A 72,089-nucleotide genomic window follows, 5' to 3' on the forward strand; every position below is an offset into this window, starting at 1 on the left:
TTATCTTGGTTAACCATCTGTTGAACGCTATTGCTTTATTCATTGCTTATATGTGGTTTAGTATATTTCTACTGGGCTGTGGCTCACCCTTTATGGGAACATCATTTTCAGGTTCAGGTAATAAGCTACCTCCAAGGACTTAGCTTGGAAGGACTTGGACTTTGAAGACTATTTCTAGTTATTTGTTTTATTTTATTGTTAGTACAAGTAAACACTCAAGCCTAGGGCTTTATTTATATTTGAGTTAGAACTCATACTTTTGTGTCCAAGTGTTGGCTTGGAAAGATGTAAGCCGTTAGGGCATTAAATTTGATGTTACATGTAATGTTTTTGTTTAGTAAGACTCTGATGAATATTATAATGAATTATTGAAGTGTTTTCTTTAAATAATGCATGTCATTGATATATATATAATGGGTAAATTTTTAGGGCGTTACAGTGAATAAATCAACTTGATTTTTTACAGGTATGATATACTGAATAAATCAGAAAATTTGAACGGTTTGGATTATCAAAATTGGGCCTAAAAGTAGGCCCGACGGCTCTGCAAGGACGGGCACAAGGAGGGGCTTGCAAGGAGAGGATCCTTGTACGGGGAAAGGGGGTCCCAGTCTTAATTCATTCTGTCTTTTGTTAGTGGTTTTTTGGCTTATGGACTAAAAATTAAAATGAAGACTGTTTGGTTTGTTTTTGGGAGAGTTGTTTTTGAAAAAAAATTTGGGGAGAGAGTTTAAAAATTTTTAGGTTTGTTCTTTTAAATAACAACAGCAGCTCGACAAAATCAAAGCATATTGATATCAAGTTCCTAGTTGTAAAAGAAAGAGTGCAGAGTGAACAGATTTCCATAGAGCACATTGGGACAAACTCCATGATAGCGGATCCACTTACGAAGGGACTACCACCCAAGGTTTTTCATGAGCACACTGCTCAGATGGGTGTTGTTCTATTTGAGAACATTCTGGTTTAGTGGGAGTTTGTATTTATATTACTGCTTTATGTCAGCCTCGAGTTTTAGCTATGTAATTGGATTAATTTCTGCAGAAATGAAATATTCTGTTTATTACGCTCTGTTACGTATTGTGAAGTATTGATCTCAATAAAGTTAAGTAGGACCAGTTGGAAATAGGCATGTATGGATCACATCACATGTAATTTCCATGCTACGCATCCATGATTGATCTATGTCATTTAGCTGTATTAGTATACGTGACCATTGGTGGGTCGAGTTACGATTGATGTAATGAAGACCGCTTTGATCCTATATTAATATAGTTAATGGACAAGATTGTTTGGATACCCTTAAGTTATGATAACAAATTTCTGAGCTCAGTAAAGTTAAGCACATTTTTCAGGATACATATGTGGTCCAGTGGGAGATTGTTAGATAATGTCTCAATGGGACCACATAATTAAATGTGGTGTTATCATTTATAAGAAGCCTACAATTTAAGTGATTCAATTTAGTTAATAGGCTTAAGGGTATATGTGTTATGGACCTAATGTGTAGATACTAGCTAGTTGTATAATTTCTATTTCTATGACAGGCAGAAATAGAAATTAAAACATATTGGTTAAAATTGGTTTTCATTCCTTTTGAACTTCCACAACCTTTCAGTTTTGAAAACCAATAAATAGAAATTAAAACCAATAATGGTTAAAGTTGGTTTTCATTCATTTTTAACTTCCACAACCTTTCAGTTTTGAAAACCAATTACAACCTTTAAAAGGTTATGGTCCGTATTCCTTCCCAAGTGAAAAAGGTGAAAAAAGAAGAACACTGCCATTTTATTTTCTAAATCCTCTCAAGGAAAAACATAAGGCACCAAAGGGGAAAGGATTAGAAGGCAATAACATAATCAATAACAAAGAGTTCATTGATAATCACGCTTCCGTTTAACCGTTCATCAATGGATTCAGGTATGTCATTTTGTCTTGATTTCTTGATAATACACATGGTAAATGATCAAAAGTGTAAGGTTTATGTTCTGAAATTTATGTTAACAATGGTTGTGTATTTTGGGAGAGTTGTTTTTTTGGGAGTTTGGAATGATTTGATATTTTGGGAGAATTTGAGTAGATGTGTGTGAGAGAAAAAGTGATTGGAAAGGAGAGAGGAGAGAGAAAAAGTGATTGATTGATATGTAAGTGAGAGAAAGTGATTTTGAAATTTTTTTCACAAAAACTAAAACCAAACAATTTTTTAGAAATTTTTTTCTTTAAAACTCGTCTCCCAAATGCAAACCAAACATAAATTTCCGTTTTCCGGCTCTGCTATACAGGTTATACAGAGTATACACCTCAATCTCATTCTCACTCCCCCTCACTGTCACACTCACTCCTCCTCCACCGAATCACTCCTCCTCCACCGAACCCAGCCTCACCGGCGACCACTCCCGACGGCCACCCACTCGTAAACCCAACCCACCGCTGTAGCCCTCATTTTCTCTGCTTCGCGAACCATAGCTCGACCGCGACCACCATCGGCTGTAGAGAAGGAATTTGTTGACGATAACGTGGGCTTTCAGGCCATAGATGAACCAGGTTCGTCCTCCAAACGCTGAAATAAAAAAGTTAGGGTTGTGATTCACAAAATATATTTGAAAATTACTGTTATGCAGATAGATAAATGGTATGCTTGAAAAATGCGGCACATATTGTGACGAACATTTATGCATTTACCTTTTAGAGTTAAAGTATAAATTTTGCAGAACGTAGTATGAATACGCAGAAACTGATCCAACATAAAATGAAAGGATCACATCTTTGCAGAACATAGTATGATTATGCAGATTGATAATTAGTTGAACGAATGCATATAGTTGTGTAATTTTCAATGTGTGATTGATAATGTGATTTTGCTGAATTTGTTGTCAATCACGCATGAATTGTTGTAATGAACTGCTATCAACTAATGTGTTAGCTGCGTGACTTGAATTAACTATTATTAACATTGGTAACTATTATCAAACTGAACTTAAATGTTCATAACTATTACTGATTTGTTGATAAGTATTTCAGTGTGCTTTGTTGAAAATCACATGTGTCATTTGTTGATAACTATTTCAGTTTGATAACTACTGAATCACAGTCTCCAACAATCTGCCCCTAATCATTTCACTTCAACATGATTTGTTGATAATAGTTGTTTAACATGTGTGATTGATAATTTACTTGACATTGACCTGATATGTTTGTAAAACTGCCATGTTTGTTCAGATTGAAAATGCTATGTGTGTAACATGTCTGTAATTAATCACAAATGCTATGTTTGAAACTGCTGTATTTGTTCAGTTTCAAAATGCTACGTGTGTACATTGAGCTGCGATGTTTGTTCAAATGCTATTAACAGTTTAGTCTGTGTAACCTCTGTGCAAATGCTATTAAACATGGCAGTTTGAACAAATAGATGTTTTCAGTAAAGACACACTCTGTCCCTCAAATTAACCTAGACCTGCTATTAACCCCATCAAACAGAAGCATAGCAGACCACTACAAATTTCTCATGTATGCGGATTTTAAAAATGGCTTCTTCTTCTAACATTAGCAACATAAGATTACAAACGAGGCTGTGCAATTGTGGAAGAACCGCTGCCATACGTATTGTCAGAACAATAAGAATGGAAATGAAGGGCGTTTGTGCTTTGTTTGCCCATCAAAATATGTAAGTATGTATTGGAAATTTTAATCCTTTAGTAGTCACAGTAATATTTGTCGTATTCAACTAACTGATTGTCATGCATTGTAGAGTACCACTCCCACTCCCCATTGCAATTACTTCAACTTCGTGGCTGAAGATGATGAAGGCGTTATGTCCACAATCCCTTCCAACACTAGAGCTGGTGATGCTTTAACAGTAGAACACTTCAACGATGTAAGGACGAGGCTTCATGACTTGGGAAATGACCATGGTCGAAGGCTTGAAAGGATAGAAAATATAATCAAAGCGATGGTGTATTTCATTATTTTTTCTAGGGCCTTGCTACATGCCCCTAATTTTTGGCCCCCTAATCCCCCTAAATTTCAAACCAAGGCAAAAAAAAAAAAACGGTAAAAAAAAAAAAAAAAAAAAAAAAATTTGCCCAAAACCACGTCGTTTGGGGCATTAGGGGGATTAGGGGGGGGCATTTTTAGGGGGACAAATCATTTTGCTATTTTCTATCATTGAGAAATGATTTGTCCCCCTAAAAATGCCCCCCTAATCCCCCTAATGCCCAAAGCAACGTCGTTTTGGGCATGTTTTTTTTTTTGCCTTGTTCTGATTTTTCGGGGGATTAGGGGCCCCCAAATTCGGGGGATGTAGCACAGCCCTTCTATCATTTTGTACTTGATCATGTAACTTTCGTACTTGTTTGTATTTTGGGAAATTGAATGGAAGTTTGTACCAGTTTTTGTTGTATTGTACTTCATTATGTAAGTAATGTTTATGGAATGAATTTTATTATGATGTAACTTATGTAACTTACTTAATAGCTTTGTGGAATGAATTTTATTATGGAATGAATGTACGGAATGAATTTTATAAGTTATTATGATGTGACTTATAATGTTAGTCTGTAATGAATTTTGGGAAACATTGGTGTCATTGTAAGAGCTTTGTGGATGCTATTTGGCAGATCTGTCGACGAATTTTGTGGAAGGTATGTGGATTCATTTTTGTGGATGCTCTGTGGATGAATTTTGTGGATGCTTTGTGGATGACTGAATTTTTTCGGTGCATTGTCACTTATCTGTGGCCTGTTTTCTGTTGCAGGTTCTCTTATCTGGGTGCATCAATTTTGGTTGTAATGAACAACTTCTGTTATGTGTTGCAGGTTTGTTTGTAATTAACAGATTTGGCAAATCTGTTATCTGTCAACTAGTATCTGTTTGTCACTTATCTGTGGCCTCAACTATTATCTGTTAGCAAGTTGAAAGCAGATGTAGGATGCGTGGTACATTTCTTCACCATCGTGCTGACTTCTTCATTAATGAATATCAATACTCTGTTTCTGCATGGTCTATTGTATATTTTTTTGTTTGAAGGGGAGCTGATTAGTTTATAACAATGCACAATGGGAGAAAAATTGGTAATGCACAGGTTGACCCCATGGGGTATGCTTCCACACAACCGTCGTCTTTGAAAAAACAAAACATTTTGTTCCCATATTGATGGTAAGAGTGTATGAGACCGTTGGCTGGTTGTGCACAATTTTTGTTTGCAATTACAGCTTGTGATTCCAGGCAATGATTCCGACACTTAAACCTTGTTGTCCATATTGAACGATTCACAAACATGAAGTAATCAACAAAACGTAGGTTAATGATAGTTTCTGATATCGGTCATTGACATTACAAAAATATTACCTTGTCATCGTACCAACAAAAATCATAAGACAGATTTTAGTCGAGGACGGTGACCCAAAAAAATACCTTCAACAAATCATTTTGATGAAGACGTTAATGCATGCACCGTTGCAATGGTTAGCAGAGTATGACGGTCTGTTAGTTTCTAAGTCGTTTATTTTCGCGCGACGATGCCATCTCACAAGACTACGCTTACTATGTCATACACATGTCCAGGTCTGCTAATCCTCGCTCAAATCAACAACTTCGGAGTCTGAGTAATCTGAAAGGTCAGGGTCCGACACCAGTGCAGGATCCTCCATTATAGCCTTTATCGCAGATGCCGGGTTCGATCCATGTATCTTCGACTCTGCCTTTGCGTCCTCTATCTGTGAGTTCCTAATGAGTCGACGAGTCATTTGATCAACCTCACTTTGCAAACGATGCCTAAGTTGGGAGTCGCTGACATGAGGGAATTGCCGCTGCATTTCAACCGATCGGGCTTTTGTGACCTTCAGGAAAGCACATCGACAGTGGTGTTCACACTGAACTCGTTTGGCAAACAGTGAAACTGGAATTCCAAAATACTTCCCCAGGCAAGCATCTTGTATTGGGGTGCAGTTGTAATCCCGTAGAGGTTCAAAACTCCACAGTGGGAACCCTGTTTCAAAGAAACGTCGATCACCGAAGGAATCAATATACCCACCTGCATAATCCAATTCTGGTGACTTCGGTCGGGAGCTGCCAGCCGTTGCAAGTGATTGTCCACGACCACGTTTACCGTGGTGTGCATCCATAGGTGTGAAGCTTCTTGATTGAGTCCAACTTTGTTTTCGCAGGTTCACGAAGAATATATGGACGCAAAAACAAACCCAAATGCAAAGGAAACAACACTGGTTGCAACCTTTTTGTGGTTGGTTGTAAATGTTAAATTACCTTCAACCCATAGTCATTAATACGTTGGTGGTAGGTTTAAAGACGTGAACACACTTATTGTTGTTTGGTGGCAACAACTACCCAAACTGCGTAAAAGCAACTTAATGACTGCGGGTATTGCATTTAAAGGTTCGGTGCAATTGGAACGGCATATGTATCTGATAAGAGCAATTTTGCTAACCTTTATGGATGAGTAGACATGTAATTGGCTTGGGGCACAAATACAAATGACGAATGTGACTGTATGATGAACTGTGGGTGTGGAAATCAATGACAGTGGGCTAGTACTGATGGAAGGTACAATGCATGTGTGTTAGAAATGCCAAATAATGGACGATCAGGGGTACTGAACGGATGACTTGGTGCATGCAAGAAGGAATGAATTTTTGCAAGATGAATTCGGCCAGTTTGAGAAATTAATACGATGTATGTCACAATGCATGAGGTCTTCTGCAAACATACAAGTCATGTACCATATATTACAAATACTTACAGCATAGTGTTGTGTAATATTATGAATCTGTACATTCCTTTAAAAAAGTAGTCAGTAAAATAAACCATACACATATTCCTACAAAATGTCCGATTCGAACAAGATTGAAGCTATTGTTGAAGCTCATGTTGCTCCTGTATTCCAGCAGTTGCAAGCTATCTACGAAAGGCTGAATGAAGTGGACACACGGTTGTCAAGTTTGGAGCGGCAAGTCGGCGCTATCAAGCAGAACGTTGATTGGCTAACCGATGACAAATTGGCGGCGGACGAAGCGAAGTCTGATAAGACAATGGATGAGGACAGTCAGTCAGACAGTACGGACAACTCTTCAGAAGACGCTGCTGATGATGCAGCAGATATGTAGATTTGATTTATTTTTTTTTTATCCTTCCCTGTAAGCCATGAAAGTTTTTTTTTGGCTGGAGTCATATGTGCTAATGGGCTGATATATAACTTACCTACGAAGAGTATTGAGTTTTCATTCATAATGTGGTTTCTTTCATTTTTGAAAATTAATTTTGCCTTTTTTGTAATTAAATTATAAATTAACTTCGGTAACAAAAGCAGCCGTAAATTATATACAGTTACAGTCGCATTCATCCGAACAAGAAACATGCGTAAACAAAACAGTACTAAGTCAGCAGCCACGTCGACATGTTTGATCCATGTTTACATCGACATGTTTGATCCATGTTTACAGTTGGTCCATATTTACATCGTCCAGCAAAAACAATACTGGGGACCCATAATTAACATCCATATTGAAATCAAAGAATAAAAAATTAGTTAAAGTCCTATTGCCACCCAAATTAGTGGCGTACTGGCAGCCCATTCCCATCACTGGCCTAGCTTGTGGCATTGCTCATATGAAGGCAGTCCCGGTACTCTGCGATCTTTGCATTATTGACATCCATAACGATGTCAACCAACAACTTATGACGCACAGAGGGAGCGAACTTTGTCCACAAAAATCCTAAGACAAATCAGTTAAAATTGGAGGACGTACGAGGAAGGATTTGATTGACAAATGGAAATTAAGCGGTAGAATGTACCTTGTGTGGACCGGGGCTTAAATCAGGTTGCTGCATGAATTTGATGACGAACATCCCACAGTCAAACGTGCTACAAAAATAATTTCACATTAAAGTTGTCGTCAATACGTAATAGGTTCATTAAGTCAGTCATGCAGCTTAGACATTAATGTGAGGGAGGGATTGTGGATTACTCATCCAGTTGTTGTACTGGCCTCTCGTCTAACATGCAGCGGTGGAAGGTACGCACGTCTGTAACATAATCATTTCCAAAGTGTAGTTGCAGCAAGTCGTGCATAGTTTCAACCTGTTCCACAAGGTTGAAGTTGGTTTACGTAAAGGATGTTCAAGTTTTTTGTAGTGTTCAGAAATGCACCAGAAGGACATACCAAAATTTTAGCTGCATTTAGCTTCCTTTTGTTCGGTCGGTTGGATGGGACTGAGTCGAATAGGTAGGCTACACGGTCCACCATATCAATTTTAACGCACAACCAATGCACTCCTCTGTAATTGAAAGGCACGTAAATCTACACGAAAACACAACGGCAGACCTTGTTTAGAGGCCATGCAAACATGTAATGGCTTTCATATTTTCGTTTTAATATAACGGGATGAACATTGATATTACCCTCTGGCATGCATCAATCGCACCAGTGTATCTGTCATGTCCGAAAAATGATGTGACGATATGTTCATGGTCCAGAGGTTGCATATCTTTATTTAGAATCATAGTCTGCATGTGTAATGCGTAAAGGTCATTGACGGAAACATTTGTCAAAATATGTCATACACAATACACAACGTAGCTTTAAACACTTACTTACCGACAGATATACGGGAAAGAACCAATCAGTGTGCCTCCCGTCATTGTGTAAATCCCTCTGTCGATTAGTCAATTGCACCACCACCAAGTTGATTGGCTGGAACATTGTATGCAAGACACAAGGCAAGTTGATTAGAAAGGTTTCTGAGTTAGGGGTACTGAAAAACGCAGATTCATATTTGTGCAGCCAACACTTACAGTGTCGGATAGCCACGACCCTGGTTTGAGCGTGCGCATGTCACGCCGGGTGCCAACTTCACATGCCCGTCCATGAAGATTCATGGAAACAACAATGTCCCTACAAGCAATAAATGATCCTTAGAACGATAGTTATTTCACAGTGGACTGTCATTGAAAATTTGCAAGTAGTAAATGAAACAATACATTTCATTTTTGCTATCGTCAAATACATAGTTAAGAAGTTTTTGTTCCTCCGCCGATAACAACCCTTCGCTGTCCAACATCGTCAACGAGTCCTACAAAAATAAACAGCCAACTAACAGTACACATTTCATAAAAGTATTGAAGCTTATATTACAAGGTCTGTAGTCATAAAAAAAACGTGAAATGATGTAAAAACTGTGAGCCCCAGAGTTTTCCCAACTTGTGATGTTTGGTGCGGAGTTTGTTAGAAATGTGTACTAACATATGGCAGCAGTCATAACTGCAAACATGCAATTCTTTGACAACTAGTACAATACAACACAGATGATTGTAAAATTACTGATTCACATTATTGATGTGGGCATGAATTGGGTATTCACAACTTGTGGGGCATTAAAGGCAGTATTTGTACCTTGTTCACGTTGTCCACACCATCAACATCCACAGGTGAACTGCTGTCGTCAACTCCACTATTTGTTTTGCTATCGATGCACAATTGCATATCCCCGACCTCAGTGGCTTGAACTCCACTTCCGCACATTTTTCCTTTTCCTTTTCCTTTTCGTCTTCCCTTTGCACTTCTTCTAACGATTCCAGTTGCTCCCAATGGTTTGCCAAGCTTAGTAGGAGAAGTATGCACATCGCACGCCACGTTCTTCACGCCCACTGACTGAAGGTCAGGACTGTATTTATCTTCAGTTTCATATGTTTCCCCTGACTGAAGGCCTCCCTTCTTGTTGTTGTCGCCACCTTCTTCGATGTTCAGCTTGTGCCCATCATGCAAATGACTTTTGTCCCTTGCCAAGGTTCCCTTCAAAATATGTTGTTGGTGATCCACCCCTTGTACATCTGAAATATTACACTCCATTGGGTTAACTTCGTCCGATGGCTTGACCACGCCATCCTCATGCGCCTCGACTCCAACAGCAGGGTCCACACCCTGTTTGGCCACGCCTGCCGGTTGCGGTGTAGAGAATATACCTTCGATGAGGTGGTGTAGCATTTGCTTCAGTTCACGTAAATTGGTTTGTTCAGTGAACGGTTCGTTGCAGCCCAAACTGAAACGTTGAAGCAGTTGCTTCAGCATGTCCTTCAGTTGAGCAACATTGGAGGAGAGGTTAATGATACACACATCATTGCCTTCCACCTAATTATACATACACATTCGTGAACTTAGTCTTACAAACCATCTTCAAATGATGTGGCTCAACTGTGTGAAAATTGCGTAATGCTTGGATGGATTACCTTGTCATTGCGAACAACTTGCTTGCCTTCGAAATGTCGCAACATCTCCATTAAATCTGTTTGGTTGTGGAGAACTTGCTTCATCATTTCCTTCAGTTCACGAATGTCGGACTCCAAATTGCTCATACGGACTTCATTGTACTGTCCTGTTTGTTGGTTCTCGACATGGCATGCATCCATGTCAGCATCATCGGCGTTACTGTAATCAAACTCCACCTAATCATAGAAACGCATAAATGAAGTCTGACATTGTATGTTGAAGACAAGTGGGTCGATGGTGTGAAATGTGCACAGTGGTAGGAGTGCTTACCGCAATTGTTGGGAAATTTTGCTTCCTTCTGATACGTCGCAGCGTCTCCCGTATTTGGGTATCACCCCAATAATGAAGCCGAGGTGTGGACCGCGTCGTAGTCGAGCGTCGTAGTCGAGCTCAGACAAACACAATCAAGGTACAACAGCTGTGGACATTAAGGGGCATACCATAATTAAGTTGTTCTTCCCACAGAAATGAACTATATTCAGTAACAATGACATTCATTATTCTCAATTTTGCAGTGGAACGTACATAGCATACCGATTTTGTTGAGGATGCTGTCAACTTTATAGGCACATATCATGCAATGTTTTTTGGGGAAAAAATTGTACAGCACACCAAGGACTTTATTGATGAAACCAAGAAAATTTTTTTATGTACATGTTCCCCTCTTCGCAACGTAGTTTTAATTGGTTCCTCCATTGAGGTTCAGCATACTTTTTGCCCTGTACTCTTTGTTCTTAAATTCATGACGGTAGTCACACAAAATTTATTTCTGCAAGTACCATACTTGGTCAGGAAGAGTGCTGTTTGTCGTACTCACAAAGCAGGTACCATTGTATGTCCCAATCAAGGCCAATTTGTTGAACCATGACAGAACAATGCATGAAACACATGAAGGGGGGAATGGAAAAAAAAATTTAAGGTATTGGCATACCATTAGCAGGAAAACACATCCAGTTGCACCGCGATGACCTTTATACTTGCGAACACCGTTGTGAAGGAATTGCAGTGTCAACTTTGCCCAATTACAAGCTCGCATACGATTCACGTCCTTCACGGCATGAATGAACGATGGCTTCAACCCGGTCATTGTGGTAGGACACAACATGGCCCCCAACACGTACAGCGCAAATTTCCGCCGAAACTCGTCCTCCGCACCAGCAGTCTCGGTCAGATAAAGTCTCAACTTGTTCAAAGGAATGACTCCGTTAACAACTCCAACCTCATCATAGATATTGGGATATGCTTCCAATGACCCAGCCAACTGCACGTCATCGCCTTCACACCGTATTCCCAATAAAACATTAACTGCCTTACACGTGAGCCTGACTTGACAACCATGGACATTCAATGAACTACTGTCAGGATCGAAGTTCTGTACCAACCATGCGCACAAGTCGTGATCTATACGTGTACACTTCATCCCCAGGAGGCCAGCAAACCCAATGTCAATGACTGCCTGCTTTTGTGCTTCGTTGAACCGGTTAACTAGCTCAATAATTGACTTCAATGATATGCGGAGTTGCCTTTTACCCTGCACATTTTTTACCCTTAAATTAATAAAAAAATACAACCAACAATGTCAGCAAAGCAGGACCTAGGCAAATGCATTTACGAAAACATGAAGTACGTAATGACCTTTTCAGACTTCGGTGCACATGGTACTACTTTGGCGTGTTCCTCAGCGCTCGCCTTAGCCATTTCGACAAACCTCTTTTTCTCATCAGAGGGGAGTGCCTTCCACCTTTCCCCAATCTCCTTTCTAGTCTTTAACCAAGAAAATGACAGACGTACAAGACAAGTAACAACTATGAGTCTGAAATTACTGTAACTACAACTTTATGCCAAACGCAATCCGCGTGCATTGTTGCTAATTAAATAAGATTGCAAATACAAATAACAGTTGCAGCAAAAAGTCAGCGACGAAACGTAGCTGGACTTTTACAACGAATTGAAATTTACAAAAACAATAGGAAGGTGACATTATTACATGCTACAATCCTACAAACGCGAAACAATCACAAGCCCACTACGACCATTCAATACAACGTGTGGATAGCAACCCAGCGATGTGTTTCCATCATACTGTATTATAGAGAATACAGATTTCAACACTCACCATTTTTCGTCGAGTGTTGTCTGGCCCTTGCATTTCCTTGAATTGTTGCTGGCTGCATGCAAGCATCGTCAAGCTTATCATCACTAAATGTGAAATATGAATACATATATATATATATATATATATGCAAGTTTTTATGTCACGCTGGCCCTGAAATCGGCATAAGACAGCTTTCGTACATCCGGGACTGAATCGACACCAAGTTAAACATTTTCAGACATGCGGAACAAAACCAATTTGAAACATCACAAACTGAACTTCGACGAGGCGCGTAATTTCAGTACGAAATATGTAATTCCAGATTGTCAAAATAAAGAACTAGTACCTGTAACAAATGAATGGTGCAACTGGCCGCTTTCGACAAGAGCCAGCGATAGTGTCAGACATTTGGATATGTTGTTCGGCAATTGTCTTCAATCTTTTCATTCCCCTTATGAAAGAGCAAATCATACAAATTAGATTGAAGGGAAAATTACAGGAGTGGTGTACACATTTTGTCCGTCGTCTAATTTCGATCGATGCACTTTAAACTACCTAAATTGTGACAGTCCATTTCAAATTTCGTGGACATTTTCGGTCAAATTGCTAATGCCGTTTGTCATTTTTAAAACAAAGATTGTAATGTCAATTGATTCAGATTATGTAAGTTCAGTAAAGTTATAAGTTGACTACAACAAAAAATACAGTTGCCACGTATATGCATATTTTCTGATACAAAACAGTGAAGAGTTGAAATCAAATGGACGTAATTGAAACAAAAGTTCAAAATTGATGGTGCAAAGCGAGGCCATTCAAAATTTGTGCAAAACAAATAACACAAACACAAAAGTACAAGGGCTGCTGTAAGAATTGATCCGGAAAAAAATCAGCGTATTCCTTGGTGATGGATTTCGTTTGTTTACAAACATATGTACCAAACCAACTGGTAGCAAGTCTTTAAGGAGAAAACTAACATTGTTGGTGCGAGGTGACCAATATCCATCAGATGCAATGACGACAACTCCTGCAAAGTATTGCAATCAATATTTACAGGAACACAAACAAACGGCTGCAACATGTGGCTGTTAACCTTAAAATTTTGCGTAAACACAGACAACAACACGCAGAATTTCCCAACACATACAGATTTTGAAACAGACAAAAGAAAGGGCACACATGGAAATTTTGCATTTCTTTCACACAGCTTACAATTAAAACAATTATGTGTACAAGCGATAAATGCATAATTTCACAAATATTCAAGAGGAAGGACTACATTGTGTTTTTCATTTAGGGCTGAAGGACTACACGCACATACTTTTATGAAGGCCCGCCTACAAATGACAAAGAAGCAACTGAACTATTTCATGACGGGGTTAAACAATCAGGACACGATTCTTCTGTGACAGAAATTGGTGCTCATCCTAGGCACAAAAACCAGATGAAACCCCATCCATCAAGTTGAGGGCTTCAATTTCCTACTGAGCAACTTGGTTGCAGAGAATCGAGGTGGCTGCATCGTGGCCCGTGCTCCATTACCTTTGGGTGGTCAGACAGTGGGCAGATCAGAGAAGAATACTTTTCTGTGGTTGACGTGTCTGTAGGTGAAATCTTTAGGAGGGATCTCAACTGTGCGTGCACATACAGTGTGCTCCCATCGTAGGTGATGTTCAACTGCTTAACGAAGTTGTTCAGTTCTTCAACTTCACGAACTGTCGTAAGGGTGAGGTGAAGAAATTCAGAGAAGTCAACAAGCCCAGGCAATTCACGAAGAAAATCTAATTTGTAGAAATGGACAACCTTGCCTGTCATTGCACGCAACTTTTGAATGACGGTTACCTTTCTGTTGAAGTTATCATCTTGCATATATATACAGCAGTTACATTTGAAGAGGAAGATAGCTGTCATTCATGAGTTGCGGGCTGTTTGAACTTCATTGAGCGTAGAAATGAAATGCGTACTCTCATTTGTCTTTTTTATGACCTTCGTGCAGAATGAGAATGGATGGGTACGTTAGTAATATTTTTTGGCAGGCAGTGGCAGTCTTGCTTGTTTCATTGTCGCATACAATTGATGAAACTTGTTTGTCAACCACAGAAAAGTATTCTTCTCTGATCTGCCCACTGTCTGAGCACCCGAAGGTAATGGAGCACGGGCCAGGATGCAGCCACCTCGATTCTCTGCAACCAAGTTGCTCAGTAGGAAATTGAAGCCCTCAACTTGATGGCTGGCCTTGCCAACAACTTAAGCGGCCGGAGAGTGCGTGCACACTGTATGTGCACGCACAGTTTAGATCCCTCCTAAAGAGTTCACCTACAGACACGTCAACCACGGAAACAGAGGGCATTGACGATGCCCGGATGGACCACATCTTAGAAAAGTTGGATATTAGACAAGGACTGAAGGCAAACTTCTTCCTTAATCTGTTAGGGTTCTCCGACTCAGATGGGGAGAAGGTATTGGTTTTCAGCCATCGTCTCCGGCCACTTAAGTTGTTGGCAAGGCCAGCCATCAAGTTGAGGGCTTCAATTTCCTACTGAGCAACTTGGTTGCAGAGAATCGAGGTGGCTGCATCGTGGCCCGTGCTCCATTACCTTTGGGTGGTCAGACAGTGGGCACGATGCAGCCACCTCGATTCTCTGCAACCAAGTTGCTCAGTAGGAAATTGAAGCCCTCAACTTGATGGTTGGCCTAGCCAACAACTTAAGTGGCCGGAGACGATGGCTGAAAACCAATACCTTCTCCCCACCTGAGTCGAAGAACCCTAACAGATTAAGGAAGAAGTTTGCCTTCAGTCCTTGTCTAATATCCAACTTTTCTAAGATGTGGTCCATCCGGGCATCGTCAATGCCCTCTGTTTCCGTGGTTGACGTGTCTGTAGGTGAACTCTTTAGGAGGGATCTAAACTGTGCGTGCACATACAGTGTGCACGCACTCTCCGGCCGCTTAAGTTGTTGGCAAGGCCAGCCATCAAGTTGAGGGCTTCAATTTCCTACTGAGCAACTTGGTTGCAGAGAATCGAGGTGGCTGCATCCTGGCCCGTGCTCCATTACCTTCGGGTGCTCAGACAGTGGGCAGATCAGAGAAGAATACTTTTCTGTGGTTGACAAACAAGTTTCATCAATTGTATGCGACAATGAAACAAGCAAGACTGCCACTGCCTGCCAAAAAATATTACTAACGTACCCATCCATTCTCATTCTGCACGAAGGTCATAAAAAAGACAAATGAGAGTACGCATTTCATTTCTACGCTCAATGAAGTTCAAACAGCCCGCAACTCATGAATGACAGCTACCTTCCTCTTCAAATGTAACTGCTGTATATATATGCAAGATGATAACTTCAACAGAAAGGTAACCGTCATTCAAAAGTTGCGTGCAATGACAGGCAAGGTTGTCCATTTCTACAAATTAGATTTTCTTCGTGAATTGCCTGGGCTTGTTGACTTCTCTGAATTTCTTCACCTCACCCTTACGACAGTTCGTGAAGTTGAAGAACTGAACAACTTCGTTAAGCAGTTGAACATCACTTGCGATGGGAGCACACTGTATGTGCACGCACAGTTGAGATCCCTCCTAAAGATTTCACCTACAGACACGTCAACCACAGAAACAGAGGGCATTGACGATGCCCGGATGGACCACATCTTAGAAAAGTTGGATATTAGACAAGGACTGAAGGCAAACTTCTTCCTTAATCTGTTAGGGTTCTCCGACTCAGGTGGGGAGAAGGTATTGGTTTTCAGCCATCGTCTCCGGCCACTTAAGTTGTTGGAAAGGCTAGCCATGAAAGTGAATGCTTCAACTCTTGATTCAGAATTGGGTGTGGGAACGAATAGCTCTCTACAAAATTTGGAAATCGTCATCCTCATTTCAACTCTTTCAATTGGCTTTCCTATGTTTTAAGTTGAATACCGTCAACTATGCATGAACTTCAGCACTGAAAGAAAGAGTTGTTTACTGTGTTACACGGACTCGGGTACGGGTCCCAGGTGCGGTATGCATGTACAGGTCCAACTCATTATATCTTAACCCTACATTCAATGGTACACAGTGTGGGGAAAAAATATCATATTTTTAATCTAATATGTGCCATAAAATGGTACTATATGTAACTCACGGTGTCAAAATCACATTTATAGTAATTTCACAATAATTTGCACATATAATAATTGTGTTTTATACAATTATATAAGAAGTGTCCGTTGAAAAGTATCCGACACATATCCCATACCCTTGTCCGACTCTCAGGTGTCCGACACGGGTATTTGATCTATTTTGAAGAGTCCGTGTACCACAGATTGTTTCTAAACATAAGTTCCGGCAATATAAAATCACCGAGTACAGCAAAATTTAAAGCACAATTCAACCGAGTGTGCTACCTGTTGCGGAAACAAGATTAGTCATTGTTTGTTTATCGAGTTTCTTATTTTTGCTTTTTTGGCTACTCGAAAAGAAAAAAAAAAATTTGTTTTTCCCGTGCCAACATTACACAAATTTCTTTTAAAGTCTTCTTTCGTTATATATAACCCAACATAACAAGTTCGCCATGTAAATGCAGAACACCTTTTATTCTTGTTGCTAACTACTATCATACCTATGTTCAACTTGCAGCACTGATAGCAGAGGGAAGACTTCCTATTCGGAAGGGAGAAAATACAAAAAATCGAGTACAGAACAGTTCCTATTGGGTTCATTTCGGTTAGCAGAGGGAAGAGTTCCTATTCGAATAGCACAAAATACCAAAATGGAGTACAGAACAGTTCCTATTGGGTCGATTTCGGGTTGGGTGTGAAGGTATATGCGAATGATAGAAGACAAACAAGGAGACAGATAATGTACCAGCACGAAATAAAGGAAATACCAACCGGATCAGACGAACCGACGGTGGTGCTCGATTAACCCTTGCGGTTGTGCTCCACCGACAAAAATCAACTCAAAAAAAGTATTTACGCATCCACTTCCATGGCTAGCCTTCCCAAGAACTTAAGCTCAGCACTCAAATATTGTTCTCTGTAAAACCCTACAGCTACGGGGAAATGGAACAACGGAGAGACGGGCAGACAGAAAGACAAACAAAGAGAGAGGTCCGAGATGGAAGAGAGACGGACGGGCCGACGGAACTTACACCTCTTCTGAACACTTCGGCAATTTTTTAAGTTTTATACTTGTTCTGACAACCTACACCTTTTAATGAAAACTGACATCATTTATAAATTAATTTTCTTCATAAAAGTTACACCTTGGAACTTTATCTTTACATTACATTAATTTTCTTAGTAAAAGTTACACCTTGGATCTTTTCCAAAAACGAAACATTCAGCTTTAATTCGGATTGGTCTTCTTTGGGAACTTATATCTTTTGTAAAAACGAAACATTCAGCTTCGATGGTTGCTCTTATTTGGGAACTTGTACCTTTTGTAAAAAATCACAAAGTTTACAACTATTCCTAAAGTTTACACCTTTCCTAAAAATTTACACCTCCTCTCGGAAATATTTACAACTTCTTGAAAAATGACACATTTTGTGGAAAAACCTTTTTCGTAAAATTTACACTTATTATTTCAAGTTACACCTTTAGTGAAAAACAAAACTTACATCTTTTCTATGGTCATTTACACCTTCTACGGACAAACATACACCATATTTGAAAAGGTTATACCTTTTGTCAAATAATTTCTTGGTGTGTTTGGTAACGTTTACGTTTTCAGTTTATATTTACAAAAAATTTATAAACTAGTTTTTGTTTATTTTTTGAAAAACATAAACTACAAACGCGTTTCGTAATTGACAAAATGTTTTAAAAAAATTTAAAATATAAAAAAGAGTGAGAAATGGCGAGTGGTGGCAAGTGGCAGCGGAAGACGGTGGTGGAAAGTGGTGACGGTGAGTGGTGGGTGGTGGTGGTGGTGGTGGTGGGTGGGTGATGGTGGCAGGTGGTAGCGAGTGGGTGGTGGTGGTGGTGGTGGTGGTGGCGGGTGGTGGGTGGTGGTAGCGGGTAGGTGACGGGTGGTGGTGGTGAGTGGATGGGTAACGGTGACGGGTGGTGGGTGGTAGCAAGTGGGTGGTGGTGGCAGGTGGGTGGCGGATGGCGGGTGGTGGTAGGTGCTAGGTGGTGGCGAGTGGTGATGGTGGGTGGGTGGGTGGGTGGGTGGGTGACAGCGGCGGGTGGTGGGTAGTAACGAATAGGTGGTGGTGGTGATGGTGGCGGGTGGTGGTGGCAGGTGGGTGGCGGATAGCGAGTGGTGGCGGGTGGTGATGGTGGGTGGGTGGGTGACGGTGGCGGGTGGTGGTGGTGGCGGGTGGTGGTGGCATGTGGGTGGCGGATGGCGGGTGGTGGTGGGTGGTGGCGGGTAGGTGACGGATGGTGGTGGTGGTGGTGGTGGTGGTGGTGGGTGACGGTGGCGGGTGATAGGTGGTAACGACTGGGTGGTGGTGGTGGCGGGTGGCGGGTGGTGGTGGCAGGTGGGTGATAGGTGATGGTGGTGGTGGGTGGTGGGTGGTGGTGGTGGTGGTGGCAGGTGAGTGGCAGGTGGTGGTGGGTGGCTAGTGGTGGCAGGTGGTGGTGGCAGGTGGGTGGTGGCAAGTAGGTGGTGGTGGCGAGCGGTGGATGGTAATGGCAAGTGGTGGGTGGTGGCGGTTGGATGGCAGGTGGGTGGTGGGTGGTGGGCAGTAGTGGTGGTGGTGGGGGTGGGGGTGGGGGTGGGTGGTGGTGGCGGAGGCGGAAGACGGTGGTGGAAAATGGTGGCGGGTGGTGGCTAGTGTTGGGTGGTTTAAAAAAAAAAAACTGAAAGCTCAAAATGGAAACACATTTTTTGTGTTTTTATTTTTTGGCCAAATTTATAAACTGAGACCACTGATTTATAAATCAAAAATTTTGCCAAACAAGTTTTTATTTGAGTTTTTAAAATTTTTGTAAATATAAACAGAAATTTTACTCCTTCTGTGTTTACGAATATTTTGAAATGAACGCTTTGTTACTCCATTTGTGGTTTTGAACACTTTGAAATGTTACTCCTTCATACTTTTCGTGAAAATACTTACACCATTTTTGAAAAGTTACTCCTTTAAGTTTGTGAGCGGCAACTTAAAGCTTCGTCAGAAGTCACTTATAGCATTTGTGATAAAAAAAACAAAAAATTTACACATTTAGCTTATGCTTACACCTTTTCGTGGCAGGGCTTACACCATTTTTGAAAAGTTACTCCTTTTGTGTAAGAATTTTTTTCATAACATTTATACTTTAACTTCCAACTTACACCTTTTGTGAAACCCCAACTTAAAGCTTTATTGGGAAGTCACTTACACCTTTTGGGAAAAAAAAAATCATCAAATTTACACCTTTTTCTTAAGCTTACACCTTTTCGAGAAAATACTTACACCATTTTTGAAAACGTACTCCTTTTGTGTAAGAATTTTTGGCATAACATTTATACTTTTTCTTCCAACTTACACCTTCTGTGAAAGATTGTATAAGCACAGAGTAAATGTTATGACAAAAATTCTTACACAAAAGGAGTACATTTTCAAAAATGGTGTAACTATCTTCCCAAAAAGGTGTAAGCTTAAGCAAAAGGTGTAAATTTCATTAATTTTGTTTTTCACAAAAGGTATAAGTGACTTCCGAAGATGCTTTAACTTGGTCTTTCACAAAAGGTGTAAGTTGGAAGAAAAAGTATAAGTGACTTCCGAAGATGCTTTAACTTGGTCTTTCACAAAAGGTGTAAGTTGGAAGAAAAAGTATAAGTGTTATGCCAAAAATTCTTACACAAAAGGAGTACCTTTTCAAAAATGGTGTAAATATGTTCCCAAAAAGGTGTAAGCTTAAGCAAAATGTCTAAATTTTATGAATTTTTTTTTTCACAAATGGTATAAGTGACTTCCGACGAAGCTCTAAGTTGGGCTTTCCCATAAGGTGTAAGTTCGAAGACAAAGTATAAATGTTATGCCAAAAGTTATTACACCAACTGAGTAACTTTTGAAAAATGGTGTAAGCACTTCCACGAAAAGGTGAAAGCTTAAGGAAAATGTGTAAATTTGATGAATTTTTTTTTCCACAAAAGGTGTAACTTCGGAGCAAAAGTATAAATCTTATGAAAAAAATTGTTACACAAAAGGTTTAAGTTGGGCTTTCACAAACGGTGTAAGTTCGAAGAAAAAGTATAAATCTTATGCCACAAAGAAATGTCAGTAACTTCGCAAAACGTCTAAGTTCGGTTTTTTCCCCCGAAAACCTGTAAGTTCCTAAAATCGAATCACACTGTATTTGTCTTGTTCAGATAATGGCAATGTGAGAGAGAAGGGCATTTCGGAGGGCTTGGCCTTTCTCCCAGTAGAACTCCGTTTCATACAAGACGAGTCTGGGAAGGATTCCAATAGCGACTCCGAGTCCAAATCCAACCAAGTATGTCAATGTAAACGAGAACCGTTGATAGACTGAGGTCAACAGACATAGAGACCTAGATGGACACTTATCGACAGAGGGACCAAAATCGACAGAGATCGACAGAGAAGAGACCCACGCTGGAGACAGACCGAGATAAACAGGGATCGACAGAGACAGACCGACATCGACACAGAGAGTCCAAGATCGATAGGCAATCTTTCAAAAAATCTTTGCTTTGCGGCGGCGGTGCAAGTGGAGTTGCCGATCTCAGAAGGCTGTGAGGACCGGAGCCCACCGACGCTTGGGTGGTCAGCGGGGGTCACGAACCCTTTGATTTGTTCAGTGGTTGTGTCAATTGGTTTATGAACACTTCGAAATGTTACTCCTTTTGTGTTTACTACTTTGAGATGAACATATGTTACTCCTTCTGTGTTTACGAACATTTTGAAATGAACCCTTTGTTACTCCTTTTCTGGTTATCAACACTTTGAAAAGTTACTCCTTCGTTAATATATTTACACCATTTTGGAAAAGTTACTCCTTTTGTGTAAGAATTGTTGGCATAAGATTTATACTTTTTCTTCGAACTGACAGTTTTTCTGAAAGCCGAACTTAAACCTATTTCGGAAGTCACTTATACCTTTTGTGAAAAAAAAAATTCATTAATTTTGCACCTTTTGCTTATGCTTACACTTTTTCCTGAAAATACTTACACAATTTTTGAAAAGTTACTCCTTTTGTGTAAGAATTTTTGGCATAACATTTATACTTTTGGGCTTATATACTCTTTCACAGAAGGTGTAAGTTTGAAGAAAAAGTATAAATCTTATGAGAAAAATTATTTCATAAAGGAGTAACTTTTCAAGAAAAATATAAGCAGTTTCATGAAAAGGTATAAGCCGATGCAAAAGGTGTAAATTTGATGAATTTATTTTTTCACAAAAGATATAACTGACTTGCGAAAAAGCTTTAAGTTGGGCATCCACAAAGGTGTAAGTTCGAAGAAAAGCTATAAAAGTTATGCCAAATATTTTTACAGAAAAGGAGTAACTTTTTAAAATAAATATATGCACTTCCACGAAAAGGTATAAGTGACTTGCGAAAAAGGTTTAAGTTGGCCTTCCACAAACGGTGTAAGTTCGAAAAAAGGTATAAATTCTATGCCAAAAATTCTTACACAAAAGGAGTAACTTTTCAAAAAAAATTATAAGCACTTCCACGAAAAGGTATAAGCTTCGCCAAAAGGTGTAAATTTGATGATTTTATTTTTCCACAAACGGTATAACTGAATTCCGAAAAACCTTTAAGTTGGGCTTCCACAAAAGGTGTAAGTTCGAAGAAAAGGTATAAATCTTATGCCAAAAATTCTTACACAGAAGGAGTAACTTTTCGAAAAATATATAAGCACTTCCACGAAAGGTGTAAGCTTAACCAAAAGGTGTATATTTGATGAATTTATCTTCTCACAAAAGGTATAAGTGACTTCCGAAAAGGGTTTAAGTTGGCCTTTCACAAACGGTGTAAGTTCGAAGAAAAGATATAAATCTTATGCCAAAAATTCTTACACAAAAGGAGTAACTTTTCCAAAAAAATATAAGCACTTCCACGAAAAGGTATAAGCTTAAGCAAAAGGTGTAAATTTGATGAATTTATTTTTTCAGAAATGGTATAACTGACTTCCAAAAAAGCTTTAAGTTGGACTTTCACAAAAGGTGTAAGTTCGTAGAAAACGTATAGATCTATGCCACAAAGAGATGTAAGTAACTTCGCAAAACGTCCAAGTTCCGTTTTTTTTGTAAGTTCCTAAAATCCAATCACACTGTATTTGTCTTGTTCAGATAATGGCAATGTGAGAGACAAGGGCGTTTCGGAGGGCTTGGCCTTTGTCCCAGTAGAACTCCGTTTCAGAGAAGACGAGTCTGTGAGGGCTTGGAATAGCGACTCCGACCCCAAATCCAACCAAGTATGTCAATGTAAAAGAGAACCGTTTTTAATATAGCGCAACGGACAGAGAGAGAGAGAGAGAGATAGACTGAGATCGACAGACATAGAGACCTAGATGGACACTGATCGACAGAGGGACCGAGATCGACAGAGATCGACAGAGAAGAGACCCACATGGACACCGACAGACCAAGATCGCTGGAGACAGACCGAGATAAACAGGGATCGACAGAGAGAGACCGACATCGACACAGAGAGACCAAGATCGATAGCCAATCTTTCAAAAAACCTTTGATTTGCAGCGGCGGTGCCAGTGGAGGTGCCGATCTCAGAAGGCTGTGAGCACCGGAGCCCACCGACGCTTGTGTGGTCAGCGGTGGTGACGACCCTTTCATTTGTTCAGTGGTTGTCTCAATTGGGTTTATGAACACTTCGAAATGTTACTCCTTCTGTGTTTACTACTCTGAGATGAACATATGTTACTCCTTCTGTGTTTACGAACATTTTGAAATGAACCCTTTGTTACTCCTTTTCTGGTTATCAACGCTTTGAAATGTTACTCCTTCATACTTTTCGTGAAAATGTTTACACCATTTTTGAAATGTTACTGCTTTTGTGTAAGAATTGTTGGCATGAGATTTATACTTTTTCTTCGAACTTACACCTTTTGTGAAAGGCCAACTTAAACCTATTTCGGAAGTCACTTATACCTTTTGTGGAAAAAAAAAATCATCAAATTTACACCTTTTTCTTAACCTTATACCTTTTCGTGGAAGTGCTTATATTTTTTTTTAAAAGTTACTCCTTTTGTGTAAGAATTTTTGGCATCAAGTTTATACTTTTCTGGTTATATACTCTTTCACAAGAGGTGTAAGTTTGAAAAAAAGTATAAATCTTATGACAAAAATTATTTCACAAAAGGAGTAACTTTTCAAAAAAAATATAAGCACTTCCACGAGAGGGTCAAAATGTGTAAATTTGATGAATTTATCTTTTCACAAAAGGTATAAGTGACTTCAGACAAAGCTTTAAGTTGGCCTTCCACAAACGGTGTAAGTTCGAACAAAAGGTATAAAAGTTATGCCAAAAATTGTTACACAAAAGGAGTAACTTTTCAAAAAATTATAAGCACTTCCACGAAAAGGTATAAGCTTAAGCAAAAGGTGTAAATTTGATGAATATATCTTTTCACAAAAGGTATAATTGACTTCCGAAAAAGGTTTAAGTTGGCCTTACACAAACGGTGTAAGTTCGAAGAAAAGGTATAAATCTTATGCCAAAAATTCTTACACAAAAGGAGTAACTTTTCAAAAAAAATAAAAGCACTTCCACGAAAAGGTATAAGCTTAGGCAAAAGGTGTAAATTTGATGAATTTATTTTTTCACAAAGGGTATAACTGACTTCCGAAAAACCTTTAAGTTGGGCTTCCACAAAAGGTGTAAGTTCGAAGAAAAGGTATAAATCTTATGCCAAAAATTCTTACACAGAAGGAGTAACTTTTCGAAAAATATATAAGCACTTCCACGAAAGGTGTAAGCTTAACCAAAAGGTGTATATTTGATGAATTTATCTTCTCACAAAAGGTATAAGTGACTTCCGAAAAGGGTTTAAGTTGGCCTTTCACAAACGGTGTAAGTTCGAAGAAAAGATATAAATCTTATGCCAAAAATTCTTACACAAAAGGAGTAACTTTTCCAAAAAAATATAAGCACTTCCACGAAAAGGTATAAGCTTAAGCAAAAGGTGTAAATTTGATGAATTTATTTTTTCAGAAATGGTATAACTGACTTCCAAAAAAGCTTTAAGTTGGACTTTCACAAAAGGTGTAAGTTCGTAGAAAACGTATAGATCTATGCCACAAAGAGATGTAAGTAACTTCGCAAAACGTCCAAGTTCCGTTTTTTTTGTAAGTTCCTAAAATCCAATCACACTGTATTTGTCTTGTTCAGATAATGGCAATGTGAGAGACAAGGGCGTTTCGGAGGGCTTGGCCTTTGTCCCAGTAGAACTCCGTTTCAGAGAAGACGAGTCTGCGAGGGCTTGGAATAGCGACTCCGACCCCAAATCCAACCAAGTATGTCAATGTAAAAGAGAACCGTTTTTAATATAGCGCAACGGACAGAGAGAGAGAGAGAGAGAGATAGACTGAGATCGATAGACATAGAGACCTAGATGGACACTGATCGACAGAGGGACCGAGATCGACAGAGATCGACAGAGAAGAGACCCACATGGACACCGACAGACCAAGATCGCTGGAGACAGACCGAGATAAACAGGGATCGACAGAGAGAGACCGACATCGACACAGAGAGACCAAGATCGATAGCCAATCTTTCAAAAAACCTTTGATTTGCGGCGGCGGTGCCAGTGGAGGTGCCGATCTCAGAAGGCTGTGAGCACCGGAGCCCACCGACGCTTGGGTGGTCAGCGGTGGTCACGACCCTTTGATTTGTTCAGTGGTTGTCTCAATTGGGTTTATGAACACTTCGAAATGTTACTCCTTCTGTGTTTACTACTCTGAGATGAACATATGTTACTCCTTCTGTGTTTACGAACATTTTGAAATGAACCCTTTGTTACTCCTTTTCTGGTTATCAACGCTTTGAAATGTTACTCCTTCATACTTTTCGTGAAAATGTTTACACCATTTTTGAAAAGTTACTGCTTTTGTGTAAGAATTGTTGGCATGAGATTTATACTTTTTCTTCGAACTTACACCTTTTGTGAAAGGCCAACTTAAACCTATTTCGGAAGTCACTTATACCTTTTGTGGAAAAAAAAAATCATCAAATTTACACCTTTTTCTTAACCTTATTCCTTTTCGTGGTAGTGCTTATATTTTTTTTTAAAAGTTACTCCTTTTGTGTAAGAATTTGTGGCATCAAGTTTATACTATTGTGGTTATATACTCTTTCACAAGAGGTGTAAGTTTGAAGATAAAGTATAAATCTTATGACAAAAATTATTTCACAAAAGGAGTAACTTTTCAAAAAAAATATAAGCACTTCCACGAGAGGGTCAAAATGTGTAAATTTGATGAATTTATCTTTTCACAAAAGGTATAAGTGACTTCCGACAAAGCTTTAAGTTGGCCTTCCACAAACGGTGTAAGTTCGAACAAAAGGTATAAAAGTTATGCCAAAAATTGTTACACAAAAGGAGTAACTTTTCAAAAAAATATAAGCACTTCCACGAAAAGGTATAAGCCTAAGCAAAAGGTGTAAATTTGATGAATTTATCTTTTCACAAAAAGGTATAATTGACTTCCGAAAAAGGTTTGAGTTGGCCTTCCACAAACGGTGTAAGTTCGAAAAAAGGTATAAATCTTATGCCAAAAATTGTTACACAAAAGGAGTAACTTTTCAAAAAAATATAAGCACTTCCACGAAAAGGTATAAGCCTAAGCAAAAGGTGTAAATTTGATGAATTTATCTTTTCACAAAAAGGTATAATTGACTTCCGAAAAAGGTTTAAGTTGGCCTTCCACAAACGGTGTAAGTTCGAAAAAAGGTATAAATCTTATGCCAAAAATTCTTACACAAAAAGAGTAACTTTTCGAAAAAAATATAAGCACTTCCACGAAAGGTGTAAGCTTACGCAAAAGGTGTAAATTTGATGAATTTATCTTTTCACAAAAGGTATAAGTGACTTCCGAAATGGGTTTAAGTTGGCCTTCCACAAACGGTGTAAGTTCGAAGAAAAGGTATAAATCTTATGCCAAAAATTCTTACACAAAAGGAGTAACTTTTCGAAAAAAATATAAGCACTTCGACGAAAGGTGTAAGCTTAACCAAAAGGTGTAAATTTGATGAATTTATCTTTTCACAAAAGGTATAAGTGACTTCCGAAATGGGTTTAAGTTGGCCTTCCACAAACGGTGTAAGTTCGAAGAAAAGGTATAAATCTTATGCCAAAAATTTTTACACAAAAGGAGTAACTTTTCCAAAAAAATATAAGCACTTCCACGAAAAGGTATAAGCTTAAGCAAAAGGTGTAAATTGGATGAATTTATTTTTTCACAAATGGTATAACTGACTTCCAAAAAAGCTTTAAGTTGGACTTTCGCAAAAGGTGTAAGTTCGGAGAAAACGTATAGATCTATGCCACAAAGAGATGTAAGTAACTTCGCAAAACGTCCAAGTTCCGTTTTTTTTGCAAGTTCCTAAAATCCAATCACACTGTATTTGTCTTGTTCAGATAATGGCAATGTGAGAGAGAAGGGCGTTTCGGAGGGCTTGGCCTTTCTCCCAGTAGAACTCCGTTTCATACAAGACGAGTCTGGGAAGGCTTCCAATAGCGACTCCGAGTCCAAATCCAACCAAGTATGTCAATGTAAACGAGAACCGTTTTTAATATAGAGCAACGGACAGAGAGAGAGAGAGAGAGATAGACTGAGATCAACAGACATAGAGACCTAGATGGACACTGATCGACAGAGGGACCGAGATCGACAGAGATCGACAGAGAAGACACCCACATGGACACCGACAGACCAAGATCGCTGGAGACAGACCGAGATAAACAGGGATCGACAGAGGGAGACTGACATCGACACAGAGAGTCCAAGATCGATAACCAATCTTTCAAAAATTCTTTGATTTGCGGCGTCGGTGTAAGTGGAGTTGCCGATCTCAGAAGGCTGTGAGCACCGGAGCCCACCGCGCTTTGGGTGGTCAGCGGGGGTCACGAACCCTTTGATTTGTTCAGTGGTTCTCTCAATTGGTTTATGAACAATTCGAAATGTTACTCCTTCTGTGTTTACTACTCTGAGATGAACATATGTTACTCCTTCTGTGTTTACGAACATTTTGAAATGAACCCTTTGTTACTCCTTTTCTGGTTATCAACGCTTTGAAATGTTACTCCTTCATTAAAATATTTACACCATTTTGGAAAAGTTACTGCTTTTGTGTAAGAATTGTTGGCATAAGATTTATACTTTGGACTTTTTCTTCGAACTGACACCTTTTGTGAAAGCCCAACTTAAACCTATTTCGGAAGTCACTTATACCTTTTGTGAAAAAAAAAAATCATTAATTTTGCACCTTTTGATTAAGCTTACACTTTTTACTGAAAATACTTACACCATTTTTGAAAAGTTATTCCTTTTGTGTAAGAATTTTTGGCATGACATTTATACTTTTGTGCTTATATACTCTTTCACAGAAGGTGTAAGTTTCAAGAAAAAGTATAAATCTTATGAGAAAAATTATTTCACAAAAGGAGTAACTTTTCAAGAACAATATAAGCAGTTTCACGAAAAGGTATAAGCCGAAGCAAAAGGTGTAAATTTGATGAATTTATTTTTTCACAAAAGGTATAACTGACTTGCGAAAAAGCTTTAAGTTGGGCATCCACAAAAGGTGTAAGTTCGAAGAAAAGGTATAAATCTTATGCCAAAAATTCTTACACAAAAGGAGTAACTTTTCGAAAAATATATAAGCACTTCCACGAAGGTATAAGCTTAAGCAAAAGGTGTAAATTTGATGAATTTATCTTTTCACAAAAGGTATAAGTGACTTCCGAAAAAGGTTTAAGTTGGCCTTCCACAAACGGTGTAAGTTCGAAGAAAAGGTATAAATCTTATGCCAAAAATTCTTACACAAAAGGAGTAACTTTTCAAAAAAAATATAACCACTTCCACGAAAAGGTATAAGCTTAAGCAAAAGGTGTAAGTTAATGAATTTATCTTTTCACAAAAGGTATAACTGACTTGCGAAAAAGCTTTAAGTTATCCTTCCACAAACGGTGTAAGTTCGAAGAAAAGGTATAATCTTATGCCAAAATTCTTACACAAAAGGAGTAACTTTTCAAAAAAATATAAGCACTTCCACAAAAAGGTAGAAGCTTAGGGAAAAGGTGTAAATTTGATGACTTTATTTTTCCACAAAAGGTATAACTGATCGACAGACTGTTATCGACAGATATAGATACCGTTTTTAGTATAGAGCAACGGACAGAGACATAGAGAGAGAAAGAGAGAGAGAGAGAGAGAGAGAGAGAGATAGACTGAGATCCACAGACATAGAGACCTAGATGGACACTGATCGACAGAGGGACCGAGATCGACAGAGATCGACAGAGAAGAGACCCACATGGACACCGACATACCAAGATCGCTGGAGACAGACCGAGATAAACAGGGATCGACAGAGAGAGACCGACATCGACACAGAGAGACCAAGATCGATAGCCAATCTTTCAAAAAACCTTTGATTTGCGGCGGCGGTGCCAGTGGAGGTGCCGATCTCAGAAGGCTGTGAGCACCGGAGCCCACCGACGCTTGGGTGGTCAGCGGTGGTCACGACCCTTTGATTTGTTCAGTGGTTGTCTCAATTGGGTTTATGAACACTTCGAAATGTTACTCCTTCTGTGTTTACTACTTTCAGATGAACATATGTTACTCCTTCTGTGTTTACGAACATTTTTAAATGAACCCTTTGTTACTCCTTTTCTCGTTATCAACGCTTTGAAATGTTACTCCGTCATACTTTTCGTGAAAATATTTACACCATTTTTCAAAAGTTACTGCTTTTGTGTAAGAATTGTTGGCATGAGATTTATACTTTTTCTTCGAACTTACACCTTTTGTGAAAGGCCAATTTAAACCTATTTCGGAAGTCACTTATACCTTTCGTGGAAAAAAAAATTCATCAAATTTACACCTTTTTCTTAACCTTATACCTTTTCGTGGAAGTGCTTATATATATTTTGAAAAGTTACTCCTTTTGTGTAAGAATTTTTGACTTCCGAAAAGCTTTAAGTTGGGCTTCCACAAAAGGTATAAATCTTATGCCAAAAATTCTTACACAAAAGGAGTAAGTGTTCATAAAAGGTGTAAATGATTTATACTTTTCAGTAATCAGTTACGCCTTTTCTGAAATTCCTTACGCCTTTCTTGAGACCATTTACACCTTTAGTCATATAATATATTATTTTATTAATTTACCTGGAAACTGACCTGCTTAGCAGGTCACCAATGTGTAAGTTTCCAAATATTTTGATATAACCCAATACATATAAATGTGTAAATGCAAAATGGAAGGGTGTAACTGCCTTGCATACCATATGCAAGGCACACATGAGAAAAGTCCGGTATAGTTATCTTGGAACGTCCAAGGGGTTGTTTAGAGATGATTGTGCACTTATCTGATAAGTAGGTTTATTTGCATCATATTATTTTTTTAATTTTTTTAATTTTTTTTATAAAAAGTAAAAAAAGTATAGTAAATAAACAAACCTTAAACAACCCCTAAGAACTAAAATATTCTCATAGATGACAGTTTGTTGAATTTTTTATTTTTCATGTTTTGTTGTTTTAGTGAAATTTTTTTAGGGGGATGCACCAATAAATCCCAAATTAATAACTTATACACTGTTTAGTCTTAAAAGTTTTCTTATAGACTGAAAGCTCCCATTACAATATTTCAAACATCAGATTAATGTTTTGAACATTAGATTTCGAACATCAAATTAATGTTTCGAACATTAGATTTCGAACATCAGATTAATGTTTCAAACATTAGATTGATGTGCAAATGGGACTAAATCGAACATAAGAAAACTTTTAGGACTAAATGGTTCAACTTTTCAAAAATTAAGACTTATGAGTAAATTTTCCTTTTTTTTATACTTATATCAATTTTTTTTAGATACACCTAATCTAAATGTACTTAAAAATTAATGAAAAAAATCTAAAAAGATTTCAATAAATACAAAAATGGTGAAAATAAATTGAAAATTTTCATTTAATGACTTTTTTTATCAAAAAAATCACAATTCTTTTTTTATTTTTTAGTATATGTAGATTAAATGAATTTTAAAAAAATAATAAAATAAAAAAAATTTACTAAAATTAAATAATACGAAATTGCTTTTGAAAATTGCAAATATTTGGTTTTGAAGTTTTCAGAACAGTTTTTGAGTTTTCAATCCGTATTTATTTTATTTTTTAGTAAACTTTTTAAATATTTTAATTAATATTTTTTACTTTTTAGATCCACTTAATCTAAATATATTTAAAAAGTCTAAAATTTATGAAAAAAATCTTTAAAAAGACTCACTAATTACTAAAAAGTATAAAAATTTTGTTATTTTTATTGAATTTTTAAAAATATTTTATTTTTTAAAATATATTTAGATTAAATGAGTCCTAAAAAACAAAGCTAAATTGTGAAAACAAATTTACTCAAAAAAAAAAAAATTACGAATTAAAAACTCAAAAAAATATCTTGCAAAACTCATACCAAACTCTGGCTTTTTTTTTTTGAAAGATGATTAATACTTGATTTTTTTTGAAAAACGTGTAAAAAATGTGAGAGATAATGTGACTTAAAATGAATTAAAAATTAAAAGATGATTTTTAACTATCTTTTCAAAATAACCCTCTAAAATTAGGAAAACTTTTTATATGCCAATATATACGACGTATTACGATCTTTTACCAATTATAAATATATATGCTGTATATTATTCACCAAACACCCACGTAGTGTATGACCTCATTATCAAAATCAATTCTCATATAAAAATTATTCCTTCGACTTGGTTTGACAACAAATTATTTTAATAAGTTTTTAACATTTGATAAAAAGATATACAAATAAATAAAAGTAAGAAAATTGATTCGAACTCCCTTTCCCCCAATCCCTTTGACTAGGGGTTGTAATTTTAGCCCGCGACTTGAGGTGGGCCATGCCCGTTAAAACCTGAGCCCAAGCCCAGCCCGAGGGCTTGGGCCAAGACTAGGGCTTGGGCCATCGTTTTGAAGCCTGGTCCGACCTATAGGCCCGGCCGGCTTGGCTCGGCCCGTGGCCCGCCCATGGGCCCGTCCAAAAGCCCGGCCCACCTGAGGCCTAATGTTATTTTTAATGGAAAATAATAAATTTTTGATAAAAAAAATTTTAAAAAATAAAAAAAATTATTTAGGCCCGCCCAAAGCCCTAGCCCAGGCCCAGGGGCCCGGCCCACTAGCCCGGCTATAGCCTGAATATCCCTGGGCCTGGACCTGGGCCTAGTATTTTGGCCCGTAGGTCGGCTCGACTCGGCCCGATTTTTTGACGGGAGCCCGCAAGGCTCAACATGGGCTGGGCCGGGCCAAAATTACACCCTTACCTTTGACTCCCTCTCTTTCAGATTGGTCAATTTTTATTTTTATTTTTATTTTTCTTCATTCTCCTCTAATCATCATCTGCCTTGTGGGGGTCTCAATCACATCCCAAAAATAATGATATAACAATTTATAATAATAATAATAATAATAATATTATTATTATTATTTTTTTTGTGAAAACGTAGGGTTGTCTGTGAGTAGACACTGAACAGCCTTACGAACAAAGGGAGATAGTAGAGTGTTGAAGCAACAACCACTTTCTCTGTGATTCTGTGAATGAAAGCGAAAGCCATACCAAAAAAAAAACCCATAACTCTCTCTCTGTGAAACTTACATATCAACAACATGACTCGCCGCCCATCATCGGAGAACTCCACTCACCGCCCTTAAACCTCCACAGCAAAATATTGCACCCCAAAAGTAAGACCAAGTTTGTTTTGTTTTGTTTTTTTTTTTGGGGTTTCACTTTTACAGTTCATCTCCTCGTTTGTAGTTGAATATTTTGAATTTTGTTTGATTTGTGATTTGTGATTTTTATTTTTCTATTGATGCATTGTAGGTGTTTGTTGAAAGTCCACATAGAAACAGTATGTCCATTTTGGAATCACAATTGGCCAATAGTGTAACCTTTCAAATTTAATAAAACCGTGTTCAGTTGATGTTTTAGAAACAATTCATGTTTCAATTGCATCATCATCATCAGATGCTTGATGCTTGTCTCTCGCTCAGCTCTTCCTCGAGATGGGTCGATTGCCGTTGTTATAGTATGTGTTGTGAAAATGATACTTGATCCGTAACGTCACTCCATAAAATATATTAACATTCTTTTGAACCACGAACCCTACATTCTCAGTTCTGTTCTTGTAGCACTACTTATATTTTGCTAATTTCATTTCAAGAAATATATATTAGTATAGTTACCAATTAATGCAATTAATTATTATTTTTTATTTTTGTAAATTGGCATTTGAAAGAGTTTTGGTTTGGGTTTCTGCAGGGTACTTTCAGATATCTAGCAGGAGGTAAAGGGTTCGACTCTCCCCATCCATATGTGCGTTTTTTTTTTTTTTTTTTTTTTTTTTCCCTTCTTCTTCTTCTTGTATTTGTTTTTTGGATCTTTCTTGTATTTGTTGGTTTGTTTGGTTAAATATGTTGAACTTTCTTTCATAATTGAATGCTCAGTTTTGAATTGAAATTGATCTCATATAGATTGAAATTGTGTTTGATTGAGCTTTCAGAACTTATTTTCTAAAATTTTTCTAAAAAATTAGAAACTAGATTGACAAAAATAAATATAAAAGGATTATTTTAAAATTATTTCTGCCCAAAAAATGAGAAAATCATATGAATGCAATGAGCTTACATATTTTTTCCTCATTTTTTTCACCTTTTGATTTTTTTTCTCCAAAAAGCAGATTGTGAAATTCAACCAAATGGAGTTTCGGAGCCAATACCAGCTAACGTTTTTGAATTTTTATTAAGAGGACATGGAGCAGTGGCATTGCACATCTAGGACATGTTTTGAGATGTAACTGGACTGTATATTGATTATTACCTCATCAGCATCATCATTAGACAGATGGTTTGGTGGTTGTGGGGTAGGGCAGGAGGCTATGGTTTTCTCTATAGACATCAGAGAGGATTCAATTACCAGCAAAACTGTAATCTGGTCAATGTAAAGTTAAAATGGGTGAAAGATAGGGTATTGGATGCTGCCATAGCTGGTGAGAGGGATCTCAGGGCAGTCTGCACCATCGTTTCCATCATATCCTCTGATCCTCGACGTTGTTTACCTGTTTACCATCTCACCCGCTGTCGAGGACAACTCGGTCTTCCACATGATCTTAGGCTTTCCACCTTTGTCAGGAGATATCCCACTATTTTTTATGAATTTCGAGTCCCTGACAGTGGTGACACTCTTGTCCCATGGTTCTCCTTGACTCCCGAAGCCCTAAATCTCCATCAAGAAGAACTCAATATCGTTCAGCAGTATCAGAAGGACCTTCTTGATAGACTTTGTAAGCTGCTCATGCTCACCAAAGAAAGGACTCTTCCTTTACAAACAATTGACCAGCTAAAATGGGACATGGGTTTGCCATATGACTATGAGCATTCCTTGATTCCACAGCACCCTGAGTTATTTCTGTTATCTCGCCTTCCTGATGATCGTGTTGGCTTAAAACTTCTATTATGGGATGATCGTCTTGCTATCTCGGAATTGCAAAAAAATGATGCTTTTCAGCAAAAGGAGGATGTTAAAAGCGGATGCTTAGCCTTTCCAATTCGATTCACAAGGGGTTTTGGATTGAAAAGAAAGTGCATGCAATGGTTAGATGAGTGGCAGAGGCTTCCTTATACTTCCCCTTACTCGGATGCCTGCCACTTGGATCCCCGTACAGACATATCTGAGAAGAGGATTGTTGGAGTCTTTCATGAGTTTCTCCATCTTACCATACAAAAGAAAACTGAACGTAAGAATGTGAGCAATCTTCGTAAACCACTAGCCTTGCCCCAGAAATTTACAAAGGTGTTTGAGCGCCACCCTGGCATCTTCTACATTTCAAAGAAGTCAGACACTCAGACTATTGTTCTTAGGGAAGCATATGACCGCCATCAACTCATCCAAAAGCACCCTCTTGTTGGTATCAGAGACAGATATTCAAACATGATGCAAAAGGGGTTCCTTGATAGGAGTAAGGGTTTGTACAAGAGAAGTGCTGATGCAGGTTTGGAGGATGGTGCATTACAAAATGTTTTTATTGATGAATTTAGTGACAAGAGTTATAAATCTGAAGGAGAGTCAGAGGGTATTTTGTTTTCTGAATATGAATCAGATGATTCAGAAGCATAATAAAAAAAAATATTCAGAGTGGGGGAAGATTAAGCACTACAAGGAGCATTTGATTCCTCTCCAGGTATTGTGTAACTTTGCAACAAATTTTCATTTTTTCATTTTTTTGAGCCTAGCAATTCAGCATGTACTTGTTCTAATGCAGCACAGCACCTCTTGAAGGATCTTGAGCATCCACGACTGTGTTCTTTATAATTTGGAATTGGGTAAAGCTAGTATACATTTTGTGTACATGGACTCACTCACAGCTATGGTTCCAACTATTATACATGTTTTTTTACGAACTTATTGGAATTTGATGTGTTCCAGCTGACTGGATATCAAAATTTTCATGTTTCTTTGTACACAACATTGGAGGATGTAAACATCAAGGCACTTGTGGATGATGCAGATTCAGAAGTGGGAGGGAAGATGTTAGACTTTTAATGACAAAATGGGCGACAGGGTTCAAGTCTTTTTGCAGTAAATAATTCGGTTTAATCCTTGAAGCTCCAACATTAAGGTACGGTAGTAACGCTTGAAATATAAAACCAAGGATAAATTACATTGATCTCCCTTGAAGTTTGGAGAAAAGACAGCAAGTCCCACAGTTTTGACATATTTACACCAACCTCCCTATTAGTAAGGCTAAAGGAATCGAAACTAATGAAAATGATATAAAGGCATAAGGATAATCAAGGAAAAATGTACATTATAGTGTAAAAGAGATGACAACATTATTTTTTCATTCATATGACTAACAAATTATTGATGAAAAAGGCGTTAGTGTTGTGTGAATTAAAATCTAAAGGGAACCCAATGTAATTATGTCGAAATTGTGGAGCTTACTGTATTTTTTCCCAACATTAAGGGAGACCAATGTAATTTACTCTAAAATCAATTTGATGAAGTGTATACAATATGTCAATGTGTATAATATATATATATATATATATATAATAAGGCAACTCAGTTTTTGAATCTATATATATATATAATAAGGCAACTCAGTTTTTGAATCTTGAAGTAGACATTTGTCCTATATGTCACTTTGGACAATCAGATTCAACGGTCTATTTTGTCAAACACTTTACTATCTCCCTTCAGAGACAATTTTGAGTTTCAAAATTTGAAATCCAGCTACATGAATCATCTTCTTCATCTCAGATTCTCTCAATCACCCTCTTCCTCCCCTCCCAGTCCGTTTTGCAAATTGCGCTGGAGAACCAAAACCCGACATCACACTCTCTCACTTTCTCAAAGAAAAGCCCTAAAATTAATGAATACCACACTACCCTAAGAGGAGGAAGATGATGCGACATTGGCAAAGAGGACAACTATTCCGGAAGATTCTGCATCCTCAAAACTGCATGCATGAACTCCAAGCACAGCCGCTCCAAGTGATTGTTCATGTCTGATTATAAAACATGTTTTGATCTTATTTGTTTTGAATCGTTAAGGTCATTAGTGCCTTAATGAAGCTTCATTTTCAAACACCTAATGGAGCATGTACTGTAGAAAGGAATTTCTATCTCTATCCAACAACAATGAAGGTTTATTAACTATGTGTATAATTCTTTGTTAAAAAAAACAACCACCCATGTCCATGCCCATTATATTTAATTTAAATTTTCAAGAAAAGGGTGTTTTCAAGAAAAAAGGTTTTCCCCAATATTTACCCAAACAATTGTGCTTTAAGTTGTGGTTGTTTGTTTATTTTTCTGCTAACTGTTTATGTTTTTGGTATTTGTTCGTTTGCTATCATTTGAATAACCATGCATTTACTTGATGTGAATTTGTTTGCATCATCAGACCTGGTTCTGCAGTTGAGAAAGGAAAGCTCTCAAGGAAGATTTGAAGCTCAATCCTACTGCCTATGAGTCTCAGAAGTACCTCTCTTCTCTTATTTTGTAATTCCCTATTTATTTGCTTTTTTATTTATTTTTTATTTATTTTTAATTGTTTTGCCCTTGTTTATTTTCGCACACATACACCTACACAAAAACAAACTTTTATAAAACTTGTGGTGAGTTGATTTTTCTTCCATTTAATTTTATTGTTTATTTAATATGTGGATTTCATGTCATTTATTGATTCTTTTGCTCATTATTCATTTTTTTAATTTTTTTTTTTTTTTTTTATACCTCAGGTCATAGAGGAGCAACATCCAACCCCAAGGGGTTTGGCTTAGTAGGAGGAGAGGCAGCCAAAAGGTTTACCACCCAAAATGTTGCGTGGTCGAATCCACGAAGGCCAAACGTTCCAAACCTTGGGGCCGCTGGATGTTTGCCTGGTCGTTAACTTTAGGGCCTTGGGATTAGTCGTGGTGTACATAAACTGGCCTGGACACCCAGTTATTAAAAAAAAAAGGAAAAAAGAGGACAACATCCATAGGGTAAGCACATTGTATCTTATGTTATCCACGTTATTTAATATTTCATTATCTTTATCTTCCATAGTTTATTTAATACTTTAAAGGGGTGGAGGAATTCTGTTTCTCCTTTTTTTCTTCCATTCACCTAGCCATGTTTACTGGGTCCATGAGAATATCTTTGGTACAGTTTTGTTAGATAGTGGATAATGACATATGTAAGGTTCTTATTTTGGTTACTAGTTCTTTGTTATTTGGTCATTGTTCAGTTAAGGGATTTTACTCTTTCCGTTTTTTTTTTTCAAGTTTATTGTTGATGGTACTTGATTTCTACAACTAGATGGTGTTGAATGTACTTGAAGTTTTTTCTAGAGCTATTGTGTTCATTGATGGCATTAATTGTTTTTTATTTTTATTTTTTATTTTTTTATTGTTGATGGTACTTGATTTCTACAATTAGATGGTGTTGAATGTACTTGAAGTTTTTTCTAGAGCTATTGTGTTCATTGATGGCATTAATTGCTTTTTAGGTATTATAAGTGCTTTGAGTTTTAATTATATTTTTTGGTGAGTTTTCTACGATTCTATTAGATTGAAAATTTTGGGTATACTGTCTTATTGCAAAGTATTTCTCTCCATGTTTGATCAACATAAATCCTGTTTTAGCGTGCTTTTTGGGGTTTTAATTATATTTTTTGGTGAGTTTTCTATGATTCCATTATATTGATAATTTTGGATATACTATCAGATTGCAAAGTATCTCTCTCCATGTTTGATCAACATAAATCCTGTTTCAGTGTGTTTTTTGGGGTTTGCCATGATGCTCTCAAATTGCAAGTTTTGGGTTTACAAATTATCTTTCTTGCCTTTTCTATTAGATTGCTATAGATTGTACATCAATTTTTTTTTGGTAATTACCAATGACCCGTACTAATGGCAATTTTTTTTGGGTTGGAGTTGGATAAATACTTTGTGATTAAGCTTTTTTCTTTTCATTGTTATGAACATTATAGAGATCTTTTTGTTTTTAGTATGATTTTGTTTGTACGTTTATGCATTTAATTTTTTGTTTGTCTATGTGTATATGTGCCATAAAGGTTTAAGATTTATAATTTTTAATCATTCTTTAAAGCAAACCGATTATTTGTAAGGGGATTTAATAGGAAATCATTTTTCAAATACTTGTATCCCAATTAGTCCATAACATATTCTTGTATTCCAATAAGTCCTATTATTTAGACATTTGATTCACTAAATCCTAATTCTCATATTGAAGGTATTTTATAGACAATTTTATCCTTATAAATATTTTTTGAACGCTTAGCAATTTGGTGATGTGAACATTCATATTTTACAGTGTGAATGTTCACATCACGAAATATTCACACTGTTAATGTGAATATTATTATTAAGAGTATTTTGGTAACTATATCATTCATAGGATTCATTGAAATATAAAAAAATAATTTAAACTAAGTGGAATATAAGTAGGCGAAGAGAGAATTATGAATAAGTGCCATTTATTTGTATATTATTTCTAACAATTGAAATGAGTTAATATGCCTTCATTGTTGTTGGATAGAGAGGAGTCGTTATTTTTTGATAAACTGCAGTGGAAACAAGGCTTCAATTTGATGCTTATAAGAACCGTTATCATCCAATCGCTAGGATTCCAGGGTTCAATCATGATGGAAAAGGGTAGTGGTGATCAACAACATTCTATTGAATAGGTCATAATTTATGAAAACAGTAAGTAGCCTTCTAAAGTGCTCTCAAATAAAAATCCTTTCTACAATATATGTTTCATTAATTTCAAATTAGGGAGATGCTATGTAAAAGGGTGCAAATGGTATGCCTTTCATAACATTATTATAAAATTTTGTAGCATAAATTATAAATTGACACAATTTTTCTTACCACGGAAGTATCCATTTGGTTTAGTTTTTAAAAATTGAGTTGTATTTTGAAAGATAAGTATTTAAAAAGAGTTTTGAAAATTGAAAACTTGTTTGATTATGAGTTTTGAAAATAATTTTGGAATGATTTGTAGGTTTTTTTATTTTTTTATTTTTTATAGTTGAATAAATGAATGTGGGAGAAAATTTGATTGATTGATGTATAAAATGTGAGAGAATAAGAGAGGAGAGAGGACAGAAAAAAATTGATTGATGGATGTGTAAAAAAAAAAAAAGAGAGGAGAGGAGAGAGAAAACAACTTTGAAAACGATTTTAAAAAATGGTAAACCAAACATATTTTTTGATTTTTCAATTCAAAAGTTAATTTAAAAATTAAACCAAGCACTACCATAACTTTCACTTTAGGGTGTATGTATATCATAAATTCATCATGCGAAACTTTTTCACAAATTAGTGTGACATAACTTTTAAAAAAAAAAAAAAAATCGTAATTTTCTTACGATGTACTTTTTTAGGAGTGCACTTCATAAGTTTTCCTTCAAGATATCATTATTATTAATTTTTCTGAAAATGTTTGTTTAAATGATTGGTGGTTGATTAAGATGAAAAAATACTTCCAAAGGCAGAGAGTGGCCATTGTAATGTTCACCTTTCAATGGTAAGACTTCCAAATTGGTTGCTGTTGTTTGTATATGATTAATTTGCTCTTTGAGATAACATAGAGAAATGAAAATAGTAATAAGATTTGTTTTACGTTTTAGAACATTGTAAATTTTCTTGCCTTTTCATCTTGCTGGAGTGGTAAGTGTGTTAGTAACAGTGACAGAGCTAGAATTTTGGTTTAGAGGGGGTACCATTGAGTAGAAATCTTAATAAAAATCACAATCAAATTTAATTTAATTTTTATTTGATGGTAGGAATAAAAAGCACTGTAATGCAAATGTTTTATTTAAATATAAGCTCGAGTTAACCGATCTTAATCATTTTTTGTTTTTAATTTGATTTTATATATGATAATCACATGGTTTGAAAAATAATCACATACCTTATAAAATATGAAAACGAAATTATATTAAGTTGCACACACAAAAGAGATGTAGATAGGAAAAAAAGAAAAGAAAAGAAATGAGAGAATGTGAATAAATAATACAAAGACACTATTATATATCACTTATTTTTTTTTTACAATTTTGAATCATTGAATTACATAGTAATATATTATTAGCTGTTGTTAATTGTGTAATAAGTATCTCAAAACAAAGGAACTAATTATGAGTATTCATATAAGAGGTGATATAACAAAAAACTTAGTGACATATAATATTCCTCTAATATAAAAAATTGGTGACTCAGTAATATATTAAACAAGTTTTTTTGTTTGAAGAGAAAATGTAAAGAAAATAGTGATTTAAAAATTTAATATCATATTTGAATGGATAAAATTGAAACTTTTTTTTTTACTAGAGGCAAAAGTGTAATTTTTCAAAAGTTGAGGGGGGGAGAGGACGTGCCCCCTTGGTCCTTACTTCCTTCCGTCATTGGTTGGTAGATTTGCTATGAAGCCTTTCACATTTTTTAGTGAATCTGGTTGTTTTTGATTATGTTTTTCATTTTGAAATTTGAAAAAAAAGAAGAGGATTTTAGATCTATATATATATATATTAATTTTCAGGTGTGATTTTCTTATTTTGAAGATGCTTTAATTCACGGAGTATGAACATCTATGATGATGATGAATTGTGAGTCTGTTAAGGTCATCTATATTACGATTGATTAGCTCTGTGTGTCCATGAAAGTTCCATGTCTTTTATTCATGTTGCAGTGGTTTAGTACCAAAGCTAGCTTCAATTGCAGTTCTTTTTTTTTATTTTTATTTATTTATTTTTTATATTTGGATTCCGTTAATAATTGTTCTTCAAAAACTATTTTGAAATGTGTAAACACGACGTGAGTATTATTATTGTGTTTATTTTAGAGTACTTGTTGATGGTTTATATGTTTTGCTTTCTATTTTTGTTGATGACATGTTAGTTGCTGCAAAGAGAAAGCAGGAAATTACGAAGTTAAAGTCCTTGTTGAGTAATGAATTTGACATGAAGGATCTTGGAGCTGCCAAAAAGATCCTTGGGATAGAAATTCACCATGACAGGAAGACTGGAAAATTGTGGTTGTCTCAAAAGGGTTACTTGAAGAAGGTGTTAAGAGAGGTTTAACATATTGAACGTGAAACCTGTTAGTACACCTCTTGTTGCGCATTTCAGTTCTTCAGAGTTGCGTCCTAAGTCAGATGAGGAGGCAAAGAATATGTCTCAAGTACCATATGCAAATGCAGTTTGGTGTCTCATGTATTTGATGGTGTGCACAAGGCAGTTGGCATGGTTAGCAGATATATGGCAGATCCAGGAAAAAAGCATTGGAATGCAGTAAAGTGGATCTTCAGGTATCTTGCAGGCACTGGTGATTTTGGGATGATGTTTGATCAGAAATTAGCTTCAACAACTGTTATGGGTTATGTGGATGCTGACTATTTAGAGGATCTTGATTCTAGAAGGTCCATGACAGGTTATGTGTTCATGTTTGCTGGTGGTTCTATTTGTTGGAAGTCTACTTTATAGGATACGATTGCTCTATCTACCATAGAAGCAGAGTATATGGCAGTGACCGAGGCAGCAAAAGAAGCAGTTTGGCTTAGAGGATTGGTTGGTTAGCTTGGTTTCAAGGAAGACAATATTGTATTGCAGTGTGACAGTTAGAGCGCCATTCATTTGGCCAAGAATCAAGTGTATCGTGCTAGAACAAAGCACATTGATGTAAGGTATCACATGATTAGAGAGTGGCTATCTTTGGGTGATGTATGCTTGTTGAAGGTTCACATTGATGAGAATGCTTCTGATATGCTGAAAAAATTAGTTCTAATGGATAAGTTTAAGCATTGCTTAGACTTAATTCATGTTCTCTCATGTTGATGACGATTGGAGGGTAGTGCACTCTTACCCATAAAGTAGGTGCAGGAAGGTACCCAATATGGGGTATAGTTACTTGGTGATTGATGACATCTACAACCTCTTTTCAGGATGGTTTATGATAAATATGCCAATGTGGAGATTGTTGTGAGGTGTCTTGTATTTATTGAACTCCTAGCCCGGGGTGTGGGGGGCGGGCCCTACGCAACGCACCGTAATGGGTCTGTAATGTTAGTTTCGGCCGTACTGTTTTTCCCTATATATTGTATAAGTATATATGTTTTAGGGTTAAGAGAAAAACACAGAGCTGCAGAGTGTGTTGTAATCCTTATTGCGTATAGTGGATTTGATCGTTCTCCACCATGGACGTGGCGATTTCGCCCACGAATATCTTGTGTTTGTGTGTGTGCCTATTTTTCTTCTTATTGTTTATTGTGTGATTGAAACCAAGTTCTTGCATAGCATTGTTTAAAGTTAGGAATTCTTATGAAATTCTACGACTTTTTGGTCGTCGTTTTTCACCCAAGGCTTGTTTTATCTGGGAACGATTTTGTTTGCAACCCAACCGCAAATTCAATTGAGTGGGGGCAAATTACATTCTAAAGAAAGTGTCTATAGATAAGCCTCAAGCCTTAACCGAATTGTTCTTTCTGTTTTCTAAATTTTCCTAACAATTTTACAATGTAATTTGACATTGCAATGCTGCAATGGAGATTGAGAAGAATTTAACTTGGATTAAAATGATAGGAACTAGTCAAACTTGATCAATTTGATGGGAGCAATTTCACTTGTTAGAGAGACAGGATGATTTTTATTCTTACTGTTATGAAGGTGTACTATTTCTGGATTCGAATCTCACACCAATTCCATACTCGAAATAAGGGGAGTCCAAAGATCTGAAGAAAAAGAGAATAAAATGCACTAAAGATGCATTGCCCTGTTGGGGACATATTATGAATGCTCTGTCAGATCGCCTCTACAATTTTTACAAACGGAGAAAGAGATGAAAACTGCCAAAGAAATTTAGGACACTAGAATTCAAATATAAAGTCCAGGAAGAACGTACAAAGAAATTTCTCATTGCAGAATATTTTGATTTTTGTATGGCTGATAACAAACCCACATTAGATCAGATTCATGAGTTACAAAGCATCATTAACAAGATCTTTGTAATAAACATAAACCTTCCAAAATCCTTCCGAATTGAAGAAGAATCTTGTAACATAGAGAAGAAAGGGAATGCTCAATTGAATGTTCATAATGTTGAATCTACATTATCTACAATTGTGGGGAAAAAGGGTCACTATACCAAAGATTGTTGTTCCATAAGACAGAAAATGTAGGCCAATATAGTGGAAAAAGTGATGTTGCAATGGTGATTGAAATCAACATGGCTGACACCTCTTCTGGATAGTGGTTTGATTCTGGTGCAACAGTTGATGTATGTAAGGACAGGTCACTCGAAAAATTGGATGGCCAAGAAGTTCAAATGGGAAATCATAATTGTGCTGAGGTTGCTGGAAAAGGCAATGTAAACTCTATTTTACTTGTGAAAAATTGCTGACTCTTTTGAATGCTTTTCATGTTCTTGATATGAGAAAGAATTTAGTTTCTGTTGATGTTGTTTGTAGGAGAGGCTTTTGGGTTGTTTTTAAATCCAATAAGTTGATCCTAACTAAGAATGGGAAATTTGTTGGCAAGGGGTATGTTTAAGTTAGAGGGGAACTACATACAGGTGGGAGTTCAGAAAAAAAATTACAAACATAGGGGAGGTGCAAGTGTCTGTGGTGGGGTGTAAATGTAAGGCAGTGGAAGTGTAAGTGTCACTTGCACCCCTCCATGTGTTGGTAATATTTTTCCCTCAACTCCCACCTGCATGTCGTTTCCGTTTTAAGTTAAGTATTAATGAGAATAACACTTCTTCTGATATTGTTGAGTCCTTGTAACACCCCGAAAAATAACAACGAAACCACATGATAATATTCCATTGAATTGATCAAAAACATTATATTTAACATTGCATTTATACTCCTTGATCATACAAAAGATGACATATATCTTAGATCCTGAATCTATAGCATATGGTATGTGTACATGAATTGAAATAAAAGAAGAATCAAGTAATTTTATGCCTTAATGGCTACATCTTTCCAAGTTAATGCTTGTGTACAACAAAAATGAGTTCAACTCAATATAGTTAAAGCCCAAGGCTAGTACAAAAATAATTACATAAAAAAAAACAAAAGAAGCTCTTGTGTAATAGCTGTTTCTTGAGTGGTCATTTGGTTGCTTGAGTGGAGATTTGTAACTCCCAGTATCTCGCAGGTTTGCGGGTGAGATCGCTTGAGCGATGGAAAGTTCGCTCGAGTGAAGAATGTAAGCTCCTAGTATTTTCATTGTAGCTCTGCAAAACTTTCTTTGCGTTTACCGCTTGAGCGACGGAAAGTTTGCTCGAGTGGTCCCTTTGTATTTTGGTACTTCGCTCAAGCGAAGGAAAGTTTGCTTGAGCAGTCTGCTCGGGACAACAGAGTCATATTGCGATCCAAACATCATTCCAAATCATTTCTTCCACTCTCATTCTCTCTCTAACAGCTCTCTTCTCAAAACCCTAGATAGTTAACTTCAAATTTCATCTAGGTAGAGCAAGAATCAATCCTTGGGCTTTCATTAAAGTTGTTCTACTCGTTAAGAGTTACGTTTTGAACCGAATAGAACGTGGTGTTTCGAAAGTTCATCGAGTGGGCCTTCATCTTTCATCGCATAATCTTGAGGTAGGAATACTTTTACCCTTGTATATTTATATTTTGATCTAAATAGGTGTGAATTTTGTGATGAATAGGACTATTGAGATGAATGAGACGTATCTATATATATACATACATGAGTTTTGTGTGATAAAGTATTTATTTGAAATTGATGATGGATTATACTATGAAATAGGGAATAAACATACTTGAATCAAGGGAAATAAACAATTGAAAGGAAAAGCCCCAAGTTTTTATATGAACCCTAAGGGTTTATTCAAGATTTTGATGAAATGGACAATTGATAAGTAAAATTGGAGAATCCTTGTAGTTATAAATGTTGTGTGTAAAATGTTCATGTTTGGAATGTGTTTGAGGTGCCCACTTGCTCGGTTCGTGTGAGGACGACAAATGTGGGGTTGCGTTTGAGGTGCCCACTTTTCCGGTCCACGTGAGGGCAGCGAATGTGGGTATGTTGTGAGGTGTCCACTGGCCGGTTCGTATGAGGACGACGAAAGTGGAAAGGCACCACATGCCATCCGTGTGAGGACGGAAAAAGTGTGGAGGTTGATTTGTGAATTGTGTGTTGTAAAATTAAAGTTTAAAATACATATGAACTCTTGGGTGTTAATGTAGGTCACACATATTTAAATCAAATATCTATATCTATATACTTCGATAAAGTTATTCTCTACTGGGCAACATTGCTCATTCCTATTTTACTAACATTTCAGGAAATGAAGAACCCCAAACTCGTCTATGAAGAAGAAGAAAAAGACTTTTTTTTTCCCTAACCTTTTGTGAACTTGAATTTGTAATGAAACCATGGAACTCCTTTTCTATTTTATTTTGAATTTTGTAATTTTGTATTAATGTCTCAATGTAATTAGTAAATTAGAAGGGCAATGTAATTGTTTTGTAATCTTTTCTAACTCGTTGAACAGAGATACTTATTTTGAAATGGTTTGTAAGCAAAATCTGCGGTTCAATGAGAAAGAGAAATATTTGAATGGAAATGTGTTGTGTATATGTGAAGAATGTACTTTTAAGTGTTCGATGTAAATTATATTATGTGGGGTGTTACATCTTGGCTCCAAGTCCTCCCAAGCTATGTCTTTGAGGCATATCATCAGCACCTGAAAGTTGTTTTTCATATACGGTGAGCTAAAGCCCAGTAGAGATACTTTAACACATTGTATAAATCTTAACGAAGTCATAAGGTGAATGTATATGCATGCCATTTATCAAACTTTTTACATCTCCATCTCAAAACAATGTAATGTCAGGATTGTACGTTAATTCATGAAAATATCCTTTTACATAAGAAAACATGGTAGTTGATACAAAACACTAGGAATCTCCAGGTACGTGTTTGCTAATAGGCTATACAAGCACTACCAAAGCCATTTTACTGGTACTAACTGGAAGGATCGACACCTAACCGTGCGGGTTTCTAGACTTTCATCAAGGACACACAGGCTAGCATAATAACCACAACTACACCTCTTAACCAGATTCATTAAGGTATTCACCATTTTTTTCTCAAAACAATACATTTTCAATGCTTAATGCAAGATGTATGAGTAATTAGTTTTAATTCACTTAATCCTCATGCAATTTCTACAACAATCAAAGCTATCTCTCACTGATAGCCCAAAATAGATATTTTTACTCAACAGATAATTTTCAACGAAAGATATAATCTCATCATTTAAAAAAAATGGGAACGATATTACATATCCAAGAATGAAGTTTTTGATGAGCTCTGCCTTTTTCTCCAAGAAGCTATAGTGGAGAAATCAAGGGATGATGGTGTATTTAAGGTTTTAAGGTAAGAACTAGAGAGAGAGAGAGAAATTGAAAAAGTGATAAAATCTTCCTTTTCCCAATCTGATTACGTACAGACCGCTCGACCAAAACACCGCTCGAGCATCAGACACAATAAGTGACACCGCTCAAGTGACCAAGAACACCGCTTGAGCACACAATGACCCATTTCCAGAAGTTTTTGTAAACTGCAGAAGACCGCTCGAGCGCATGAAAGATCGCTCGAGCGAATAACATCCTACTCCCAGAAGTTTTGCAGACCGGCAAAAATAACAGGAGATCTCAAAGACCGCTCGAGCGACCAAAACACCGCTCGAGCCAACAAGAAGAAAATTGGACGACAACTTTTTTGAAAATCTAGTTCCAAACCTGTTTCAAACACGACAACAACTCCCAAACAACCAAACTCAACTAGCAATAAGAGTAAGAGGTTTTAAACAATAGTTAACAATATGGAATTTCGGATCTAAGAACATGAAAATGGTCGGGTTTAAACCAAAACCGTTATAATCTTCCCCCTTAAGAAATTTTGTCCCCGGAATTTATATTAAACCAATAACCACTAGATTTAAATTAAACCATTGATCATCCACACTTGTAATAATGATAAATAGAGTCTTTCAATACAAAATATTACAATTCAACTTTACAAAACATTTACAATGTTTACATTTCACAACATGAATAAGATTTTCAATACAAGTCTCAAACATCAACAAATAGGCTCAGATACTTCTCACGGACTTCCACCTCACGCTCCCAAGTTGCCTCCTCAACCCCATGGTGTTGCCACAACACCTTAACTGATGGAATAGTCTTGCCTCTCAAGACTTGACCCTGATTATCTAACACCCCAATTGGTCTCTTTTCATACGAGGCATCTTGATCTACCTGTAACTCGATCCAATCCAACACATGTGAAGGAACAAATTCATACTTCCGGAGCATACAAATATGAAACATGTCATGAACCCCAGAAAGGTGGGGCGGCAAGGCCAAACGATAAGCTACCTCTCCAATTCGCTCTAGAATCTCAAAAGACCCAATAAATCTAGGAGACAACTTCTCGCTCTTCCTGAATCTCATCAAACCCCGCCTCGATGATATTTTTAGAAATACATCATATTTTCTTTATGGCACAGTAGGCTTGCACATTTAAATCTTAGATCAATAAAAAAACATGAGAAAATTTGGTTTGATTAATTACCATAATTTAGATTTTTATAAATGTGAAATTTGTGTTAAATCTAGATGGCTAAGAAACCTTTTCCAAGTGTTTTTAAAACAATTGGAATTTTGGACTTAGTACATTTTGACATTTGTGAATTGAATGAAGTTTTGACTCGAGAAGGGAAATGATCCTCTAGCACTTTTATGGATAATTTTTCTAAATATACATATGTTTATCTTATGAGAACAAAAGATGAAGTTTTCAGCAAATTTCAAATTTACAAGAATGAGGTTGAAAACCAATTAAACAAAAAAATTAAAATCTTAAGAAGTGACAAAGGAATGGAATATTTGTGTCATAAATTTGATAGTTTATGTGCATTGCATGGTATTATGCATGATAAATCTATGCCATACACATCGCAACAAAATGGTTTAGCCGAAAGGAAAAACCGAACTCTTACAAAAATGGTAAATTGTATGATTGTGCATGCTCAGCTACCTTTGAATTTGTAGGGTGAGGCATTATTGCATGTTATTTGATTAACAAAATAATTTTCATAAAAACAAATCAATATCCTTATAAATTATGGAAGGGTTGAAAGCCTCATTTGTCATATTTGAAAGTGTGGGGTGTTTGGCATATTATCAGGTACTGGATCCCAAGGGAAACAAATTGGGACCTAGAGCAATTAAACATATTTTTGTTGGTTATGCCGAACACAAGGCTTATAGAATTCTTGATCTTCGAATGAATACAATTGTAGAATCACTAGATGTAGAATTTTTTTGAACATAAATTCTATCCAGATCTAAGGGTTTTATGATTGAAAATTCAAAGTCTAATTCTTCTCAAAAATTGGAACTACATATTCTAAGTCTAATCCTTCTCAAGAACTACGACTACATAATAGTGTCAAGAGACAAGAGGTTCATAGTGAAGAGCCTAGAAGAACTTAGAGACCAAGAAAAGAAAAAAACTTACCTCCATATTTTATGCCATCACAATCTGTTATTTTCATAATAGAAGGGGATAGAGAGAAAATGACTAGATTGATGCCTATGACACTCAACATTGAGGCTGATCCCAAGACATTTACAGAGGCCACTCATTCTAGAGATTCAGCATTCTAGAAGGAAGCCATCAATAATGAGATGGATTCACTTATGGCTAATGGCACTTGGACATTAGTTGATTTAACCCCAGGTTCTGAGTCCATTGGCTGCAAATGAGTTTTTAAAAGAAAGTATAGTACTAACAATTCAATAAAAACTTTCAAAGCAAGACACTAGACAAAGGTTTTAGACAAAAAGAGGGCATGGACTATTTTGACACATATTCACCTGTAGCCAGAATTACTTCTATAATAATTCTTATGGCATTATTATCTCTATATCACTTGTACATCCATCAAATGGATATTAAAACTACTTTCTTGAATGGTGATATCGATGAGGAAGTGTATAGGGATCAACCTAAAGATTTGTTCTACCTAGAAATGAGAAAAGTAGTGTGTAATTTGAATAAATCTTTGTATGGTTTAAAGCAAGCACTTAAACAATGGCATCAGAAATTCGATTTATGTATCTTGTCTGATGATTTTACCCACAATAGTGTTGATAAATGCATGTACTTGAAATTTACCAAAGACTATGGTGTGATTATGTGTTTATATGTTAATGACATGCTCTTCATAGGTACAAACATTTTGGGGATACTTGAAACAAAGAGTATTTGTCTTCCATTTTTAAAATGAAAGATCTTGGAGAAGTGGATACTATTTTTGGAATTAAATTAAGAAAGCACAGTAAGGGTTATGCTTTGTGTCAAGAGCATTACATTGACAAGATCCTCTCAAAATTAAAGCATCTCAATTTGTTTGCACCATGAACATTTTTCTGTTGATTGTGGTCAAATATAATTTTATTAATTGTGGCCTGTTGATCATGGCCACATCTAATATCACTGATTGTGGCCTGCTAATTTCGATACGTCAATTCAGACCATAAATTATTTTTTACATAAAATTATGGCCACGAACATTTATATTTTATATTATTATTATTATTTTAATTCCTATTGCTATTTTTGTGCATGATGCATCAGGTGGGTCAACGTGGGGCATAAAGGTGGTGAGAAACTTGTAAATCCATGATGTACAAAGAACCCATGATGTGCAAAGAATGTGGTTGTAAGTTGAATTATCCAAAAGTTACAAATTGAAGGAAGAAATTGCCTAGAGCAATTGTTGAAGAGAAATGTAGGATAATGCCATGATGTTGAAAGAGTGACAGCATGGGTAGTTTCTTGAAGGCAAAGGAAAATTGGCTGGACAACGCCTATAAATAGCTTGGACAATGGAGAGAGAGAGAGAGGACATAAAAAAAAATCATCCAACTCATTAGTCTTTGCTTTATCTTTAGGAGTAATCTACTTTAATTCTTACAAGCAGATTATCTTAATTTTTAGGAGTAGGTTGCAACAATTTGTAACTTTGTAAACTTAGAATAGAAGTTTTTCTGTGTTTACTTCACTCAGTCGATTGTTAATTGTTCCAAAGAAGTTTTTGTATTTTCAAGACAATTTGAATCAAATACATAGTCATTTGATCTCTTTGTTTGGATTGTTTGTTTAAATTATTGTTTGATCCTGTTGATTTGGGGTTAACATAATTTTTAGGATAAACTTCACTTTACCCGCTTGTGGATTAGGTCATGTGTGGTTTACCCCCCTAACGTTTGGAAATAACATGTGGTTTGTGAACTGAAGTGCACTATTAAATATTCGATCCAACTTAATAGCGAGTGTGAAACGCGTGGCAGACATAAGAGGGTTATATGCTCATTTTCAAAGTTCAAGGGAGTACATCGCACATAAACAAAGAACAAGGGGTTAAATCGTACATGGAATAAAGTACAGGGAGTTAAAGTGCACTTTGCCTTCCAAATAATGACGAAAATATAGGGATATTTTAGTCTTTTTCATTAAATCATTGACGGGCCTAATGGTGCACTTCAGTCTACAAACCACAAGGGGGTTATGTGGTTATTTCCAAACATTAGGGGGGGTAAACTGTATATGATCCAAACCATAGGGGCTTAAAGTGAAGTTTGCCCTAATTTTTACTAACACAATTATAAGGAATTTAATACACTTTTCGATTCAAATTCTAAATTGACCGATAATATTGGTAAAGCAGTTGCTCAAATTGAGTATGCTAGTGCCATTGGTGGTTTAATGTAACTTATGCATTGGACTAGACTAGATATAGCCTTTGCTATGTGCAAAATGAGTCGATTTACGAGTAATCGAAGTAGTGAACATTGGAAAGCTAATAGTTGAATCTTTGGTTACCTCAAGAAGACCATAGGATTCAAACTATTCTACAAGGAATTTTTCTTGTTGTACTTAAGGGATATATTTACGTTAGTTGGATCACAAGTCAATGAGATAATAAGTCAACTTCTAGATGGGTTTTTCTTATTGGTAGGGGTGTTATTGCATGGCCATCTAAGAAGCAAACATGTATATCCCATTTAACTATGGAATCTGAATTCATAGCATTGGCAGCAACTGCAAAAGAGGCCGAGTGGATTAGGAACTTGTTTTTAGATATTAAGTTATGGCCTAATTGAATGCCTCTAATTTCTATTATTTGTGACGGTGAAGCCACCTTATCAAGATCTTATAGTAGTACTTACAATTAGGGGTTGACAAAGATGTTGTACAAATTGTGTGATCAACTAAAACAAATAAATTCATATTTTATAATTGAAATTATATAATACGACATCATGCTAGAAATAACAACTAGAATAACAGAAACACATAAAATAAAATAGCAACAGAAGGCAAACTGACGCCTGCACTAGACAATGTCCTTAAAACAGATTCGCCGCCTTACCGATTGGGTGCTGGAGGTTGTTCGACGTCTGTCTTCTAGGATACGACAGTTGGACCAGCTACAGTTATGCATCGACTAGTAGCTTCGGCGAACAGAACTTTGCAGCGTTCTCTCATAGGAAGAATATAATATAAAAGTGAAGGAAAACTTTGGATAGGAAGAGCAAATTTTCTAGCTAGAAAACTGAAAGAGAAGGGTCTCATTTTATACACATGGAGGGAGAGAGGAAGAGGCTCTAGTCATCAATGCCCCTAACAAATGCAGAAATGAATTATGTATTAAACCTGCAAAGCTGCAGGAATAAATCATCATAATTATAGAGAAGTACACACATATTATATATCTGTGTAATGTTTATAATTCTGCAGCCACAATATTGACTTGGCCTAATAAGATTAAGATAGGTGGGCTAAGCATAACCCCCACACTTAATCCATTCCAGCAAGCCTCAAGCCTCAAGTTGAAGCCCAAGTCCGTTGGTTCAATGTCCAAGGTCCAAGATCCAAGTTCCACGACCCACGGATCACAGACCCGGACTTGGACTCAGCCTGGTCCGATCCCGGCAGGCGGGTGGCGCGTGCGCATGTGGTAATTTTTGCATAACCAACTTGGACCATAGTTTTGGCCTAAGTCCATTATTGAAGCATCTATAACTCCTTTCCTTCGGAAAATTTGGATGCCCTAAAGGGCTCACACTATAAGGCAAAAAATGGGATTTAAATACCCATAAATGCTCTCATCTACAATCAATGTGGGATACAAGGTTTTACACCTTTTCCAACACCTTTTTCATGAGGCCAATTTAATGAATCAATTTCTCATTCAAACCTTAATAGTTTTTGATCATTCTTTTTGTGGTGTAAAGATTTCAGTACAAAGAATCTACACCCACTTTACTCCACTTCAATTGAGGATTGGCACCCACTTTAATATTGCATTAAAGTTACCAAAAAACTATTATTTTTTCCAATAATCCCCTACATGAATAAAAATTAACCGAATAACAACAAACGAAAAACGCTTAACAACAAAGACTCGGAAAGAGTGGAACGAAATAACCCCGACATTGGAAAATGTAGCTTTTGGCTTTGAACCCCCTCCTAGTGAAGTCTACCGGATTTACTGTCTGTCCAGTGAACACGAAGTCTTGAACTGTTCTGCCGTTTATATAAACCAAGACAACAGACCTCACACAAGAATTACTCCAACCATCGTTCTGTTCTCACTGTTTGGTTTGGCCCTGGAACACTAGCCTGGTTCAGTGAGTGGTTTACAGAATTAGACCCTGTCAATTCTTATAGAAACGGCCCCACTTCACACTCACATAGGTGACTCTACTTGAGTATCCTGCTAGACTCAACTTAATAGCTTAACATACTAGAGTCATTAAAAGCCAAACTTATACTTCCAGGTATCACTAATAAAAGGAAGGCTGGAGGTTTAACCTCCTCAGTGACATACTATCGTTACACGCAATTAGGTTGTCCCATTGAACCTAGATCTTGGGATCTCCAGTCAACTAGGTTGGGTTTCCATTTCGGTAACACCTTATACTAAAGGCCTTAATCCCATTCCTTCTGACGACTTCTCTACTAACACTCAATTTAACCCTTTGGTTAGCGGATCCATAATGTTGTCCTTAGACTTTACATAGTCTAAGGTGACAACTCTGTTTGAGAGTAGTTGTCGTATGAAATTATGTCTATGACGAATATGTCTAGACTTTCCATTATACATATCACTCTGTGCCCGTCCAATAACTGATTGGCTGTTACAATAAATACAAATGGCTGGCACATGTTTCGACCAATGTGGAATATCCTCAGCAAACTGGCAAAGCCATTCAACTTCTTCAGTTGCTTTATCCAAATTAATAAACTCAGATTCCATCGTTGATCTCGACATACATGTTTACCTAGAAGATTTTCAAGACACGACTGCCCCTCTGAGGGTAAACACATAACCACTAGTGGATTTGGAGTCTTTTATATCAGATATCCAATTAGCGTCACTATACCCTTCTAGTACCACCGGGTATCTGTTATAATGTAGCCCATAACCCCGGGTGTAGCGTAAATAACCTAACACCTGCATAATGCCCCTCCAATGAGTAGCATTCATATTACTCGTGTATCTACTAAGCCTACTAACAGAGTAGGCTATATCTGGCCTTGTACAACTCATCAGATACATTAAACTTCTAATGACTCGAGAATATTCTAGCTGAGAGACACTCTCACCATTATTCTTGGTCAAATGTAGACTCACGTCTACTGGTGTCCTAGACACACTTGTATCTGATTTACCAAATTTCTCAAGTATCTTCTCAACATAGTGAGATTGAGAAAGTACAATACCATTAGATGTTTTGGTAATCTTAATACTCAGAATTACATTTGAAAGGCCCATATCTTTCATGTCAAACTTAGAGTTTAACAATCTCTTGGTAGTTCGAATCATTTCATCATTACTACCAATAATGAGTATGTCATCTACGTATAGACACAAAATGACATAACCTCTGTTAGTGTTTTTGATATATATGCATTTGTCATACTCATTCATTTTGAACCCATTCAACAACATGGCTTTGTCAAACTTCTAATGCCATTGCTTGGGAGCTTACTTCAAACCATACAATGATTTGACAAGCTTACAAACTTTCTTATTTTGTCCTGGAGCTAAGAACCCCTCGGGTTGCTCCCTGTAGATTTATTCATCTAAATCTCCATTTAAGAAAGCTGTCTTTACATTTATCTGATGTATCTCCAGGACACGTAAAGCTACTATCGCAATCACCATGCAAATAGATGTAATCCTTGTCACAGGTGAATACGTATCAAAGTAATCTAGGCCTTCTCACTGCTTGTATCCTTTGATAACTAGTCTGGCTTTACACTTATCAATTGTGACCCATTAGCTTTCATCTTTCTTCTAAAGATCCACTTACTTCCCAAGGCCTTACTGGGGGTAGATCAACCAACTCCCAAGTATGGTTCTGTAAGATGGAGTCAATCTCACTCTTAATTTTTTCTTTCCACAAAGGACTTTCAGGTAAAGTCACAGCTTCATGGAAAGTTCAAGGTTCTCTCTTTAACATATAAGTTAAGAAGTCCAGACCAAAGGACTTTGCAGTCCTAGCCCTCTTATGCCTTCTTGGCTCATCTATATCCTCAGCTTGATCATCTATTTGATCAGCTATGTGATCACTATCACCTTTAACCTCTTTCATGGAACTTTGAATCCTTTCTTGGAGATGACATGGAAATACATTTTCAAAGAAAGATGCATTTCTTGATTCCATGATAGTATTCTTGTGTATATCTGGAATAACAGACCTATACACAGGAAATCGATATGCACTACTATTATGTGCATATCCAATGAATAAACAATCCATTGACTTTGGTCCTATCCGAACCCGCTTGGGTGTAGACACCACCACTTTTGCAAGACACCCCCATATTCGTAGGTATTTTTATGAAGGCTTGTGGCCTTTCCACAACTCATATGGAGTCTTGTCTACATTCTTTCAAGGTACTCTATTAAGAATGTAATTCGCGGAGAGAATCACTTCTCTCCACAAGTTCTGTGGCAACCCAGAACTTATCAACATTGCATTCATCATTTCCTTTAACGTCTTATTTTTTCGCTCAACAACACCATTTAACTGAGGGGAGTAGGGCGTTATGGTTTGGTGAATAATCCCAAATTGAGTACAAGTCTTGGCAAACGGGGATTCATACTCATTACCACGATCACTTCTCAAAGCCTTGATCTTACGACTTAATTGATTCTTAACTTCATTCTTGAAAGGAATAAATTTGTCAATTGCTTCATCTTTGCTTTTAAGCAAATACACATAACAGTATTTAGTGCAATCATCAACAAAATTGATGAAGTACTTGTTACCACCACGTGATTGTACGACTTTCAGGTCACACATATCACTATGCTCTAAATCCAAAGGCTGAGTACTTCTTTCAATAGAATGAAATGAAGTCCTTGTCAATTTCGCTTCTACATAAGTTTTGCACTTGTGATTTAGATTAATCTTGAAAGATGGTATGTGATCTAATTTGATTAATCTACGTAAAGAGTCAAAATTTATATGACCTAGTCTACCATGCCATAAATTAAAAGACTCAAGCATATAAGCAGAAGAAGAAGCTTTCTCATTACTTTTTGGGATAAGAGTCATTACATTGAGCCTAAACATATCGCCTGACATATAACCTTTCCCCACATAAACCCCACTCTTGGTCAACACGACCTTATCAGCCTCAAATATCATGCGGAAACCATCCTTACTCAAGAGTGACCCTGAGACAAGGTTCTTACGAATGTCCGATACAAATAGGACATCGTTCAGAGTCAGTTTGTTATACCCGAAACCCGGGTATGACCGGCCGTGGCCCACAGGGCCTTAGCCCAAGGCATACGTAAGCCTAAATACGAATCCATGCACATTGAATAACTATAAAATAGTCTATTAATAAATAACCAAAACTCAATCCAGTGTCATGGCACAAGTATAAACGGCAAAACCAACCGTAATCAATACCATCTAAATTTATGGGATATAAACAACCCACATATGAAAATAATCTTAAATGAACCTCAATTAAAAAAAAATATAAATATGCACAAACCTGACATAACAGTCTAAAACAAAATAAATGAATGTCCTAGATGTCCATGCAATTTAGTCGCCGCTACGCCCTGAGTCCACTCTAAGTCCTTCTAACACCTGGAAATGGTAAACAACTAAGTCAGCTGATAGCTCAGTGAGTAGCAACATGGATAGTAAATACAGTTTTGAAAACAGGGTTCAACTCCAAAACAAGATATATATCACAGAAAACTAGATTGGCATATAGTTTGGTAAAAAGAATCTGTTTAAAAAAGAAGGTTCCACAGTTCAACAGTTAAAATACTTATGTCTCTCGAGAACATTATAAATGACATTTTTCACTTAAAACAGATTACAACATGAACACCAATAATTTTCTGGGTACCAAAAAGATAACAAGTAATATGCCACACAGTTCTCAAGGCTATAAGCCCCGTTGGATCCAATACCGAACTAAGAGTCATCCTCAAGGTGGCAACCTGGGCCTTTTCTTTAAGACGATCCGATTGAAGGTCACCTAGCTTAACCTAGGTCTTTTCCTTACAATCGTTGAGTACTAGAGTCATCATGGTCCAACCCAGATCTGTTCTCTAGTGGCCAGAGTCACCACACACAGTGGAATAATTTCCCTGGACTAAATACACAGATGGTCCCAATAATCAATACACATCAGTTTCGCAAAACATGGTAGTTCATCATTATAAACATGAGACCAAAACAAATAGTTTACAGTATGCCAAGTTCACACATGTTTCAGAAATAATTTGATTCCATTGATAATATAATAATTTATCAAAACAGTTTAGTCCTGAAACAACAATTTAATTTTCCAACAGTTCAGGGTAGGGGAACATTTATAAAAATATGTAGCATGAAACTACTCACCTGAAAACGGAACAATGTAATCCTCGAATAGAGTATAAAAGTCCAACTAGTGCCCTGAACCCAGTATAAAAACTACACGTCACTACTAATTTAAAAATACTAAAGAATAGGAACTGAGTAACCTCAAACTCAAAGCGCACTAACACGGCTCAACCCAACTCACCGTTACTCTTAAATATTATCAAAGTTCATGTTCTTCAAGGTCTAAAATCACCCAAGACATGGGTTCCGATCGTAACTTAACTAAAAGTGACTTTAAGATAAAACAGAGTTTTAAACAAGTTTTTCCAATCTATTTGCTAACTTTGAAAATTACAAAACCCACTCAATGCTGTTCGAAAAATTCCAAAACCCTCCAGATATCAACTAATATATCCTAAGTTTCAAACCCAATTGATTTTACTTGATTTGCTTATCAAAATAATTATTTGCAATTAATTATGCCCAAACACGTTGTTTTCTAGAGCACTTTAAATAAATTAATGGTTCTCTTAGTATACACGAGCAATCAACGCAAGGCTAAAAATTTAAGAAACTAGACTCGTAACCGGTTCTAATGACGCTAATTGGATAATTTACGAATTTATACCCAAAGAAAACAACACTCCCGAACTTACTGTTTTAAACCAGTTTTTTGAACTGATTTGAACGCATCAGTTTATATGGATTTTGACTTCCAAAAATTATGAAAAAATTTAGATATTCAATTCAATATGTAATTAATCTACTGTAAAAATTTTAGTTCAAAATTCATTCGTTTGATATGGTTACTCGATTTTTAAAGTTTGTGATTTTATGCAGAATTCTTATCCAATGCCTTTAGCTCCTTAATTCGCATTAAAATTTTGCATGATTATACACAAAACACTATACCAATCAGCTAAATATTTCATAGCCATGCCCAACACAAGTACCTACTTCACCGATTTGACCCATCAACTACGCAGCAACTCACAAGAAGAAGAAAAAGATAGTGACGGAATAAAAAAAATAAGGGATTTGCCTTGCCAATGGCCACCACAAAACTCAACAATTTTCAGCACTTTTGACCCAATAAGCCTAGACGCCTCTCTCCCTCTCTTTACCTCTCACTGCTGCTCAAAAAGTTGTGGGAAACAATAACATCAGAATTAGGGTTTTATTATCCTTTATATATATATATATATATATATATATAACCAAATGGCTCTAATTTATTATCTTTTGTTTTATTTTATTTTCTCTCTCAATTAATTTAAATAACTTACAAATATTATTAGATCAAAATATGCTTACTAATTTGTCACTCATTTTTTTAAAATAATAAATCTTGCCTTTAAATTAAAGACTTTCACCATAAATTTATTTTAGGTTTTAATATTAATTAAAAGACCTTCCAAATATTTAATTTGCACTTAAAGATTAATAAGCAAAATATTTGGGATTGTAAAATTATTATTATCTAATTATTTATTTTATTTGTATATTCGGGTTCTCACATAGCTCTTTTCCTAAAGTCATCTTCAGGACCACTTTTCCCTTTTCCTTAACAGTTGAGGTGACAGAATTTCCCATGTATTAGGTTTTATTCTTGGCAATCCGGTTTGACAAAACTCCTTTTAGTTGTACTTGTTTTTGCACTTTTATTTCAGTGAGGCTATGAGTTTATTAGATGCGAATCCAACCCGAATTGTGCCTTGCAGAGAAGTTTGTGGTGTTTAATTCTTTCAAGATTGCCACTTCGCTGACTATGACGGGGATCGAGCTGCCCGGTCAGCTCGCGGGACCCGGGGCAGCGCCCTGGTGGGGTCGAGGGGCAGCACTCCCGAAGCAAAATGCAAAGTGCATTCAAAGTTGCTTGTCCGCTCGAGCGGACATTCCCCCGCTCGAGCGGAGATTGGTGAGTTCCAGAAGTATCTGTGTCTGCAAAAATACTGTGATCCGTGTTTTCACGCTTGAGTGTCAAAATCCCCACTCGAGCGTACATCCTGGTTTGGAACACGTCGTATAGTGTCCTTGCTCGAGCGTCCATTCCCACGCTCGAGCGGACCTTGCGATTTCAGATTCTATAAATTTGCATGTTGCTCCAAATCTAGGTTTTGACCTCCAGATATTCTTCTTGGGTTCTAGGGTTTATATCTGGGGCTATTTTGCTAGTTTTCTTTGATGTTTCATTGAGTATTCAACTCATGGTTTAAGGAGGATACATCAAAGGATTGTTTGTTCATTCTATACAAAAGAGAGAGTTGTTCTTCGGTGGATTCTGAAGAATTCGAATTTGAAGCTTTGGTGGATCTTGGAGTGGCTCATCGTCAAGAAAATTCTGAGGAGAAGACGGGGCTGGAAGAGGCACATAGGGGTTGGTTCAATTCGGGCGTAGATTCGCTAGGTAATTGAGAGTATACCTGTGTAATTCCTTTATATCTTCTTAGTGGATTATTTTGTGGCTGTTGCCCGTGATTTTTTTTATCACAATTGGAGGTGCTCCAATTGTGGTTTTTCTACGTTAAAATCGTTGCGTCGATTTGTCTTGACTGTTTGATTAGGATTGTTTTATTGCTTAAAATTGATACATAATCACAAATCAATATCTAGCGGATTTCTAGATTTTTCAATTGGTATCAGAGCGGGTCGCTCTTTTGTTTTTTCAAAACTTTTGAGCGAGATCTTGTTTGATTTGTGATAATGGATTCAATACGTAAGGGAAATTCTATAGTTCAACCACCTCTACTTGACGGATCCAATTATTCCTTTTGGAAAGCTCGGATGAGATCGTTTTTCAAATCTATTGATGAAAAAGTTTGGCAATCTATCATGTATGGGTGGACCGAACCAACGATTACCATTGATGGAGTAACTTTCCCCAAACCAATTGATAAGTGGGACATAATTGATTACCAAAATAGTAGCTGGAATAGTAAAGCTATCAATTCTCTTTTTTGCACTGTCACACCTGAAGAGTTTAGTTGCATTTGTAATTGTGAAGTCGCAAAAGAGGCTTGGGATATCTTACAAACTATTCATGAGGGCACTCATTCTGTTAAACGCTCAAAACTTCAAAGGCTCGCGTCTATTTTCGAAAACCTTTCAATGAAAGATAGTGAGACCTTTGATGAATTTTATGCGAAGTTGAGTGACATTGTAAATTTCAGCTTCAATTTAGGTGAAAAAATACCGGAATCCAAGATTGTAGGAAAAATTTTGAGGTCCTTGCCCGATCAGTTCCAACCAAAAGTTACGACTATTGAGGAGGCTCAAGATGTTGATAACCTCAAGCTAGATCATTTGGTTGGAAATCTCCAAACTTATGAGGCACATAGTGTAGACACTCCATTTTTGACCGACCTTAAGACTCAGACGTCACCGACTGAGCGCTCGGTGATTGCGCATGTTGTGCTCGTTTTGAGGTTTCAGAGTCCTTGGCTGAGAGCCTCGCCTCCGGACCTCGGGACCCTTTGTACTTTAACTCGATTCGCAGACCAAGTCTTGTTTTCTCTTCCCGGAGAGAGGGAGAGGTCTTGTAGACCATCTCTCAGTGGTCGTAGGCTACTTTTCGTGGTCGTAGGCTACTGTTCCCATTTGAAGATTGGTTTCCAATTTTCAGAGCCGTCGGCCGTGCGCCTTTGCTCGGGGCTGCTTAACGTTCTCCGTTTGGCACGATTTTTGGAACACACCTCATTTCCTTTGTCTAGAGGGACACTGTGGTCCGGGAGACCACTTTTGCGGTCGTACACCACTTTTGATGCTCGCCAGCTGGTTTTCGGGGCTCCCGGCAGCGCGTCTTGCCTCCCGAACCCTCGTCTTGCATCCGTTTTGGTTTGTCTTGGGTACAAACCTTACTTTCCTTGTTTGGGAAGTGGTACAAGGGTGGGAGACTGTGACGCCCCAAATTTTCTTTTTTTGAAACATCAAGGGAAATTAAATAAACAAAATGACTTAATAAACTAAAAGGTTGACATCTTAATAGGGCATTCCAACTCTCGTACATAACCAAAGGTTCAAATAATATTAAATAAAAACTTAACATTATCCAAATACAACATCAATGAAATTATAAGGTCCTTAATAGCTAATATATAGGATAATAAAGTTATTCGACTTTTGCTATGATTTCAAGTCAGCCAAGGCTCTACGTTAGCGTCAACTCCATTTCAGCTTCAATTATTTCCTCGCTAAAACCTGGCATAAAACGCCAGGGTAACAAAAATATATGCCGTGAGTTTTGCAACACAGTAAGAAAACATAGCCAACCTACCATTCTTTTTAAGAGAAAAATAATGAGGTTCTAAACATGAGATAACAATATAATTGTAAACATAAATTACAACCATTAGAATAATTTCAATAATTTTAGTAAATTAGGTGACACTCGAAATCTCACCAAAGAGATTTAACTTAAATTACAACCCTTAGAATAATTTCAATAATTTTTAATAAATTAGGTGACACTCGAAATCTCACCAAAGAGATTTAACTTGCCAACCACTAAGCATGGCAACGGTTAATTTGAAACCCTCCCTTGGTCAAATATTTAAGTGTTACCAACAGTAACTACCAGGGATGCCCACGTCCGGAGTTATATACCCAAGTAGTGGCATCCGTGGTCTGCCCCAAGGAAACGGTCTGCCAGGGGTAAGTAACTTCCCTGTGTGCCACCTGCATATCCACCCTTATTCCAAAACCGAATACCGAAAAGGGTTCAAATAAGTCCCATGCCATCTTAGAGTTTCGCAACACAATTTACGTGAGAATTCTCAAAACCAGGGCCCACCCTGAACGACCGGTATTAACCGTCAATCCCTTGATTTCATACACTCTTTAAAATCAAGACTCACCCTGAACAACTAGTATTAATCCTTTATCAGTAACTTCATATATTGAACACAAATTATTCAAATCTCAATCACTAATAATGTTATACCAACTAAAATATAAAACATTATACATGTCACACATTAATAATTTAATGTCCAAAATTTAACAGACAATTAATTTAAACAATGGTATGAACATAATAACTTAGATATTAAAATTATAAATAAACTATTTACACAATCCAAAAATTCATGCAATTGAACAGAATACTCAATGTGGATGTTTAGGTCACTTTTCAGAAAGAATTTCAGAAAAATAAGATGTAAATAATCCTGTAAAATTTCCAGCAATCTTTATGACACAGATTTGTCACATTTCCTTACATTAATTACATACTTAATTTTATAGATCAAATCCATAATCTAAAATTTTATCATGAAACTAGACTTCTCAAATTTCATCTTTTAGTTAGAAATTACCATATTTGGCTTAGTATAAAATTTTAAATAAATTTTCAAATACATGGTAAAATCTGTCACACAGTTTCAGATTTAGTTAAAAATTTGTATAAATTCGTAGAAAACTCAAAAATTGTTTTCAAAAATTTTTGGATAAACTAGACATCATTATAAACAACTTTTTAGAAGAAATCATCTCTAAATTTTGAGTATAAAATTATATAAAAATTCGGGTAAACATGCTGGCAGATTCAAAACAGTTTTTTCTCAACACAGTTTCAGATTTAGTTAAAAATTTGTATAAATTCGTAGAAAGCTCAAAAATTATTTCCAAAAATTTTTGGACAAACTAGACATCATTATCAACAACTTTGTAGAAGAAATAATCTCGAAATTTTGAGTATAAAATTATCTAAAGATTTGGGTAAACATGCGGGCAGATTCAAAACAATTTATTCTCAACACAGTTTCAGATTTAGTTAAAAATTTGTATAAATTCGTAGAAAGCTCAAAAATTATTTCCAAAAATTTCTGGACAAACTAGACATCATTATCAACAACCTTGTAGAAGAAATAATCTCGAAATTTTGAGTATAAAATTATCTAAAAATTCAGGTAAACATGCGGGCAGATTTAAAATAATTTAGACAATGTATCCTATGTATACAATCTGAAAATTTCAATTATATATAAAAAAATGAGAAGGTTGAGAGGGTTTTCTTACTTATTAGCCTTCAAGATCTTCCTTTCTTTAATAATATTTTTTTTTTTTTTGTTTCCCATGAAATTCCTTCTAGCAAAGAAAATTGAATAGGCTTCAATACTCTCTTATTTTTCACTCCCTCTCTCTCATTCTTGGCTCTCTCTCTCTCTCTCTCCCTCTAGGACTCTCACAGCACATACCCACCAATTCCTAACCCAAACACCTTTAACTCCTTAGTTATACACACATACACATGCACCTCTCTTGTTGACACATATTGCACACGTGCACCTTGGTCAAGCTTCCAGCACATCACTTACACATGCACACACAAACAGATTTCTTTGTACACACACTTGGGTTTCTCAGCACACCCTCACTTCATATACACCCATAATTTTTTTTTTCTTCCATAGTTTAATTTATGATTAAGATTGATTTAATTAAATAATACATATTCTTAATAAGTCTTGATTGACACAAAATTAGTTAATTATATCTAATCTCAAATCCCACCTAATTTAATTAGTCTAATTGACTTCCATTAGAGTCTGATTAATTATGTATATATATATATATATATTTTTGGGTTTTAGTATATAAAATATTAGGTTTCAGTGTAATTTGAATAAAAATATCATAAGGTTCATAAATTTATATTGAGTGATAATATAAAGTCAAAAAAATATTTTATTTTATTTTATTTTAAATAAATGTTCAGTATAAAAATATACAGACTATTAAATTCAAAATATTGTGACTAATTATTTAAGAAAATTAAAAATATATATTATTATTATTATATAAAAATATGGGGTTTCACAATGGTATCAGAGCCGACTCTCCGGGGTACCGAGTGTGGGCCCCTGGCGTCTCTCGGTGCATGTGGGCGGGCTTGCGAGCTGGCAGGCTACTGCACGAGGATGTGCAGCCTTATGGGGGGTGGATTGTAAGGCCCTGGTGTCCCACATCGGGAATGAAGAGAGAGTTCCTGGGCTATAAAAGTAAAAACCTGGACCCTTATATAGCATCGAGGTTTTTTCCCAAGTGGTGAAATCCCTATTAGAACTCCCCAGTTAAGCGTGCTTAGGCTGGAGTAGTTCTAGGATGGGTGACCCACTGGGAAGAACAAATCCGTGCAGGCGTGACCCAAAGCGAACAATATCGATGACATGTAAAGGGTCAGGGCGTTACAGAGACCGGCTTTTATCCTTGGAAACCACTTTTCTCCCTGCCAGCTAGTTTTCTGGTCAGGAAACTGGTTTTCTTGGTCTTTGGGCCACATTTTCTGGTTTCCCACCCCACCATTGGCTTGCTTTCAGTGTGGAGACCACCAATTCCCCTGGCCGACCACCTTTTTGCTTGGGAAACCACTTTGGGTGGTCGGCCGACCACTAAAAGTAGCAGGCTGACTACCTTTTCTGGTCGGCAGCTTTCCTCATGTTTTGTCAGACTGAATGGATGCTAGCTGTGCCAGCTGGAGGGCACAGACTGTATCCTCCATACCTGTGTATGAAGGGATTGCATCCAAGTTTAGCTTCTCCAAGAAGCTTGAACCCTTTGTTTTTCTATAAGAGAGGGCCTTCTTCTCCTTGGTTGAGGTTCAGAAAAATTTCCTAAGGCAAGAATATATCTCCCTCTATATCTCTATATTTGGGGTCTAAAGTGTGTGTTGTTCTTCACCTTTATACTACAATTCTTAACCACACACCCCACCATTGAACTAAGGCTCTTGGAGGACCTTTTTGGAGGTTGAAAAGTTGGTTTTTGGTTCAAAAAATCTGTTAGTTTTGCTGAGCTTCAAGGGTAATCCCTTTTCTCCTCTTTTAAGCTTTGTCTTGATCATTCTCTTAGCCATACTTGCATGCTTATTTGAGCTTTGTTTTCAACTAGAAAAAGCTTCATTTTTGAGCACTTAACATGTTCGGTTAAGGCCTCTTGGGTGTTGAGGGTCTCCTACCCTCTTCCATGCCTTGTTTGGTCTTGTTTTGTGCCATGCCTTAGGGCCTTTGAGCTAATCCTTGCTTGGCCTTTTAGCCACTGAAATCCAGTGAATTTTTAGTGTGGTTTTGAGGTCCTAAAAGAGAGAGGGGTGACCCTCTCTCTTTTTGTCTTGTTTTCTTGCATTTTTGGCCTACCAAAGGAGCATATTTTTTCGTGCTTTCAAGGCTTGGTTCAGGCACTTTTTGGTGACTTTTAGGACCTGCCTAGACTCTGTCCATGGTTGGTTTGGTCACCCTTGGCATGTTTCTCATATGTGTAGTGTAATCCTATTTGTGGCTCATCAAAGTAGCATGTCAACCTAGCATGTTTTGGCTCCATTTCAGTGGGTTTTTGGTCATCATTTAGCATTTCATGACTCTATTTATGGCTGGTTTAATAGCCTCTTGCATGCGTCATATGCTTGTAGTGTAAATCTTGTTCACTAGCTTTGAATGCATGATGTTTTGGCTCACCATTCTAGCATATTTTGGCCATGCTCCAACATGATCTCATTCATATTTTGGGCTGTCTTAGCTCTGTTTTGAGGCCCATTGGTCAAATGATGCTTGCCATGCATGCTTGTAATGTAATTTGCTTCACTAGCTTTTGATGCTTGAGCCTTTCAACATGCATTACATGAGTTGTTTTGCATGATTCTAAGTCATCTTGCATGCCATTTCAGTGCTAGAACATATGCCATTGCACTCCATGTTGCATCCTTTCAATGCTTTTGGAAAGTTGTGTTTTGTACCTTAGGCTTGGGCCCTTGCATTGTGCATGATTGCATGTGTGTTGTTGCCTTGATTTCATCACCATTGGCCACTAATTTGGACATGGTTGAGGCCTATCCATCTTGGTTAAGTCCATTGTGCATTGAGTATGCCATGTAATTCATAGCATTGTGTATGCTAGTCGCATGTTTGCATGTCCACCCCTTGCATGTTTGCATGTCTAAGTTGTATCGCATTAGGTTGCATACTTGAAATCGCATTGTGCATGCCATGTTTGCTACATTGTGTTTGGGATAGGAGTTAGCCCAAACACGGGAAACGAGGAGTGTTTCATACTCGAGGTGATGAAACGTGCCTCAATTCCCGGTCGCCGGCACTCTTGACTCTACATGATGGAGTTTTAGGCTTTACGTGTTCACGTATGCATTCATTTCATATTGAGTTGCGCAATTCGGCTCCTCGGCCATCATGCATCGAGATGCATGATTGATGGCCCGAGGATTGAGAACTATACTCCCTTGAGCTCATATAATGATAGGGAGGATGGTTGTGCACACATGTGTTGCAAATACTTTGCCATGCCCCTTTCTTGCCCTCTGTTGCAGAAAACCAGAAACCAGCAGCAAAAACTGGTCGGCCGACCAGATAAAGTGGCAGGCCGACCACTTTTTCTGGTTTTTACCACAAAAAGTGGTCGTCAGGTGGTTTCCAAGTCCAATATCTGGTCGGCAGCCTTTCCATAGATTCCCTTGGTAGATTTTCAGCCTTCTGGAGCTTTGTGCAGTGTTCTGAGATCAATTGCAAACAGAGGCAAGTCGGGGCGTCGCGAGGGATTTCCGAAAAAGGCGACTCGAGCATGCATGCATCCTTTTTCATCCAAAGCAGAGCTGAGGCAGCCTACATCATATAGTTTAATTCCTAACTTAGTTAATTTGTTAATTAGTTAGAGTTGTGCAATAATTAGCTGTAGCTTGTTATTCATTCTGTTGTGTAATAAGTAGTTTAATTAGATTAGCTTAGATTAGCTAGTTGGTTCTGTTTTATTCATTCGGACCCTCCGTCGAGAGGGCACAACTGTTGTAAATAAGTGTGCGTGTGTATGATGCATGTCTTCCAACCCCTATTTATTTCTCCCTTTTATTTACCAGCTTATGATGGTTAGTTTTAGGGCATGTTTCAATTAGCATCCTTATGCTCGCATGTTTGCATCCATTCATCTATCTTGCATGCATCGGGCCCGGTGCATCGTACTAACTGCATTGTATTTCAATTTCTGTTTGAATACATGTATCAAATTGCATTTCACATGACATTTTAGAATAGCCGAGCCTATCTTAGTTGTATTTTGTATGTGTTGCATTAGGCGTTCTTGACATAGCTAGGATCATGCATTGATTTCTAACATAGCTTTTGTTTTGGCTCGAAGTACTCAGTAAGTGTTTATGCTTTAACATCCTTGCATGTGTGTGAGTGACTATCATGATAGAATGCTTGCCATGAGGCTAACTGCTTATATGATATAATTGCCTAAATGCCTGTGGGTGAAGGTTGGATTACTTGAATTGGAACAATTCATTGATTGCGAGTTTTAAGCCCACTTGAGAGTGACAAATCACCATGTTTTCTAAAGTCCACTTGAGGGTGGCAAAATCCGCATTTTAGCCTACTTGCGAGTAGCAAACCGCTTTAAAAAACAAACATGAGATGTTTTGTTCCAACTTAGGCGATCCAGTCTATACTTGTGTGTTGTGCGCATCACATAGTAATTCTAGGCTAATAACTGGAATAAGAGCGCATGTGTTTTCAAAAACAACATATCATGTTAGTAAAGGCCGATCTTTGATCAGACAAGCGGGGGTGCTCATTGCATGACCTTCCCCTCTCGTACCCAAGTTCCCGAGTCGAGGCAACTTTGGTGATGACGGACACGTGGCCTTAGGCACGAGTCAGGGCTTCCTAAATTTCTCAAAAAATAAAATATTTAGGTGGCGACTCTGTATCTGGCAAAACAGTCCATGTTTGGCACTTCTTTCTAAAAATTAGTTTTTCAAAATGATTTTCTAGATTTGGACTCTTTGGTGATTTATCAATCTTGCATTGCACTTTGTGAGATTAGATTCAGAACCGTGACATTGAGTCCGAACTGTAGTGAGCCCAATGAACGAAACAGGATTTTCCCGGGACATTCGGGCGCGTCTACACATAGGAATTTCAAAAAGAAACAAAAAGATGTTATTGCTTTTAGTAGTGCTCATAGAGTTGGAGTAGATTCTGATGAGGACTGTGAGATAGATTCCAAGATTACGGATGCTTTTGTAAAACAATTTAAAAAAATCTTTTTTGAAAAAGAATCCTAATCTTTTGGACTCTACTCATACTCATAAATCCAAAGACAAAGATAAATTCAAAATTAACTCTATAGCCAAGAAGGAGAAAGGAAAGATACAAGGGAGCTTTGAAAGAGTCCAATACTATGAATGCCAAGGATTTGGCCACTTTGCTCAAGAATGCCCCACTCATTTGAGGAAGAAGAAAGCCCTCTCTATCACTTGAGATGATGAATTCGAATCTGATAAAGATGATAGTGACAACGAAGATCAAGGCGAAGAGGGACATAAACAATTCCTTGCCTTCATGGCGTCTTTAGAAACTGACGGACGAACAGAGTATCCGAAGAGGCTGGGTGAGAATGCCACTGATAATGAATCCTCCGGGAGTGATGATGAAGAGCTTGAGCAAGCTTATGAAAACTTGTATAAAGAATCTCTTAACTTATCTAAATTGAATGACTAACTCACTATGAAACTCAAAGCATGTGAAAGTGAGAATGTCAAACTAAAGGAGGAGATTTCGAAGGCTAGGATTGATGCCATCAATATAGCTAATGATTGACAAGTCCTTTGTGCAAAACTCTTGACTTATGAGACAGAGAGGAATGAGTTACAACAAATCTATGCAACATATGAAGAAAAGATTAAAACTCTCGAGATGTCTCAAGGTACCTTAGAAGAGCTAATCATCAAGAAAGAAGAAGAGCTCAAGTGTGCTATGGCAACCATTGGTCTTTGGAACAGAGGATCAAAGACTTTGGAGGATATTATTGGTTCTCAACAAATTTGTTCTGACAAAGTGGTATTGGCTTTGGTGGTAAGAAGGAGCAAAAACAGAGTGCATCCACATCTCATGATACACTTCTCAATCTTCCTAGAGTTGGTAAGGTCAAAGAAAAGAAGGTACATCCTGTACACCCTGTTTTTATTTGTCATCATTGTGGTTTGGCTGGTCATATTCGCCCTTATTGCTATGAGTTACATAGGAGAATGTCTCATAGAGATGGAAGAAATTCCAACATCTCGTGGGGTAGGAGACACTTCATGGGTGGTAATGAGGTTAAGGGACATATTAGACCTCGTTATTTTGATTTGTTTGAGACCAAACATGGAGCGAGTTTGTATTTACCTAGACCTAGAAATAGGAAGTTGGAAACCACGTCGAGACAGGTTCCCATTGAAGAGAAGGGAACCACAATGTCAAGACACCACCCAAGAACCGTCATTCTCACAACTTTGTTCATACTAAAGCGGTTTGGGTGAGAAAACTTGACTTGTGTTAATTTGTTTATTAGTTTTAGTTTTTGGGTTCCTGTATGCCTTTTTTTGGAGTCATTTAGTGTGTGCATGTTCGTTTTATGTCTTTCTTTGTTTAGAAAATGAAAAAAAAAAAATTTCAAAAAGATTTTCTCAGTATGGTTTTGCAAGTTTGAAATTTTTGGGTGGTCTTTGGTGCATATTGGAATTGATGAGAATATCCATTACATGTTAATATGTGTGTGCTTTCTGTGGTCATTACTCATTTTGGAATGTGTGTTCTTTGATTAGTATGTCTCATTCTGTATACACTCGTGGATTAGTAAATATTGGAGTTTTCCGCACAGTGATCAAAGTTCACTATGGACCACTAACAGTGTTTCTTGTACTATTTTCAGAGGAATTGACCGATACTAGCATATCATGGGTGATGTTGAGTCTCTTAACCACCTTCCATCTTTTTGCATTTCCATGGCTTTCCTCTCTGTTCTTTGTAGTCCAGCCATGAGGAAAAGGCTACCTCAGAGTTGCCAACCAGGCCATCCTTATTATATCTATGCTTCTCTGGTTCGGTTTCCATACTCTTGAGCGTGTCAGCTGCCAATGAGTGTGCACAAGAAAAAGAAAAAGAAAAATAAAAAGAAGAAGAAAAAATATGCAAAAGAAAGAAAAAAAATGTGCAAAAGAAAGGAAGAAGAAAAAAGGGATAGATTCATTGATTGAGGGGGAGCCTCCGCTTTTACTTACCAAATACCCCCTTGATTCCTAGTAGTTTCACTTTTCTTTGTTGTGCTTAGATTCTCTTGCCGGAGGTCCAGCTTTCAGATCACTGCTAGGATTTAAATCTTGTGTTTGTCGAACTCCAAGAGTCACACACACACTTTTATCATGGGATCTATGCTTTTCACATGTGGCATCACTTTCTTTCATGAGAAATCTTCTACAGACCGTGCACATTGTGTTTTCAAGTAATTGTGCTTCTTGGATAATCTTGTGTGTTTTAAGATTCAAATCTAAAATTCTTTGCTTGCTCCACCATATTATTGTTTGTCATTTTCTACTTGTTCATTATTTTTAGTGAGGGGGAGTTTGGTTTATCTTTAAAAGCGTTCGTTAGCATGAACACTATGATTTATTGGGTAAGGGAGATTGGCTATAGTTGTTTTGCATGTTGCTATGCACTGTTTGCTTACTATTTCCTTCTTACATGCTCCTGATATTTACATCATCATATCATTGCTTGTGCGTTTTTGATCTTGTTTTAGTTGATTGAGCTTCCTTTGTCAATTCATGACAAAAAAGAGGAGTAATGTTGTCCGGTGCATGTGTCTTAGGATTTCATGTGTTGATTCCATGTGTGGGGTGCATGTGTCTTAGTTTTCAGGTTTTCATGCTACATGTTCTTAAAATCTCTAAGTCGCATCTATTCATGTTTTCCATCTCATGCTTCAAATGCTTCAAGATAATCTAGCCATATGTTTATTGCTTTTTCATATACTCTTGTGGGACTAATAGTTGTTTGGGAGATTGTGGCACTAATAGCTGTTTTGCAGATCTTAACCTTGAGAAAGAAGTTTGTTTTTGTTGGCTGTAATGGGTTGGGGTAATTAGGATTTTATTTGTTAGGTGTGTTTTGTCATGACATTGCCAAAGGGGGAGATTGTTAGGTTTTATTTTTGACAATCCCGTTTGACAAAACTCCTTTCAGTTGTACTTGTTTTCGCACTTTTATTTCAGTGAGGCTATGAGTTTATTAGATGCGAATCCAACCCAAATCGTGCCTTGTAGAGAAGTTTGTGGTGTTTAATTCTTTCAAGATTGCCACTTCGCTGACTATGACGGGGATCGAGCTGCCCGGTCAGCTCGCGGGGTCGAGGGGCAGCGCCCCTTGGCGGGTCTGGGGCAGCGCCTTCGCGGGGTCGAGGGGCAGCGCCCCCGAAGCAAAATGCAAAAGTGCATTCAAAGTTGCTTGTCCGCTCGAGCGAACATTCCCCCGCTCGAGTGGAGATTGGTGAGTTCCAGAAGTATGTGTGTTTGCAAAAATACTGTGATCCGTGTTTTCACGCTCGAGCGTCGAAATCCCCTCTCGAGCGTACATCTTGGTTTGGAACACGTCATATAGTGTCCCCGCTCAAGCGTCTATTCCTACGCTCGAGCAGACCTTGCGATTTCAGATTCTATAAAGTCCCATGTTACTCTAAATCTAGGTTTTGACCTCCAGATATTCTTCTTGGGTTCTAGGGTTTATATCTGGGGCTATTTTGCTAGTTTTCTTTGATGTTTCAATGAGTATTCAACTCATGGTTTAAGGAGGATACATCAAAGGATTGCTTGTTCATTCTATACAAAAGAGAGAGTTGTTCTACGGTGGATTCTGATGAATTCGAGCCTGAAGCTTTGGTGGATTTTGGAGTGGCTCATCGTCAAGACAATTCTGAGGTGAAGACGGAGCTGGAAGAGGCACATAAGGGTTGGTTCAATTCGGGCGTCGATTCGCTAGGTAATTGAAAGTATACCTGTGTAATTCCTTTATATCTTCTTAGTGGATTGTTTTGTGGCTGTTGCCCGTGGTTTTTTTTTATCACAATTGGAGGTGCTCCAATTGTGGTTTTTCCACATTAAAATCGTTGTGTCAATTTGTCTTGATTGTTTGATTGTGATTGTTTTATTGCTTAAAATTGATACATAATGAAAAATCAATATCTAGCGGATTTCTAGATTTTTCACCATGAACGACTTCTCACTGTTTGAAACTGGTTAGAAGGTTGTGA

At 37.1% G+C, this 72,089-nt stretch overlaps 1 protein-coding gene across 27 annotated transcripts; it reads left to right on the plus strand.

Moving 5' to 3' along the window:
* Positions 1-31,982: 31,982 nt before the first annotated feature.
* Positions 31,983-42,286, plus strand: LOC114277694 (Ubiquitin carboxyl-terminal hydrolase family protein). Of its 27 annotated transcripts, none has more exons than XM_082878129.1 (8): positions 31,983-32,237; positions 32,815-32,868; positions 33,233-34,732; positions 34,814-34,874; positions 34,978-35,170; positions 36,460-36,557; positions 36,797-37,042; positions 40,967-42,286. In XM_082878129.1, the coding sequence occupies exon 3, from the start codon at positions 33,397-33,399 to the stop codon at positions 34,666-34,668; it is 1,272 nt and encodes a 423-aa protein (XP_082734255.1). In that variant the 5' UTR covers positions 31,983-32,237; positions 32,815-32,868; positions 33,233-33,396; the 3' UTR covers positions 34,669-34,732; positions 34,814-34,874; positions 34,978-35,170; positions 36,460-36,557; positions 36,797-37,042; positions 40,967-42,286. The 27 variants fall into 27 exon arrangements, with proteins under 27 accessions (XP_082734255.1, XP_082734246.1, XP_082734250.1 ...); XM_082878120.1 differs by having other exon boundaries at positions 36,460-36,536; XM_082878124.1 differs by having other exon boundaries at positions 35,060-35,170; positions 36,460-36,536.
* The last annotated feature ends 29,803 nt before the right edge of the window (positions 42,287-72,089 follow it).

The sequence above is a fragment of the Camellia sinensis genome, chromosome 7 (genome assembly GCF_055761805.1).
Source record: "Camellia sinensis isolate YWXY chromosome 7, ASM5576180v1, whole genome shotgun sequence".
NCBI lineage: Eukaryota > Viridiplantae > Streptophyta > Magnoliopsida > Ericales > Theaceae > Camellia > Camellia sinensis.

What these genes read in the sequence shown, in the direction of transcription:
- LOC114277694 (XM_082878119.1), top strand. Translation starts at nt 33,397, where the DNA reads ATGGTTTGGTGGTTGTGGGGTAGGGCAGGAGGCTATGGTTTTCTCTAT.